We start from the raw sequence: 72,089 nt of genomic DNA on the forward strand, positions 1-72,089 counted from the left end.
ACACATCTTGCATTACTCTGCAATGAAAACCTCTAGTATTTTAACCCCAATCTTTGGAAATAACAGTCTAATAATAGGTATTTATTAGCAGTAGCATCTTATGTCTCAGTTAGGTGGATGAGAGAGTGCCTCATTTCAAAACCACTTTCTCTCATGTGTACATGAGAAGTTTATCATTTTCTAGTATAAAACAAATTAGCTGGTGCACTGGGATGAACCAGAGGGATGGGATGGGAAGCGAGGTGGGTGTGGGGTCAAGATGGGGAACATGTGTACACCCGAGGCGACTTCATGTCAGTGTATGGCAAAACCAATACAATATTGTAAACTAATCAGCCTCTAATTAAAATAAATACATTTAAAATAATGATAATAATAAAAACAAATTAACAAAACCTGATGGCTACCCCGATTATCAAGCTTATTAAGGACCAAATTACTGTGACAGATGTAATCAGGTCTATTTGAAGAATACTTATAACTTTGAAAATATTTTAATGAACTAATTTTCTATTATACATATATTATATTTTGCTAGTATACATATATAAAATATAGTATTTTGACTTTACATCAATTTTGTAGTTTGTATATGTGCATCACAGTTTGGTTTAATACTTATACAAAATAAATTTTTTCTTTACCTAATGCCTTTATGGAGAGGATATGGAGATTGTCAAGAAACTCTAAGTGTTGTTTATAATTGTATTAATCCCAAAGAACCCCTTTTTCTTAAGAATCTGCATTCTCAATTGGGTAGATCTGATTAGTGGGGTGAACACTCAGAGACAGATTAGTATAGACTGGTAACAAGTGAAAAGAAGAAAATCAATATTGTAGAATAATATTGTCCTCTCAAAATGTGTATTTTGAAGCCGATGGCATCATCGACTCGATGGACATGAGTTTGAGTGAACTCCAGGAGTTGGTGATGGACAGGGAGGCCTGGCATGCTGTGATTCACGAGGTCAAAGAAAGTCGGACATGACTGAGTGACTGAACTGAACTTACTGTACTTTGTACAGAGTCAAAATTATGAGCAATGTGTAATTTCTTTCTGAACCTTTTTTCCAATAGGGTTTTTAAGTAGATATTTTGATATACAGGACAAGGTTTTTATCAGGAAAGGAGAGCAGACACAAAAAACACAGAGACATTTATATGTGAAGACAAAGCCATGTGATGATGTGTCACCATCCAAAAGAGGCCTCAAAAGAAAGCAAATCTGGTAACCCTTTTATTACTGGCTAGATCCTGCAAGTATAAGAAATCATTTACTGAAGCTACCTGCTTAATGGCATGCTGTTAGAGAAAACCTTGAAAAGACATATAACACTGCCTCTTGAAAATAAGCTTTCAAGTTCAAAAGAAGCCTACTGTTCATACCCAGGTTCTCAGCGAAAGGAAACTGTTAAAGAACTCTCTGACCAATTAACTGATAATGCTTCAGAATTTTAATGGGAAAAATTCCCATTCTCCATTGAAAAGAGAAGTATAAAGTACTTAGGAATAAATTTACCTAAAGAAACAAAAGACCTGAATCTATATATCGAAACCTAAAACACTGCAGAAATAAAGATAATAGAAACAGACAGAGAAATATGTCAGGTTCTTAGATCAGAAGAATCAATACGTGAAAATGAGTACACTAGCCAAAACACAATATGTTCACCACTATCTAACAGTGTTGTTGCTGTTGTTGTTGTTGTTTCCACAGAACAAGAACAAACAATTTCAACCTTTAATAGCCAAAGCAATCTTGAAAAAGAAGAATGGATATAGTGGGATCAACCTGCCTGACTTCAGGTTATACTACAGAGCTATAGTCATCAAGAAAGAAAGGTACCTGCACAAGACAAAAATACAGATCAATGGAACAATATAGAAAGCCCAGAGATATATCCACACACATATGGACACTTTATCTTTGGCAAAAGAGGCAAAAATATATAATGGAGGAGAGAAAACCACTTTAAAAAGCGCTGCTGGGGAAAACTGTCAACAACTGTAAAAGAGTGGTGCTAAAAAACATTTTACCACCCTATACAACAATACACTTAAAATGGATTAAACATATAAACATAAGTCTAGAAACTATACAACTCTCAGAGGAAAACATAGACAGAACAGACTCTAACACAAATCACAGTATCATTCTCTGTGACCCTCCTGAGTGACAGAAATAAAAACAAAAACAAACATGGGACATCATTAAACTTAAAAGTTTTACACAATGAAGGAAACAATAAGCAAGGTGAAATGGCAGCCTTCCAAATGGGAGAAAATAATAGTTAAAAAATTAGCTGACATCAAATTAGTCTCCAAAATATACAAGCAGCTCATGCAGTTCAATACCAGAAAAATAAGTAATCCAATCAAAAAGTGGGACAAAGATCTAAAGAGATTTCTCCAAAGGATACATACAGGTGTCTAACAAACACCTGAAAATCTGCTCCACATCACTCATTATCAGAGAAACTCAAATCAATACTACAGTGAGGTACCATTTCACACTGGTCAAAAAACTACCATCAAAAACTACCATCAAAAAACTCTACAATCCAGCAATGCTGAAAAGGGAGCGGAGAAAGGGAACATTCTTACGTTGTTGGTGGGAAGGCACACTAGTATGGGCACTATGGAGGACAGTGTGGAGATTCCTTAAAAAAAATAATAATAAACGGAAATAGAATTACCATATGACCCAGTGATCCCACTTCTGGGCATACAAACCGAGACAACTAGAATTCAATGAAACATATGTACTCCAATGTTCATTGCAGCACTCTTTACTATAGCTTGGAAATTGAAACAACCTTGATGTCCACTTTGAAGATCAATGGTTAAGGATGAAGCTGTCATATACACAATGGAATATTCAGCTATTAAAAAAAGGACGTGTTTGAGTCAGTGCTATGAGGTGGATGAAACTGCAGCCTATTATACAGAGGGAAGCAAGCCAGAAAGAGAAACACCAACATAGTATATGAAACCTTATATATGAAATTTAGAAAGAAGTAACAACGATGCCATAAGCGAGACAATAAAAGTGACACTTATATAAAGAAAAGAATTCGGGACTATGTGGGATATGGCGAGGGTGGGATACTAGGAAAGAATAGCATTGAAGCATGAAACACTGAAACATTTATATTATCATATGGAGAACAGATAACCAGTTGAAGCTCATTACATGAAGCAAGGCATGCAAAAGTGCTGATGTGGGACAAACCAGAAGGACGAGTCCATGAGATGGCTGACTGACATAGTAGTGTGGAGGAAGCTCTGATGAGAATTCAGTAACCACGAAAATAGTTCACTTGTATTACAGTAAAAAAAAAAAAAAATTATTTTCTCTCAGCTAGCTCTCATAAACTCTATCCACTCATCGATACCCAGCCTAGTGGGGATGAATCAGCTTGATCTCAAATCTAAACTGGACATTCAAACTTCTGCCTTAGGCTCATGAGATGAATGCTTATAACTTCCTTACCATCCACTTTTCTTTTACTGTAGCAATGAGTAGTCTCACCCACTGTGACTGAGGCCTTCAAATATGTCACTGTGGAGCCCATCCTTTCTTCTTGCTAACATCATCTCCATGTTCCCCTGAGCACCAGGTGCCTCCATAAGTACTTATCTATTGCTCACGAAGGCAACTGAACAACCCTCATGACCTCTTATCAATCTCATTAAAGTGTGAAATAGACAAATATGCTAAAAAGGCCTGGAAAACTTCACTAATACTGAGAACGCCATCAGAAAACCGAGTCTCAGCCTTCCTGAAAAATTCTTGGTAAAGGTCATGTAACTCGTGGGAAAGAATATGAGGAATATGCTCACTCTTGCTATGGAAAGAAGTGGGTAATACGATGGAACTAATAAGCCCTTTCACATATGACTTTAAAAATGATGAGACAGCATGGGAAAGACAGCACACAAAGCCACACGTATGTGAGGTGCAAAGTTCTTGGGGTTCTTTTGTTCTACGACAGACCTGTTCAATGCCTAAAGCAGCCTGTTTCTAGAAAGGAAGAGATATATATGGGTATCAAGATTATCATTTCCTTTCAGTGCCAGATCTTTCCGTTGTGCTCCTTACTGGTCTAGACAAGGGAAAACGTAAATTAGAGTTTATCATTCCCAAATAGGAAAGAAACGTCTCAGTAGACCAATTTCTATCAAGTGAAAACAGTGTCTTTATTTCATATACTAGGAAAGAAGTTTCAAATATTGGATGGAGAAAAAGAAGCATAAGACTCTCCACATAGGATACATTTTCATTTATTTCTTCTTCTTTTTCTCTTTTTTTCAAGGTAAAGAAACAGCCTGTAGACTTTAATAAAGTCACAGAGATAATTTAGAAAAATGTTAAGCACTTCAGTGTGAGTGACACAAAGTCCTATGAGAGAATATATAGAACACAATTGCATCTGACTCTAAGTTACATGTTTGTTTGTATGTTCAGTCTTGTCCAACTCTGCAACGAAATGGAATGTAGAACACCAGACTCCTCTGCTCATGGGATTTACCAGACAAGATAGTTGCTTTCTGTGGCCATTTCCTACTCCACTCTTAGATGTATACAATGAATAAAAATATTATCCATGATTTTCTTGCATCTCTTTCAACACAAAATAAATTATACAGGCTCTTTGCTCCAATGAATCTTTCTTAAATTCCAAAGATACCATTGTGAATGAGAAATGGTTGAAATATTTTGGACTCTCATGATCACAGCAAGGCAGATACAAATTAAAGGAAAAGGTAAACCTCGAAACCTGACCTGCCTTATAATTCAGTGAAGCTCATTTTTGTTAAACAAATAACAGAATTTCCCTTCTTTATCTCCTTTTAACAGCTAAAGATGGAGAAATAGGTAGATAGACAAAGTAGAGCTCAGAGAAGTGGGACAGAAATCTCTGTATATGACCCAGTCAGTTTTCAAGGGTTTCACCTTTGTTTTCTTTCCTGTTTGCTTGTTTGTTTTTAAAGAACTCATTTCCCAGAACTTCATAGAAACGTTAATGATGCTGAAGATCTTGTGTCACCTTCGTGTTGGTGGGAAATATGACCATTAGCAAGTGGCACTGATTTTCCCTCAGGGCTCCAGGTATAAATCAGTATGTCCAGTGTTTATGTTCTCATTAAGAGGAACCACAAATCAAATATCCAAAATCCGTGGGATCATGAAAATAACAAGACAGTTCCAGGAACAAACAAACAAATAAACATATTCTTCTACTTCATTGTTTATAACAAAGGTTTTGACTGTGTGTATCACAACAAACGGTGGAAAATTCTTAAAGTGATAGCAACAGCAGATCGCCCGACCTGCCTCTTAGGAAATCTGTATGCAGATCAAGAAGCACCAGTGAGAACTGGATGGAAAACAACAGACTGCTTCCAATTAGGGAAAGGATTATGACAAGGCTGCATATTGTCACTCTGTTTATTTAAATTATATGTAATGCTGACTTCAATCACTCAGTCATATCCGACTCTTTGTGACCCATTAACCACAGCACACCAGGCCTCCTTGTCCATTACCAACTCCTTGAGTTTATGCAAACTCATGTCCATTGAGTTGGTGATGCTATCCAATTATCTTATCCTCTGTCATCACTTTCTCTTTCCTGCCCTCAATATTTCACAGCCTCAGGAAATTTCCCAGTGAGTCACTTAATCGCATCAGGTGGCCAAAGTATTGCAATTTCATCTTCAACATCAATCACTCCAATGAACACCCAGGACTGATCTCCATTAGGATGGACTGGTAGATCTCCCTGCAGTCCAAGGGACTCTCAAGAGTCTTCACCTACACCACAGTTCAAAAGCATCAATTCTTCAGCACTCAGATTTCTTTATAGTACAACTCTCATATCCATACATGCCCACTGGAGAAACCATAGCCTTTACTAGATGGACCTTTGTTGGCAAAGTAATGCCTCTGCTTTTTGATATGCTGACTAGGCTGGTCATAACTTTCCTTCCAAGGAGTAAGCGTCTTTTAATTTTATGGCGGCAATCACCATCTGCAGCAATCTTGGAGCCTAAGAAACCGTGAGTAACGATTTCCACTGTTTCCCCACCTTTTGCCATGAAGCAATGGGACTGTATACCATGATGTTAGTTTTCTGAATGTTGAGATTTAAGCGAATTTTTCCCTATCCTCTTTCAATGTCATCATGCGGTTCTTTAGTTATTTTTCACTTTCTGCTGAAAGGGAGGTATCATCGGCATATCTGAGGTTATTGATATTTCACCCAGAAAACTTGATTCCAGCTTGTGCTTACTCCAGCCCAACACTTCTCATGATATCCTCTGCATATAAGTTAAATAAGGAGAGTGATACTATACATCCTTGACGTACTCCTTTTCCTATTTGGAACCAGTCTGTTGTTCCATGTCCAGTTCTGTTGCTTCGTGACCTGCATATAGGTTTCTCAAGAGGCAGGTCAGGTGGTCCAGTATTCCCATCTCTTTCCAATTTTCCGCATTTTATAGTGATCCACGCAGTCAGGGGCTTGGCATAGTCAGTAAAGAAGACATAGATGCTTTTCTGGAGCTCTCTTCCTTTTTCGATGATCCATCAGATGTTGGCAATTTGATCTCTGGTTCCTCTGTTGTTTTTAAAACCAGGTTGAAAATCTGGATGTTCACAGTTCACGTATTGCTGAAGCTTGGCTTGGAGAATATAGAGCATTATTTTACTATTACTAGTGTGTGAGATGAGCGAAATTGTGCGGTAGGTTGCACATTCTATGGCATTGCCTTTCTTTGGGATTGAAAACATATTGCCCTTTTCCAGTCTTGTGTCCACTGCTGAATTTTCCAAATTAGCTGTCATATTGAGTGCAGCGCTTTTAAAGCATCATCTTTCAGGATTTGAAGAAGCTCAACTGAAATTCCACCATCTACATTAGTTTAGTTCGTAGTGATGCTTCCTAAGACCCACTTGACTTCACATTCCAAGATATATGGCTCTAGATGAGTGATCACTCCATTGTGATTATCTGGATCGTGAAGATCTTTTTTGTAAAGTTCCGTGTATTCTTACCACCGCTCCTTAATAATTTCTGCTTCAGTTATTTTTCCCTACCGTTTCTGTGCTTTATTGAGCCCTTCTTTCCATGAGATGTTCTCTTGGGATCTCCAATGTTCTAGAAGAGATCTCCCGTCTTTACCATTCTATTGTTTCCCTTCTTTTTTTGCACTGATCCCTGAGGAAGGCTTTCTTTTCTCTCCTTGATTTTCTTTAGAAATTTGAATTCAAATGGATATATCTTTCCTTTTCTCTTTTACTTTTTGTTTCCCTTGTTTTCATAGCTATTTATAAGGCCTCCTCAGAGAGCCATTCTTTTTTTTTTTTTGGCATTTCTTTACCTGGGGATGGTCATGATCCCTGTCTCCTGTACACTCTCAGGTACCTTCATCCATAGCTCATCAGGCACTCAGTCAATCAAATCTAGTACCTTAAATCTAATTTGCATTTCCAGTGTAGTGTCATAAGGGATTTGATTTAGGTCATACTTGAATGGTCTAGTGGTTTCCTCCTGTTTCTTCAACTTCTGTCTGAATTTGGCAATAAGGAGTTCAGGATCTGAGCCACAGTCAGCTTCCTGTCTTGTTTTTGCTGACTGTATAGAGCTTCTTTATTTTGGCTGCAAAAACATAATCAATCTGATTTCAGTGTCGACCATCTGGTGATGTCCATGTGTAGAGTCTTTTCTTGTGTTGTTGGAAGAGGGTGTTTGCTTGACCTGTGCGTTCTCTTGGCAGAACTCTATTAGCCTTTGCCCTGTTTCATTCTGTAGTTCACAGCCAATTTGCCTGGTACTCTAGGTGTTTCTTGACTTCCTACTTCTGCTTTCCAGTCCCCTATACTGAAAAGGACATCTTCTTTTTTGTTAGTTTTCGAAGGTCTTGTAGGTCTTCACAGAACTTTCAACTTCAGCTTCTTCAGTGTTACTGATCAGAGCATAGATTTTGATTACCATGATATTGAATCGTTTGCCTTGGAAAAGAACAGAGTTCATTCTGTCGTTTTTGATATTGCTCCCAAGTACTGCATTTTGGACTCTTTTGTTGACTATGATGGCTACTCCATTTCTTCAAAGAGATTCCTGCCCACAATAATAGATAAAATGGTCATGTGAGTTAAATTCTCCCATTCCAGTCCATCTTCGTTCACTGATTCCTAGGATGTCAGTGTTCACTCTTGTCATCTCCTGTTTGACCACTTCCAATTTGCCTTGATTGATGGACCTAACATTCCAGGTTCTTTTGCAATATTGCTCTTGACAGCATCAAACCCTGCTTCCATCACCAGTCCCGTTCACAACTGGTTGTAGATTTTGTTTTGACTCAATTGCTTCATTATTTCTGGAGTTATTTACCCACTGACCTCTAGAAGCATAGTGGGCAGCTACCGATGATTCATCTTTCAGTGTCCTTTCTATTTGTTTTCATGGTTTTCATTGGGTTCTCAAGGCAAGAACACTGAAGTGGGTTGCCATTCCATTCTCCAGTGGACCACATTCTTTCCACTTTGGTGAAGGGCTGTCATCAAAGTAAAAGACAATTTCTTCTTGGAGAAAACTCTATGCAAACCTAAACATTGTATTTAGAAGAGACATTCACCTTGGTAACAAAGGCCTCCACTTCACAAACCCCTGTTGTTTATCCAGTAGTCATGTGCAGATGTGGGAGCTGGGATATAAAGAAGACTGAGAGGACATTCTATGGCTTTCAACTGTGCTGCTGCCGAAGAAACTTCAATTCAGTTCAGTCACTCAGTCGTGTTCAACTCTTTTTGACCCCACGAACCGCAGCACACCAGGCCTCCCTGTCCAACACTAACTCCCAGAGACCACCCCAACTCATGTCCATTGATAGGCAATGCCATCCACACATCTCATCCTCTGCCATTCTATTCTCCTCCTGCCCTCAACCTTACCCAGCAACAGGGACTTTTCCAATGAGTCAGCTCTTAGCATCAGCTGTCTAAACTATTGGAGTTTCAGCTTCACCATGAGACATTCCAATGCACACCCAGGGCTGATCTCATTTAGGATGGATTGGTTGGATCTTCTTGCGGTCCAAGGCACGCTCAAGAGTCTTCTCCAACACCACAGTTAGAAAGCATCAAATTTTTGTCTCTCAGCTTTTCTTACAGTGTAACTCTCACATTCATACATGACCACTGAGTAAACCACAGCCTTACCTAGATGGACCTTTGTTGACAAAGGAATGCCCCTGCTTTTTAATATGATATCTAGGTTGGTTGTAACTTTCCTTCCAAGGAGAAAGCGTCTTTTGATTTCATGGTTACAATCACCATCTGCAGTGATATTGAATCCCCAAGAAATAGACTCTTAGGGGTCCCTTGGACTGCAAGGAGATTAAACCAATTCATCCTAAAGGAAATCAACCCTAAGTATTCATTCGAAGGCCTAATGATGAAGTTGAAACTTCAGTTTTGGCCAGCTGATGCAAAGTGTCCCTTCACTGGAAAAGTCTATGATGCTTTTTAAGATTGATGGCAGGAGAAGAAGGGAGTAATAGATGATGAGATGGTTGGACTGTATCAGAAATACAATAGGTATGCATTTGAACAAACTCTGGAAGATAATGAAAGATAGAGAGGCCTGTTGTGCAACAGTCCATGGCGTCAAAAAACAGTTGAAGACAACTTGTTGACTGAACAATGACACTCAATATCTCTAGAGTTACTTCTACAAATCACTCTAATATACTTAAAGAAAGTAGTGACAAATAACAACTAAGGTGATATAATAGAAGATGGTTTAATGAATTTTTTTAAAAATATGGGAACTGTAGACTCTGAAAGAAACAAAGCTTAGAATTGAATAAATTTTAAGTATTAGTGTGAGGGAGGAAACAGGATGATGGAGGAGGAATATGATGGGGAGACAACTTTCTCCGCCACAAATTCATCCAAAGGACATTTGAACACTGAGTAAATCCCACAAAGCAACTTCTGAATGCCGGTAGAGGACATCAGGCACCCAGAAAAGCAGACCATTGTCTTGGAAAAGAGGTAAGAAATAACATAAATGCTAAAAAGAGAGGCAAAAGAGGGAGGGATGGAGGTACATCAAGAGATGGGAGGCTTAAAAAACAGAGAAGTTTCCAAACACCTGGAAACACTCACTAGTGAATCTGTGGCAATCTTTGGAACCTCAGAGGTCAACATAACGTGGAGGAAAAATAAATAAATAATTAAAATCTACAGACTACATGCTCAGCAGTAACTCCAGGGGAGAAGCAGCGCAGCCGCCCACACCCCCAACTAGCAAGCGGGGACTGGGAAGGTAGGCACGGGCTGAGTCCCTTAGAGTAAGGACCGGTCCTGAAAACACTGAGGGCAATCTGAAGGAGCTAACTTAAGATAGCTAAGCAGACTGAGGGATAGCTACCCCGTGAAAGGCAAAATGCCCCAAGCTAAGACAATGCCAGACTTTCTCATAGAACAAAGGACTGAACAGAGCTAGCCATCTGAGGTCAGCCCATCCACCATCCCACGCTGAGACAGGCAGGGAAGGGCAGCCAGAGCTGGAAGTGGGCAATCTCAGCTCCAGAGAGGCATCCAATATCAAGCTGTAAGCAGGCTTCTTTGCTAACCAAGACTTCTCGGGTTCTGGCTGGTCGATATCCGCCTGAGAAGGTGCACTGATTGTATGCCCGGAAAACCAAGCAACAGTGACGGGGGAGGCAATAAATCACAGCGACTGTGCTGGCCAAACACCTGGTACCTGAGCTGCTCAGACCGGGCAAGGGCACAAAACGTAGGCCCAACCAAGTCTGCACCTTTGTGGAGTATCTGAGAACCAGAACCTGAGCGGCTTAGACCAGGGATGTACATCCAACCCAGTGCCGGCCTCGGACGCTTCCCGGTAGAGTAACTTAAAGCCTGTGCAGTGTAGACTGGGACAGCAAACACGCTGTGAGCGGGGGCAAACCCAGTGTATCCAAGACACTTCAAGCACTCCCCACTGATGCCACTGATATTTGTCTGCAGCTTACCTCCCTCCCCACGGTACTACCGAACAGGTGAGCTTAAAAAAGTGTCTACCACAGCCGTTTTGTCAGGACAGGAAATAGACACCAAAGAAACCATCAAACAGAAGAAGCTTAAACAGAAGGAACTGAAATGGAAGAGACAGATGGAGAAGTCTTGAGCCTAGTGCAAGAATAAGACTGAAAACCAGAGGCAGAGGCTTAAGTCCAAATCCTGAGAACACCAGAGAACTTCTGTTCTAGGTAACATTAATTGACAAGAGCTCATCAAATGCCTCCATACCTTCACTGAAACCAGGCACCACCCAAGGGTTAACAAGTTCCAGAGAAAGACATACCAAGCTAATTCTCCAGCAACACAGGAGAATAGACCTGATCTTCAATATGAAGTCTGCCCAAAGCCACTCCAACCCCAATGACATCTCATAATTCATTACTGGACACTTCATTGCGCTACAGAGGGAAGAATTCCAACTCCACCCCGCAGAACACCGACACAAGTTTCCCGAACCAGGCAACCTTGACATGCTACCCTTCCAAGGCCACACACAGCGATGAAACTACACAATAAAGAAAAATCCATACACTGCCAGAAGACGGAAATGGCACCACTAACAGAGCAATATAAGCAAGACGAAGTGGCAGAAAAATATCCAGAAAGTAAAGGAACAGGATAAATGTGCACCAAAAAAAAAAAAAAAAAAAAAAGAGTAAGATATAGGGAATCTACTTGATAAAGAATTTCGAATATTGATAATGAAAATGATTTAAAATCTTTAAAACAAACTGGAGTTACAGATAAATAACCTGGAGACAAGGATTAAGAAGATGCAAGAAAGGTTTAATAAGGATCTTGAAGAAATAGAAAAGAGTCAATATACAATGAATAATGCAATAGATGAGATCAGATAGAGTCTGGAGGGAACCAACAGTAGAATAAAGGAGGCAGAAAACAGTTGACAAGTGACCTAGAAGTCAGAATTGTAGAAATAAATGATTCAGAGAGGAAAAAAGAAAAATGATTGAAAATAAATGAGGACCATCTCTGAGACCTCTGGGACAATGTTAAATGCCCCAATATTGGAATCATAGAAGTCCCAGAAGAAAAGACAAAAAGAAAGGCCATGAGAGAATACTTGAGGAGATAATAGTTGAAAACTTCCTTAAATGGGGAAGGAAATAATCACCCAATTCCAAGAAACACAGAGAGTCTGTAACACGATAAACCCAAGGCGAAATACTCCAAGACAAACATTAATCAGACTAACAAAGATCAAACACAAAGAACAAACATTAAAAGCACAAGGGAAAACCAACAAATAACACACAACAGTTTCCCATAAAAATAACAGCTTATCTTTCCACAGAAACTCTTCAGGCCAGGAGGGAATGGCAAGACATACTTAAAGTGATGATATAAAATATCCTACAGCCAAGGTTACTATACCCATCAAGGATTTCATTCAAATATGAAGGAGAAATCAAAAGCTTTACAGACAAGGAAAAACTGAGAGAATTCATCATCACCAATCCAGCTCTCCAACAAATGCTAAAGGATCATCTCTAGACAGGAAACACAGAAACGGTATGTGAACTCGAACCCCAAACATAAAGAAAGTTGCAACGGGGTCACACTTATCAATAATTATCTTAAATGTAAATGGGTTGAATATCCCAACCAAAAAACAAAGTCTGGCTGAATGGATACAAAAGCAAGACCCCTATATATGTTGTCTGCAAGAGACCCACCTCAAATCAAGGGACACATACAGACTAAAAGTGAAATGCTTGAAAAAGACATTCCACTCAAATAGAGACCTAAAGAAAGCAGGAGTAGCAATACTCATATCGGATAAAAATAGACTTTAAAACAAAGGCTGTGAAAAGAGACAAACAAGGACATTACATAGTGATCAAAGGATCAATCCAAGAAGAAGATATAGCAATTATAAATATATGCACCCAACATAGGAGCACCACAATATGTAAGACAATTACTAGCAAGTATGAAAGGGGAAATTAACAACAATACAATAATAGTAGAAGACTTTAATAGCCCACTCACACCTATGGATAGATCAACTAAACAGAAAATTAACAAGGAAAGACAAACTTTAAATCATACAATAGACCAGTTAGACCTAATGGATATCTATAAGACATTTCACCCCCAAACAATGAATTTCACCTTTTTCTCAAACACACACAGGACATTTTCCAGGATAGATCACATCCTGCTCCATAAATCTAGGCTTGGTAAAAAAAAAAAAAAAAACTGAAATCATTCCAAGCATCTTTTCTGACCACAATGCAGTAAGATTTGATCTCAATTACAGGAGAAAAATTATTAAAAATGCCAACATATGGAGGCTGAAAAACACACTGCTGAATAACCAACAAATCATAGAAGAAATCAAAATGTGCATAGAAATGAATGAAAATGAAAACACGGCAACCCAAAACTTATGGAACACTGCAAAAGGGGTGCTAGGCAGAGGTTCATAGCACTACAGGCATACCTCAAGAAATAAGAAAAAAGTCAACTAAATAGCCTATCTCTACACCCGGCGGCGCAGACGCGACGCGAGAGACGCCGGCCCGGGCGCAACGAGCCACGCGAAGAGGTGCGGCCGTGAGGAGCTACCCCACGCCTGAGGCCAGGGCCGGCGGCTGAGAGGAGCTACCCCACGTCCAACAGGCGGTGGCTGTGCGGGCGCAGGAGGGCCAAGAGGAGCTACTCCGCGTTCAAGGTCAGGAGGGGGGGCCTTGAGGAGATACCCCTCGTCCAAGGTAAGGTACAGCAGCTGCACTTTGCTGGAGCGGCTGTGAAGAGATTTTCCACGACCAAGGTAAGAGAAACCCAAATAAGACGGTAGGTATTGCTAGGGGGCACCAGAGGGCAGACAAACTGAAATCATAATCACAGGAAACTAGCTGATCTAATCACATGGACCACAGCCGAATGTGGTCCCCCGGAGAAGGGAATGGCAAACCACTTCAGTATACTTGCCTTGAGAACCCCGTGAACAGTAACAAAGGGCAAAATGATAGGATACTGAATGAGGAATTCCCCAGGTCGGTAGGTGCCCAGTATGCTACTGGAGCTCAGTGGAGAAATAACTATAGAAGGAATAAAGGGATGGAGCAAAAGCAAAACCAATACCCAGTTGTGGATGTGACCAATGATAGAAACAAGGTCCGGTGCTGTAAAGAGCAATATTGCATAGGAACCTGGAATGTTAGGTCCATGAATCAAGGCAAATTGGAAGTGGTCAAACAGGAGATGGCAAGAGTGAACGTCGACATTCTAGGAATCAGTGAATTAAAATGGACTGGAATGGGTGAATTTAACTCGGATGAACATTATATCTACTACTGTGGGCAGGAATCCCTTAGAAGAAATGGAGTAGCCATCATGGTCAACAAAAGAGTCCGAAATGCAGTACTTGGATGCAATCTTAAAAATGACAGGATGATTTCTGTTCGTTTCCAAGGCAAACCATTCAATATTACAGTAATCCAGGCCTATGCCCCAACCAGTAATGCTGAAGAAGCCGAAGTTAATCGGTTCTATGAAGACCTACAAGACCTTTTAGAACTAACACCCAAAAAAGATGTCCTTTTCATTATAGGGGACTGGAATGCAAAAGTAGGAAGTCAAGAAACACCTGGAGTAACTGGCAAATTTGGCCTTGGAGCACGGAATGAAGCAGGGCAAAGGCTAATAGAGTTTTGTCAAGAGAATGCACTGGTCATAGCAAACACCCTCTTCCAACAACACAAGAGAAGACTCTACACATGGACATCACCAGATGGACAACACCGAAATCAGATTGATTATATTCTTTGCAACCAAAGATGGAGAAGCTGTATACAGTTAGCGAAAAAAAAGACCAGGAGCTGACTGTGGCTCAGATCATGAACTCCTTATTGCGAAGTTCAGACTTAAATTGAAGAAAGTAGGGAAAACCACTAGACCATTCAGATATGACCTCAATCAAATCCCTTATGATTATGCAGTGGAAGTGAGAAATAGATTTAAGGGACTAGATCTGATTGATAGAGTGCCTGATGAACTCTGGACGGAGGTTCGTGACATTGTACAGGAGACAGGGACCAAGACCATCCCCATGGAAAAGAAATGCAAAAGAGCGAAATGGCTGTCTGAGGAGGCCTTACAAATAGCTGTGAAAAGAAGAGAGGCAAAAAGCAAAGGAGAAAAGGAAAGATATAAGCAGCTGAATGCAGAGTTCCAAAGAACAGCAAGGAGAGATAAGAAAGCCTTCCTCAGTGATCAATGCAAAGAAATAGAGGAAAACAACAGAATAGGAAAAACAAGAGACCTCTTCAAGAAAATTAGAGATTCCAAGGGAACTTTTCATGCAAAGATGGGCTCGATAAAGGACAGAAATGGTATGGACCTAATAGAAGCAGAAGATATTAAGAAGAGGTGGCAGGAATACACAGAAGAACTGTACAAAAAAGATCTTCACGACCAAGATAGTCACGATAACGTGATCACTGACCTAGAGCCAGACATCTTGGAATGTGAAGTCAAGTGGGCCTTAGAAAGCATCACTACGAACAAAGCTAGTGGTGGTGATGGAATTCCAGTTGAGCTATTTCAAGTCTTGAAAGATGATGCTGTGAAAGTGCTGCACTCCATATGCCAGCAGATTTGGAAAACTCAGCAGTGGCAACAGGACTGGAAGAGGTCAGTCTTCATTCCAATCCCAAAGAAAGGCAATGCCAAAGAATGCTCAAACTACCGCACAATTGCACTCATCTCACACGCTAGTAAAGTCATGCCCAAAATTCTCCAAGCCAGGCTTCAGCAGTATGTAAACCGTGAACTCCCAGATGTTCAAGCAGGTTTTAGAAAAGGCAGAGGCACCAGAGATCAAATTGCCAACATCCGCTGGATCATGGAGAAAGCAAGAGAGTTTCAGAAAAACATCTATTTCTGCTTCATTGACTATGCCAAAGCCTTTGACTGTGTGGATCACAATAAACCGTGGAACATTCTGAAAGAGACGGGAATCCCAGACCACCTGACCTGCCTCTTGAGAAACCTGTATGCAGGTCAGGAAGCAACAGTTAGAACCGGTCATGGAACAACAGACTGGTTCCAAATAGGAAAAGGAGTGCGTCAAGGTTGTATATTGTCACCTTGCTTATTTAACTTATATGCAGAGTACATCATGAGGAACGCTGGGCTGGAAGAAGCACAAGCTGGGATCAAGATTGCTGGGAGAAATATCAATAACCTCAGATATGCAGATGACACTACCCTTATGGCAGAAAGTGAAGAGGAACTCAAAAGCCTCTTGATGAAAGTGAAAGAGGAGAGTGAAAAGGTTGGCTTGAAGCTCAACATTCAGAAAACAAAGATCATGGCATCTGGTCCCATCACTTCATGGGAAATAGATGGAAAAACAGTGGAAACAGTGTCAGACTTTGTTTTTTTGGGATCGAAAATCACTGCAGATGCTGATTGCTGCCATGAAATTAAAAGACGCTTGCTCCTTGGAAGGAAAGTTATGACCAACCTTGATAGTATATTAAAAAGCAGAGACATTACTTTGCCGACCAAGGTCCGTCTAGTCAAGGCAATGGTTTTTCCCGTGGTCATGTATGGATGTGAGAGTTGGACTGTGAAGAAAGCTGATCGCCGAAGAATCGATGCTTTTGAACTGTGGTGTTGGAGAAGACTCTTGAGAGTCCCTTATACTGCAAGGAGATCCAACCAGTCCATTCTAAAGGAGATCAATCCTGGATGTTCATTGGAGGGACTGATGCTAAAGCTGAAACTGCAATACTTTGGCCACCTCCTGCGACGAGTTGACTCACTGGAAAAGACTCTGATGCTGGGAAAGGTTGGGGGCGGGAGGAGAAGGGGACGACGGAGAATGAGATGGCTGGATGGCATCACCGACTCTGTGGACATGAGTTTGAGTGTACTCCGGGAGTTGGTGATGGACAGGGAGGCCTGGCGTGCTGTGATTCATGGGGTCGCGGAGAGTCGGACACGACTGAGAGACTGAACTGAACTGAACTGAACTGAACACCTAAAGCAAGTAGAAAAGGAAGAAATGAAGAAACCCAGGGTTAGTACAAGGAAACAAACATTAAATTTAGGGCAGAAATAAATGCAAAAGAAACTAAAGAGACCATAGCGAAAATCAACAAAGCCAAAAGTTGGCTCTTTGAGAGGGTAAATAAAATTGACAAACCAATAGTCAGAGACATCAAAAAACAACAAGAAAAAAACCCAAATCAATTAAATTAGAAAAGAAATGGGAGAGATCACAACAGACAACACAGAAATACAAAGGATCATAAGACACTACTATCACCAATTATATGGCAATAAAATGGACAACTTGGAAGAAATGGACAAATTCTTAGAAAAGTACAACCTTCCAAAACTGAACCAGGAAGACATAGAAAATCTTAATAGACCCATCACAAGCATGGAAATAGAAGCTGTAATTAGAAATCCTCCAGCAAAAAAATAAGCCCAGGGCCAGACGGCTTCACAACTTAATTCTACCAAAAATTTAGAGAAGAGCTAACACCTATTCTACTCAAACTCTCCCAGAAAATTGCTGATGAAGGTAAACTTCCAAAATCATTCTAGATCCCACCATCACCATAATCACAAAACCTGGCAAAGATCCCACAAAAAGAGAAAACTACAGGCCAATATGACTGATGAACATAGATGCAACATTCCTTAACAAAATTCTAGCAATCTAAATCGAATAACACATTATGAATATCATACATCATGACCAAGTGGGCTTTATCCCAGGAATGCAAGAATTCTTCAATATTCGCAAATCAACCATTCTAATACAGCACATTAACAACAAGGAAAAAAAAAACACCATATGATTATCTCAAAAGATGTAGAGAAAGCCTTGGACAAAATTCAACACCCCTTTATGATAAAATCCCTCTAGAAGGTGGGAATAGAAGGGACATATCTTAACATATTTAAAACTATATATGACAAACCCACAGGAAACATTATCGTCAATGCTGAAAAACTTAAAGCATTTCCCCTAAAGTCAGGAACAAGACAAGGGTGCTCACTCTCACCACTACTACTCAACATAGTTCTGGAAGTTTTGGTCACAGCAATCAGAGCAGAAAAAGAATAAAAAGGAATCCAAACTGGAAAAGAAGATGTAAATCCCTCACAGTTTGCCAATGACATGACCCTCTACACAGAAATCCCTAAAGACTCTACCAGAAAAATACTAGGGCTAATCAATGAATAAAGTAAAGTTGCAAATTTTAAAATCAACACACAGAAATCCCTTGCATTCCTATTCACTAATAATGAGATAATAGAAAGATAAATTAAGGAAACTATTCCATAAATTGTTGCAACATAAAGAATAAAATACTTTGGGATCAGTTCAGTTCAGTCGCTCAGTCATGTCTGACTCTTTGCGACCCCATGAACCACAGCACGCCAGGCCTCCCTGTCCATCACCAACTCCCGGAGTTCACTCAAACTCATGTCCATCGAGTCGGTGATGCCATCCAGCAATCTCATCCTCTGTTGTCCCCGTCTCCTCCTACCCTCAATCCCTCCCAGCATCAAACTGTTTTCCAGTGAGTCAACTCGTCACGTGAGGTGGCCAAAATAATGGAGTTTCAGCTTTAGCATCAGTCCTTCCAATGAACACCCAGGATTGATCTCCTTTAGAATGGACTCTTTGGGTCTCCTTGCAGTCCAAGTGGCCCTCAAACTTCTTCTCCAGCACCACAGTTCAAAGGCATTAATTCTTTGTCGATCTGCTTTATCACAGTCCAACTCTCACATCCATACATGACAATGGGAAAAACCATAACCTTGACTGGACGGACCTTGGTTGGCAAAGTAATGTCTCTGCTTTTTAATATACTATCTAGGCTGGTCATAACTTTCCTTCCAAGGAGTAAGCGTCTTTTAATTTCCTGGCTGCATTCAGGATCCGCAGTGATTTTGGAGCCCCCCAAAAATGAAGTCTGACACTGTTTCCACTGTTTCCCCATCTATTTCCCATGAAATGATGGGACCACATGCCATGATATTCGTTTTGTGAATGATGCGCTTGAAGCCAACCTTTCCACTCTCCTCTTTCACTTTTATCAAGAGGCCTTTTAGTTCCTCTTCACTTTCTGCCATAAGGGTGGTGTCATCTGCATATCTGAGGTTATTGATATTTCTCCCAGCTAGTTTGATTCCATCTTGTGCTTCTTAAAGTCTAGCGTTCCTCATGATGTACTCTGCCTATAAGTTAAATAAGCAGGGTGACAATATACAACATTGACTTACTCTTTTTCCTATTTGAAACCAGTCTGTTGTTCCATGTACATGTCTAACTGTTGCTTCCTGACCTGCATATACACCTAAAGAAACAGAAGACTTATATATAGAAAACTGTAAGACACTGGTGAAAAAAACAAAATAGGACACTAATAGATTGGGAAATATACTGTGTTCATGAATTAGAAGTTAAATATTGTGAAAATGTGCATACTGTTTAAAGTAATTTATACATTGAATGCAATCCCTATCAAGCTACTAACTGTATTTTTCACAGAGCTAGAACATATAATCTCACAATTTGTATGAAAATACAAAAAAATCTCAAAAGCCAAAGCAATCCTGAAATAGAATGGAACTGAGGGAATCAACCTGTTGGACTTCAGGCTCTAATACAAAGCCACAGTCATCAAGACAGTATGGTACTGGCATAAATACAGAAATATAGATCAATGGAACAAAATAGAAAGCCCAGAGATAAATCCACGCACCTATGGACACCTTATCTTTGATAAAGGAGGCAAGAATATAAAATGGAGAAAAGACAGTCTCTTTAACAAGTGGTGATGGGAAAACTGGTCAGGCACTTGTAAAAGAATGAATCTGGAACACTTCGTAACACCATACACAAAAATAAACACAAAATGATTTAGAGAACTAAATATAAGACCAGAAACTATAAAACCCTAGAGGAGAACATAGGCAAAACACTCTCCGATATAAATCACAGCAGGATCCTCCATGACTCACATTCCAGAATATTCGAATTAAAAGCAAAATAAACAAATGGGACCTAATTAAAATTAAAAGCTTCTTCACAACAAAGGAAACCATTAACAAGATGTAAAGACAGCCTTCAGAATGGGAGAAAATAATAGCCACTGAAACAACTGAAAAATAATTAATCTCCAAAATATACAAGCAGCTCCTGTAGCTCAATTCCAGAAAAAAAAAAAAAAAGACACAATCAAAAAATGGGACAAGGAACTAAACAGACATTTATCCAAAGAAGTCATACAGATGTCTATGAAGCAAGTGAAAAAATGTTCAACATCCCTCATAATCAGAGAAATACAAATTAAAATCACAGTGAAGTACTATTGCACACCAGTCAGAATGGCTGCTATCCAAAAGTCTACAAGCAATAAGTGCTGGAAAGGGTTTGGAGAAAAGGGAACCCTGTTACACAGTCGTTGGGAATGCACACTAATATAGCCACTATAGAGAACATTGTGGAGATTCCTTTAAAAAACTGGAATTAGAACTACCATACAATCCAGCAGTCGCACTCCTGGGCACACACACTGAGAAACCAGAACTGAAAGAGACACATGTATTCCAATGTTCATTGCAGCACGGTTTATAATAGTAAGGTCATGGAATTAACCTAGATGTCCATCTGCAGACCAATGGATAAGAAAGCTTTGGTACATATACACAACGGAGTATTACTCAGCCATTAAAAAGAATACAATTGAATCAGTTCTAATGAGGTGGATGAAAATGAAGCCTATTATACATAGTGAAGTAAGCCAGAAAAAAAAAAAAAAACACCAATACAGTGTATTCATGCATATATATGGAATTTTGAAATATGGTAACGATAACCCTGTATCAGTTCACTTCAGTTCAGTTCAGTCGCTCAGTCATGTCCAACTCTTTGTGACCCCATGAATCACAGCACGCCATACTTCCCTGTCCATCACCAACTCCCAGAATTCACTCAAACTCATGTCCATCGAGGCGGTGAATCCATCCAGCCATCTCATTCTCTGTCGTCCCATTCACGAGACAGCAAAAGAGACACAGGTATAAAACAGTCCTTTGGACTCTGTGGGAGAGGGATGATTTGGGAGAATGGCATTGAATCATGTGTATTATCATATGTGAAGTGAATCACCAGTTCAGGTTCGAAGCAGAATGTAGGAAGATTTTGGCTGGTGCACGGTGTTGAGCTGGAGGGACTATAATGGGAGGAGAGATGTGAGAGGGGAGTTCAAGAAGGGGAACTCATGTACAGCGGGGGCGGAATCATGTCAATGTACTGCAAAACCAATATAATAGTGTCATTAGTGGCCAATAAAAAATAATAATTATAAATAAAAATAAGTAAAAGAATAAGTGTGCAAGTAAAATTACATCCAAGCAATAAGCAATAAAGGAACACTCGTGGCTATCCTAATAGTAGACAATTAAGTCTTTTAAGCAAAAATGTTTTGAGACAAATGGCATTCAATATTATTATACAACAGTTTTTTAAATTTGTTTTACTTCGAGTATAATTAAAGTATTGTAGTGGATTTTGCCGTTCATTGATATGAATATGCCATGGGATTAAATATGTTCCCAATCCTGAACCCCCCTCAGGATTAAGTCCGGCTGAAGAAAACACAATTCTCAAGTTTTTGGCTGTGAGTTTTTCTCAATCAGTAGAACAAATTCCAGGATTTTAAAATAAGTGATCCTTGTAGAGCACCTCAACTTTCAAACTACATGTCTAATTTCCTACTTAGGATAGTCCTGAATATCAGAGGCTTACTAATAGGTACTAAAATATGAAGGAATTCATGTTTCTATAAATTGGTGACATCAACTGATAATCCTTCTTTACTTTAAGAAAAAACAAATGGAGGGAGGGAAGAAGATGGTGGAGGAATAGGATTGGGAGACCACTTTCTCCCCAATACATTCATCAAAAGAACATTTGAACACTGAGCAAATTCCACAAAACAACTGAATGCTGGCAGAGGACACCAGGCACCCAGAAAAGCAGCACATTGTCTTTTAAAGAGTTGGGAAAAAACGTAAGATAAAAAGAGAGACAAAAGAGGTAGTTATAGGAGCTCCGTCCCGGGAAGGGAGGCATAAAAAAGAGAGAAGTTTCTGAACACCAGGAAGCACTCTCACTTGTAAGTCTGTGGAGAGCCTTGGAACCTCAGAGGGCAACATAACCGGGAGGAAAAAGAAAGAAACAATCAAAACCCACAGATTACTCACCCAATGGTAACTCTTAGCAGAGAAGCAACACAGAAGCCCACATCCACCAACAGCAAGTCGGGGCTGGGCAAGGAGGGGCAGGCTGCATTGAGGACCTGGCCTGAATGCCTCAGGGCAATCTGAGAGCTAACTGGAGATAGAAAAACAGACTGTGGAATAGCTACCCCAGGAAAAGGCGAAAAGCCCAAACCTAAGACTCCACCAGACCCACTCACAGAACAAAGGACTGAACAGAATTAGCTAGCTGCGAAAACCCATCCCCCGCTGAGACATGCAAGGGAGAGCAGTCAGAGCCAGAAGAGGGCAATCGTGTCCCCAGAAAAGCCTCTGATTCCAAACTGCAGGCAGGTTTCATTGCTGGCCAGGACTTCTTGGGTTTCTGGCTGGTTGACATACGCCTGAGAAGATGCACTGGTTGTACACCCAGAACACCCAGCAGCAGGGACCACAGAGATCATAAGTCACAGCGACTGTGCTAGCCAAACACCTGGTCACCTGAACTGCTCAGATCAGGGAAGGGCACAAAACGCAGGCCCAATCAAGTGTGCACCTTTGTGCAATACCCAAGTACCTGAACCTGAGTGCCTCAGGCCAGAGATGTGCATCCAACCCAGAACCTCTGTGGAAGAGGGTGAGGGTGGGATGATTTCGGAGAATGGCATTGAAACATGTATATTATGATATGTGAAACAAATCGCCAGTCCACATTCGATGCATGATGCAGGATACTCGGGGCTGGTGTACTGGGTTGAACCTGAGGGAAGTCATGAGAAGAGAGGTGGGGGGGTTTCAAGATGGGGAACACATGTGCACCCGGGGCAGATTCATGTCAATATAGGGCGAAACCAATAAAATAATGTAAAGTAATTAGCCTCCAATTAAATAAATTTTAAAAATATTAAAAAACATAAAAGAAAAAAATGGCAATCAAATGAAGTGAGGAATATTTATGTCTAGAGTCTGAATTTATTCTATTTTAGCTCGGAATTTTAAGTTTTTGCTTTATGGTTTGTCTACACATACTAAAGCAGTCCTTGGTGCAGATTTTACTTGACAAATGCGCTGGTACATATTTTACTTGACATGTGCACTGTGATGCATTTCTTGCCACTTGCCCAAGTTGGCCAAGGACTGACTCATTTTTCAATTTAATAAGCAATTTGTAATTGGAGAATAATAGCTTTACAATGTTTGTTACTTTCTGCTGTACCACAATGTAAATCGGCTATCAGTATATATACATGAGCCTCCCTTTTGAGCAGCCCTCCCACCTGTTCTTGAGCCTGCTCTGCTACACCACAGTCCACTCCTCTAGGGCACCCCAGAGCCCTGAGGAGGAGCTTCTCACCAGCTAACTACTCCATACTTGGTATTGTACATATGTCAGGGCATCCTGCTCAAATTGTGCCACTCTCTATTTACACTTCTTTGTCCAAGTCTGTTTTTAAACTATGCATTTCTTTTCCCACTCTTCAGATAGATTCTTCAGAACCAGATTTCTAGATTCCACATATATGCGTTAATCTACAATATTAGACTTTCTGTTTCTAAATTACTTCACTCTATATGATAGGCTTTAGATACATCCATATCTCTAGAACTAATCCACGATTTTCCTCTATCTGGATGAGAAATGTTCCACCTTAAGGATGTGCCATAACTTCTTTATCCATTCATCAGTAGAAGGACACCTAGATTGTTACATAACTTGTTTAACGTAAATGGTATTGCAGTGGATACTGCGATGCACATTTTTTTTTTTTCCAATGGTGGCTTCTTCTGTGTATATGTCAAACAGTGGGATTTTGGACATATGGTAGTTTTATTAATAATTTTCTAAAGAATATTCATACTCTGCTCTATCTTGGTGGGAGTTGGTGATGGACAGGGAGGAGTGGCGTGCTGTGATTCATGGGGTCACAAAGAGTCGGACACAACTGACCGACTGAACTGAAATGAACTGATCTGAAAAACACTGTAGACTGTTCCCTTTCTTTCACATCATCTCCTATATTCATTGTTTTAAGGTTTATGTGTGTGCGTGTGTGTGTGTATATATATATATATTTAAAATATTTGTTAATTTATAATGTAAATATTTGCATATTATATTTATAAATTTGTATATTATTTTAATTTTATTTTATTCTTGGGGTTCTCAAAGCAAGTATACTGAAGTGGTTTGCCATTCCCTTCTCCAGTGTATATATATAAAATGATTGTAAATTTAAAATATAAATATTTGCATATTATATTTATATTATACATTTCTATATTATTTTAATTTTATTTATATATTTTAATTATATTTGTATTATATTTTTAAATTGTATTTTATATGTATATACAAATATACACATCACACACACACACACACACATTTGCTTCATTATTTGGTTACACCAGGCCTTAAATGCTGCATATGGAGTCTAGTTCCATGACCAGGGATCAAACATGGAACCCCTGATTTGGAATCATAGTGTCTTAGCCACTGGACCATCAAGGAAGGATCCTACTGTCGATTTTATGATGATCACCATGCAGAATAGTGTATGATACCTCACAGTTGTTTGGATTTGTATGCCTTTACTATGTTGAGGTAATGTTTGCTACGCTCAGTTTCTGAAAGATTTTTTATCACACATGCTTGTTGGATTTTATTAAAGTTTCATTTTTTTTCTATTGAGGTGATCATTAAAAAAAGGTGGCAAAAATACGCAGAAGATCTGTACAAAAAAGATCAAGTTAATCACGATGGTGTGATCAATCACCTAGAGCCAGATTTCTTGGAAGGTGAAGTCAAGTGGGACTTGGAAAGCATCACTATGAACAAAGCTAGTGGAGGTGATGAAATTCCAGTTAAGCTATTTCAAATCCTGAAAGATGATGCTGTGAAAGTGCTGCACTCAATAGGCCAGCAAATTTGGAAAACTCAGAAGTGGACACAGGACTGGTAAAGATCAGTTTTCATTCCAAACCCAAACAAAGCCAATACCAAGGAATGCTCAAACTACCGCACAATTGCACTCATCTCACACGCTAACAATATCATGCTCAAAATTCACAAGCCAGGCTTCAGCATGCATGAATGGTGAACTTCCAGATGTTCATGCTGGTTTTAGAAAATGCAGGGGAACCAGAGATCAAATTGCCAACATCCGCTGGATCATGGAAAAGGTAAGAGAGTTCTAGAAAAACATCGATTTCTGCTTTACTGACTATGTCAAAGTCTTTGACTATGTGGATCACAATAAACGCTAGAAAATTCTGAGAGGGATGGGAATACCAGACCACCTGACCTGCCTCTTGAGAAACCTATATGCAGGTAAGGAAGCAACAGAACTGGACATGGGACAGACTGGTTCCAAATAGGAAAAGGAGTATGTCAAGGCTGTATATGGTCACGCTGATTATTTAAGTTATATGCAGAGTACATCATGAGGAACGCTGGGATGAAGAACCAGAAGCGGGAATCAAGATTGCTCGGAGAAATACCAATAACCGCAGATATGCAGATGACACCACCCTTATGCAGAAAGTGAAGATGAACTAAAACACCTCTTGAGGAAAGTGTAAGAGGACAGGGAAAGAGTTGACTTAAAGCTCAACATTCAGAAAACTAAAATCATGGCATCTGGTCCCATCACTTCATAGCAAATTGATGGGGAAACAATGGAAACAGGGTGAGAGCTTTCTGGGGCTCCAGAATCACTGAAGATGCTGATCACAGCCATGAAATTTAAAGACGTTTACTCCTTGGAAGGAAAGTTACCACCAGCGTTGATAGCATTTTAAAAGAGTAGAGACTACTTTACCAACAAAGGTCTTTCTAGTCAAGGGTATGGTTTTTCCAGTGGTCATGTAAAGATGTGAGAAGTGGACTGTGAAGAAAGCTGATCGCCAAAGAATCGATGCTTTTGAATTGTAATTTTGGAGAAGACTCTTGAGAGTCCCTTGGACTGCAAGGTGATGGAACCAGTAAGGAGATCAGTCATGAGTGTTTATTGGAAGGACTGATGGTAAAGTTGAAACTCCGATATTTTGACCACCTCATGCAAAGTGGAAAATACTTTGATGCTGGGAGGGATTGGGGGCAGTAGGAGAAGGGGACGACAGAGAATGAGATGGCTGGATGGCGTCACCGACTCAATGGACATGAGTGGAGTGTACTCCGGGAGTTGGTGATGGACAGGGAGGCCTGGCGTGCTCTGATTCATGGGATCACAAAGAGTCAGACACACTGAGAAACTGAACTGAATTGAGGTGATCATATGGTTTTAATCCTGAAATTTGTTATGATGCATCTCATGGATTAACACACAGCCACCGGAGAATGTCTGCATATCTGGGGAAAAACCTCAATATTAAAACTGTTCGATACTTTTAAAGTGTTGATGGAATCTTCTTGGGATGATTTTGTTGAGGATGTTTGCCTCTATATTTGTCTATGTGATACTGGTCTATAATTTTCCTTTTCTGTGTTAACTTTTTCTTTGCTATCAGGTGATGCTGACTCGTAGGATGAGTTTGTGGGGTTTCCTACTGTTGTAGTATTTTGGAAATGTTTAAGAAGCCCATATGTTAACATTTAACTTAAAGGTTCATAAAACACCTGTGACATCATCTGGACCTTGAATGTTGTTAGCTGACAAATTTTTCATAGCAGTAGCAATATTAGTGGTTGTAATGTTGTGTTCAAATTTGCTGGTTCCTCTTAGCTGATTTCATAAGAAGTAGTCTGTGGTTTCCAGATTCTACATTTTATTGGCTTAAAGTTCTTTGTAGTAATCTATCATGATCTTTTGGTATTTCTGTGCTGTTGGTTATAATGTGTCCTTTCTGATGTATGACTTTATTGATTTGAGTGTTTTCCTTTTTTTGTTGATGGCTCTGGCTCATGTTTTATGTATTTTCTTTATTCTCTCCAAGAGCCCCCTTTTAGTATTATTGATCTTTGTATTATTTTCATCTCTTCCCCGCCCCAACCCCCGCTCTTCTCTGTTTTTTTTTTTTTCCCAAAACCAATTTTTGGTTTTGTGTTTATTCTTCTGTCTAATTGCTTTAGTTGTAAGTTTAATTAGTGTTTTATCCTGTTTCATGTGTTTTATGAAATAACAATTTCATTGTCATTAGTTTCTATGAATATGTACTTCATGGAAAATAGATGGGGAAACAGTGGAAACCTTGTCAGACTTATTGTTTTGGGCTCCAAAATCACTGTGGATGCTGATTGCAGCCATGAAATTAAAAGATGCTTACTCCTTGGAAGGAAAGTTTTGACCAACCTAGATGGCATAATAAAAAGCAGAGACATTACTTTGCCAACAAAGTTCCATCTAGTGAAGCCTATGGTTTTTCCAGTGGTCATGTACAGATGTGAGAGGTGGACTGTGAAAAAAAACTGATCGCCAAAGAATTGATGCTTTTGAACTGTGGTGTTGGAGAAGACTCTTGAGAATCCCTTGGACTGCATGGAGATCCAACCAGTCCATTCTAAAGGAGATCAGTACTGGTTATTCATTAGAAGGACTGATGCTAACAGTGAAACTCCAACACTTTGGCCAACTCATGAGAAGTGTTGACTTACTGGAAAAGACTTTGATGCTGGGAGGGATTGGGGGCAGTAGGAGAAGGGGACGACAGAGATTGAGATTGCTGGATGGCATCACAGACTCAATGAGTTGAGTGAACTCTGGGAGTTGGTGATGGACAGGGAGGCCTGGCGTACTGCGACTCATGGGGTCACGAAGAGTCAGACAGACTTAGAGACTGAACTGAACTGAACTGAACAGAACTGAGGTGATCATATGGTTTCAATCCTGAAATTTGTTATGATGTATCTCATGGATTGATATGCAGCTATTGGAGAATATCTGCATATCTGGGGAAAACCTCAATATTAAAGCTTTTTGATACTGTTAATGTGTTGTTGGATTCTTCTTGGGATTATTTTGTTGAAGATGTTTGCCTCTATGTTTGTCTATGTGATACTGGTCTATAATTTTGCTTTTCTTTCTTAACTTTGTCTTTGCTATCAGGTGATGCTGTACTCATAGGATGAGTTTGTGGGGTTTCCTACCGTTGTAGTATTTTGGAAATGTTTAAGAAACCAATATGTTAACATTTAAATTAAAGGTTCATAAAACACCTGTTACAATATCTGGACCTTGAATGTTGTAAGCTGACAAATTTTTCATAGCAGTATCAATATTAGTGGTTGTAATGTTGTGTTCATATTTTCTGTTTCCTCTTAGTTGAGTTCCTAAGAAGTAGTCTGTGGCTTCCAGATTCTACATTTTATTGGCTTAAAGCTCTTTGTTGTAATCTATCAAGATCCTTTGATATTTCTGTGCTGTTGGTTATAATGTGTCCTTTCTGATGTATAACTTTATTGATTTGAGTGTTCTCCCTTTTTTGTTGATGACTCTGGCTCATGGTTTATGTATTTTCTTTATTCTCTCCAAGAGCCCCCTTTTAGTATTATTGATCTATGCTACAATTTTCATCTTTTTTTTTTCCAGTTCTATCCTCTGTGTTTTGTTTGTTTGTTTTTTTTCCGAAAACCAATTTTTGGTTTTGTGTTTATTCTTCTTTCTCCAATTGGTTTAGTTGAAAGTTTAGTTAGTTTTTAACCTGCTAATTGAGTTTTATGCAATCACAATGTAATTGCCATTAGTTTGTATGAATATATACTTCATGGGAAAAAGATGGGGTAACAGTGGAAACCGTGTCAGACTTTATTTTTTGGGCCTCCAAAATCACTGTAGATGCTGATTGCAGCTATGAAATTAAAAGACACTTACTCCTTGGAAGGAAAGTTATGACCAACCTAGATAGCATAATAGAATGAGAGACATTTCTTTGCCAACAGAGGTCAGTCTAGTCAAGGCTATGGTTTTTCCAGTGGTCATGTACAGATGTGAGAGTTGGACTGTGAAGAAAGTTGATCGCCAAAGAATTGATGCTTTTGAATTGTGGTGTTGGAGAAGACTCTTGAGAATCCCTTGGACTGCATGTAGTTCCAACCAGTCCATTCTAAAGGAGATCAGTCCTGGTTGTTCATTGGAAGGACTGATGCTGAAGCTAAAACTCCAATAATTTGGCCAACTCATGCAAAGAGTTGACTCACTGAAAAAGACTCTGATGCTGGGAATTGGGGACAGGAGGAGAAGGGGAAGGAAGAGAATGAGATGTCTTGATAACATCACTGACACAATGGATGTGAGCTTGAGTGAACTCTGCGAGCTGGCGATGGACAGGGAGGCCTGGCATGTTCTGATTCATGAGGTCTCGATGAATCGTATACGACTGAGCGACTGAGCTGAACTGTTACACACACACACACACACACACACACACACACACATATATATATATATACATATTTTCTCTCTGATTCTTCAATGATTTCTTGGCCATAAAAAGGTGTATACATGAACCTCAATGTATTCATGCTTTTCAGTTTTTTCTTTGTTATTTATGCTTTGTTTGTTTTTTTCTCCCCCACCCATGAATGACATATAAATCATAACACCGTGGTTTAAAAAAAAAAAAGTCTGATACAATTTTGATTATTTTAAATTTACCAAGTCCTGACTGGTGATCCAGGTTTTTATTTATTTAGAAATATTTCTTTTGACCTTGCGAAGAAACTACACTCTGCGGGTTTTGGGTGAAATCTACTTCAGTATCAACTGAATTGTCAGGTCTGATTGTTATATAAATTTGTTTTCTTCTACTACTTCATTTAAAAATTGAAAGATAATTGTTTTCCAATGTTGTTCTGGCTTCTGCAGTACAAAGGCATGGAACAGCCTACAGTACACATATGGCAGTTATTATGCTATCATCCATTTCTTGTTGTTTAGTTGTTCCATGACCTTCGTAAGTGTTTCTTGCATGATCTCCATTTATTTTCGGAGAGGTTTAATCATCTTTCCTATCGTTACTCTCAATTTTTTTTTTCAGTGACAATATCTATTTCCTCTTTAATTGTGACATATGTATTTTTACCTTGTTTATTTGCCTGCAAAATATTTTACGGTCTTCATATTTGCTTAGCTTGCTATGTAACTAGTCTTTCCTACCCGGGGTATAGGATGGTAGTACTTGCTTCTAGTCTGTATTGTGAATGTATAAGTTTGATCCAGTGGTTTGTGTGTCCATGGAGGGGGAGGGACTGGCAACTACATTCTTGTAGCCACAGCTGATGCTTCTCTCTCTTATGGTGGGACCGTGTCAGAGGAGTCTTTTTCAGGTGTGTATGGGTTTAGTGTACTTTAGACAGTCCATCTGGGAATGATTTGGCTTGTGTTTCTGTCTTACATTGTGTGTGGTGTGAGGCAGCATCTCTGGGTAGTATAGGCTTTTGGGTGGAATGGTTCTTCATTTCAGATGGAGGCCTTCATAGAGACTCTCACCAGTTAATATTCATTAGAGCTGGGAATTATCTGGTGGTCTATGATACATTGTTGAAGCCCTAGGTGATCAGGACCAACTTCCAGTCAGAGAACCAAGATCACATAGTAAAAGATTAGACAGGGGAACAAAGGAAAACAGACAAATGGTAAGAAATCAAAATCAAACCACAAGTAAAATAATAGAAGCAGTAATGACAATAGGGAAGAACACAGAATCAAGAGAACTGAGCAAATATCTTGTAAGACATAAAACAACACGAGAGCAGAGTGCCACCTGAAGAATAAAGGAAAAAAACTCTGACAAAATAATAAGAGCTTTCCCACAGAATAAGAGAAAAGCACAGTTAATAAGGAAATATATGTTTATTAAAACAAAAATGACAAGAAACAACAAATAGCATCAACAAAAGGCACAGAAATCAGGAAAAGAAAATACTGATTTTGAATTGTGGTGTTGGAGAAGACTCTTGAGAATCCCTTGGACTGCATGTAGTTCCAACCAGTCCATTCTAAAGGAGATCAGTCCTGGTTGTTCATTGGAAGGACTGATGCTGAAGCTAAAACTCCAATAATTTGGCCAACTCATGCAAAGAGTTGACTCACTGAAAAAGACTCTGATGCTGGGAATTGGGGACAGGAGGAGAAGGGGAAGGAAGAGAATGAGATGTCTTGATAACATCACTGACTCAGTGGATGTGAGCTTGAGTGAACTCTGCGAGCTGGTGATGGACAGGGAGGCCTGGCATGTTCTGATTCATGAGGTCTCAATGAATCGTATAAGACTGAGTGACTGAGCTAAACTGTTACACACACGCACACACATATATATACATATATTTTATATATAACTAAACTTTCAACTAAACCAATTAGAGAAAGAAGAATAAACACAAAACCAAAAATTGGTTTTGGGGGAAAAAAAAAACATAGAGGATAGAACTGGAAAAAAAAAAAAAAGATGAAAATTGTAGCATAGATCAATAATACTAAAAGGGGGCTCTTGGAGAGAATAAAGAAAATACATAAACCATGAGCCAGAGTCATCAACAAAAAAGGGAGAACACTCAAATCAATAAAGTTATACATGAGAAAGGAGACGTTATAACCAACAGCGCAGAAATATCAAAGGACCATGATAGATTACAACAAAGAGCTTTAAGCCAATAAAATGTAGAATCTGGAAGCCACAGACTACTTCTTAGGAACTCAACTAAGAGGAATTTGATGTCTTCACCAAATAGATACATACCAATATAAACAATCTTAAAACACCAAATAAGCAAGGATAATAAGAAAGCTTTTAAGTGAGACAGAGAGTGAACCACCACGCGTCATAGCAAAACATCGGAAGTACAATGAATGTTACCTAAGGTCCCTGGGTTTTGGCCCTGAACATGCGCCACAGCACAAATTCACCTCTCTAGAAACCTCACCAAATGTGGGCAGAACTTAACTCTGGATCTTCAGTAAGGACAGGTCAGACTCTAAACTGGGATTACTCCTTTGTTCTGAGAGCTGCAACAGCCTGCGTATTTTCATTCGTTGAAAATCTATTGTCTTTTTTATCCCATAGAGAAAGCATCTGCAGAGTTGATTGCATGTATTTAATCTGCGTCTTGCTCAGCTGGTGGGAAAGTTTTCAATCCTTTTCCTTCATTTCCCTGATCCTGAGTCTCAGATGTAGTTTGATAATAACCTCTCCGTGTGGTCACCAGAGAAGGCTGTCCCCAAGACCCCTGTGGAACACTTTGGCCTGCCTTGGTGAGCACAGGAGCAAGAGGTAAAGCTTCTGGGACTGTAGGAGCCCTGGTGGTGTCAGTTTTGCAGAGGAGCCAGCGACCATGGGCAGAAAAATTATGGCCCTCATGGGATAGTTTTCTATCCTGTGGTGGCAGAAACATGTGTGATAGTTCTAGTTAGTCCTTTTCTATTGCCTGATAGTAGGTCTCAGCATGTGGCACGAGGGGGAAATTCATTGCTGTCACCATATCCTCTGTGTGACTGAGTACTAAGGTCCCACTCTTTGTCAGTTTGGGATTTTTCAAAGGCATTCCTTTCTACACAATTTGTCATCCCAGTTGCATAATTCCATCTCCACATAGTCAAGCAGTTCCCTCACAAGTTGTCTTTCTAACCCCATGCTTGATCTTCCACGCCCTTGTACACTAGTTGACCTGGCCTGCCATTTAGGGCATGCAGGACAACACCACACATTCTCTGTTTGATTTTCACTATAGGCAAACTATATTTCATCAGCTTCTTCACTTTGCTTCCTTTCAGTCAAAATTAATTTAAGTTTAGTGAGGTCGCTTGCTTGAATCCTCAATCTATTCCCTGATTCTCCATCTCCCACAGAAAGACACAGGCTTGGTTCTATTCCTCTCGTCCTCCTCCCATCTTCCCTCCATTCTTCTCAGTTATGTCTGCTTTCCATATAGACCTCACTATTGAGCAAGATCTTCTGCTAATATCCATTTGATGATCTGGAGGAAGTGTTGTCTTGATAGAAGGATTATTTGTCATGCCTCCATAGAGAGATTTGCACTCAATGTCCTCTTATTTTCTGCGAAATCAGAAATTCTGATCTTATTTCTAGGCAAGCTCTGTAATTCCTTTATGCATGCCGGTGAAACAACAAACTTTAGCTGACATGAATTAATCAGTTTGATGGGCGGTTACACACATAGTTACGTAATTGTTGCATCATTGATTTTGAACACGCAAATAAACAGATTTATTTTTCTTGAAATTTGTGCTAATGAGGAATTGTCATCTGATTAATGGTTCAGATGTGAAAGCATCTGCCTGCAATGAGGGAGACCTGGGTTTGATCCCTGGATTGGGAAGATCCCCTGGAGAAGGAAATGGCAACCCACTTCAGTATTCTCGCCTGGAAAATCACATGGACAGAGGAGCCTGGTGGGCTATACTCCACGGGGTAGGAAAGAGTCAGACATGACTGAGTGACTTCACTTCACTAAGGAACTGTAGCTCTTTCCAGGATGAGAGGTGGTACAGGAATTGGGCTCAAAAAGTCAGTCCCTGAAAATATCTAGCTATTTGTCAAGCTGTCCTGACATTTTCCCAGAGCACAGATTCCTTATTTCAGCTCTGGAAACTTAACTGTTTTAAGTGGGTATCAAAAGTCAGAGAGTGGCATGGGCATAATTTAATTCTTGTATAGGAAGATGGCAAGGGCCCAGGAATGTGACAATTGGTAGATAATAGCTTAAAAGAGAGAGACAGATAAAAAAAGTGCAGAACAAAACAAAGCAAAACAGGGAGGTGTAGTTAGTCATTTAATCTTAAGGAAAACCTTAATTGGAGTTTGGATCATAGTGAAAGCAAGGGGATTTCATAAAGTTATCTACATTTTCTTTATTGTCTCTGTTACTGGCATAGACTGCATGTGAAAATGAGGTCATTTAGGTGTGTTTGACTCTTTGTGACCCAATGGACAGTAACCTACCATCTCCTTTTGCTGGGCATCTTCTACACGCAGTGATCAAAACTGTGCCTGCCCCATTGCAGGCAGATGCTTTAGCATCTGAGCCACCAGGGAAGCCCTTTGACTGCGTGGGTCACAACAAATTGTGGAACATTCTTAAAGGAATAAGAATACGGGACCACCTTACCTGTTTCCTGGGAAACGTGCATGCAGGTGAAGACACAACAGTTGGAATTAGACAAGGAACAATGAACTGGTACATAATAGGGAAGGAAATACATCAAGGCTATATACTGTTACCCAGCTCATTTGACTTCTGTGCAGAGTGCATCATGGAAAGTAACTTGCTGAAAGAATCTGAAGCTGGAAACAAAATTACTGTGAGAAGAATGAATAACCTGAGTTATAAGATGATAACACACAAATGGCTGAAATATACCAGGAAGCAAAGAGCCTTCTGACGAAGGTGAAAGGGGAGAGTGGAAAAGCTGGATTAAAACTCAATATAAAAACAAACACTCACAAAAAATAAGCTCATGGAATTTGGTCCCATAAATTTGAGATATATTGATGGGATACAATTGAATTAGTAACAGGTTTCCCTTTCTTGACCCCCGATATCACTGCCGAATTGACTGCAGCCATGAAACTTAAAGGAACTTGCACATTGATGAAAAGCTGTGACCAATCTAGACACCATATTAAAAAGCTGAGAGCTTACTGAAAAAGACCTGACTAGTCAAAGTTGATTTTCGGGAGGAACTAGTGGAGCAATAAGCAGAACCAGAAGAACTGAATGCCATAATATTGATGTTTTGCAACAAAGCCTGGAGAAGATGTGTGAGAGTTCCGTGGTGAGCATGGAGTTCAAACTGGAAAAGCGTGAAAGAAACTGTCTCTGACTGTCTCAGAAGGACTGATGCTGAACAGGAAGAGCCAATATATCTGCCAGATGAGGCCTAGAGCAAAATCACTGGGAAGAAACCGATGCTGGGAAAGATTGGGCACAGGAGAAGTAGGGAAGGGCAGAGGCCGAGATGACCGCAAAGCATCACTGACTCAAAGGTCAAAGATTTGAGAAAGTTCTGGGAGATTTGAAGGGCAGACAATCCATGGATTCTTTCTGTACATGTAGTCACAAAGAATTAGACAAGAGTGAGTGACTGAACTACATCAAAAAATTACTCTTGGCAGTGCTGGGAAATAGTTCAGATAGAATGGTAAGCCTGTCATTGTACCTGGGATGATAAGTGATATTCAGGATAATTAGAAAGAGCAAAGCTCTTGTTAGTTTACTTCTTTTCCTCCCTCACATTGTACATCTCACAATGTTTTTGGAGAGCTTCCCAGAAAAGGACAACTCCTGCGGAGTCATGTGGTATCCTGAGACAGAAACCATACCGCATCAGCCACTTGGATCTACAATCTTGGTATTAGGCAGAAGCAGGTATTGTCTGTAAGTGTCTGCTAGAACTGCCCATCTTCTGATGTGTTAACAGGCTGATATTTGATCTTAAGGATGAGGTGAGAGTTAAGGAAACATATCTTCTCAATCAAACTCTGTAATCCTGGGAGAAGCATCTTTGACTTGTGTATTCTACTTACCCTTAGGAAAGCTTACAAGGGGTTACATTACTGAGCATGGATGTAGGTAGGAGACTGGATCCATTTAAACTTTGCTACTTGCCTTCTCTGTACATAGACCATTCCCCTTTTAGTGTCACAGTTTTTGTCTTCAGATGAGGGTTGAGAATTGTGGAACTGTGTGAATGTATCTGAAGTCCCATGAAACAGAAGACAGGGAGTACACAGTTTTCCTCTTTGAATCAGATCTCAAGATTTTTGCTTAATCGATTTTCACTATCAGTGCATCTCAAATATTCATACATTCTTTTTATTTATTTATTTATTTTAATTGGAGGCTAATTACTTTGCATTATTGTATTGGTTTTGGCATACATTGACATGAATCTGCCCCGGGTGCACATGTGTTCCGCATTTTGAACCCCACTCCCACCTGCCTCCCCAACCAATTCCTCTGGTTTATCCCAGTACACCAGCCCTGAGCATCCTGTATCATGCATCGAACCTGGACTGGCGATTTGTTGCATATATGATCATATACATGTTTCAGTGCCATTATATGATGATTGCCACACAGAGCTGAAACCAGAATTCATATATAGTCATTATCTTATCAGTGTGGTAGGGCTTGGATATTGAAGATTTTATCTACGAAATATGTGGGCCATGTTATCACTTCCTTCTATTTAATTGTCTATTTTAACTGATACCCTTGTGAAGGAGGAAGGCCACTTCTGCCATGTGGGAACAGAATTACAGATTTCATCATTAGTTTCTTTGATCCCTAAGAATGCTATTCATAATGGTGAGTGTGCCACCTCCAATAGGATTGTAGTATCCTATTATAAGAAAACCTGGTTGAAACTCCACGCACCTACTTAGCTTCTCTGGTATTGCTAAATTAGTAGGTGGTTGTTTTTGTTATTGCCAGACAACACAGACTTCTAAAGCCCCTCTCAACTTTGGTGGGCTGATTGTGACAGTGCCATAGATTTTAAGTATCTTAGGGTGGAGTCACTTGATTATTACTGAGATGCTTTCACTCTCTGAGACTCATCCATTTGTCTTGTACTTTAAAATACTAAAGCAGACTTTTGAATGGACATTTTAATTTGTGCCTCTTTATACTATTGAATTAGCCGTTTCTTCAGCCAAAATCTCCAACATAAACGTCCAAAAGAGAACACAGACGTACACTCACAAACACATTCTTAATCTGATACACACACATACACACACACACAAGGAGAGTCACAATCTTACATGCCCAAAACACAATTATGAAAGGAAAAGAAAACCAAAGTACTCACTGAAGGACATCTATGAAATGCACTGAGTTCTCTGTTATCTGTTTCTAGGCTTAATGTTGGAAGTTATTTTGTAGTTAAATGATTTCACTCTAGGGACATATTAAACCAATATGTTTCAAAAGATAGAACATTGATCTACATCCCATGGGATCTTAGAATATTTGCATGAAAAACTATTCTGTGATTTGATGAGAATAAAATTTTAGTGTAACAATATTGAAGTCATATTGACCTCTTTAGGCCCTTCAGTGACACACTTGCTTGTTATATTTTAAGTATCCAATTTCATCCTCTGACCTTGTCCCATCAATTTTTCTACTTTTTGCCCCAAACTTCTGTATTTACCTCACTTAATTTTTGTTTTCAGTTTTACAATTTTAGGCACCAATTATAAACTAAATACATAAAGGAAAGGAAATTGAATTCATGTACAATGCTTCCCTAAGGTATTGAGCTATTTTCTCTATAAGCTTTGGAGAATGACAGGTACTGATATTTTAAAGCCATATGGCAATTGATAACAAAGGGAATGGACCATATAAACAGGTTTCCCTTGGTAGGACAATTGAAGTACAGGTTAATGCTGTTAGTACAGGTTAGTACTCTTTTGTTTCAGGAGGGAAGAAAAACAGTAGCTTTTCAACATGATATATTGAGTGTCCTTGTCCATGTCTTTTCCAAGTTATCACAGAGGACTAAGTGGATTATTCCTGTTCTTTATGAGAAGGACCTGCCAGTCAAAGCAGAACGTGAAAAGAAAGTAAAAGGACTGAGAACGAATATTTAGTACATGGCAATGAAATAGCAAATGGAATCACCATTAAGGTGATATTTCTCAAAGGATGCAAATTGGACTACATCGTCAGTCAGTGTGTCAGTTCAGTTGCTCACTCCTGTCTGACCCTTTGCGACCCCATGAATCACAGCATACCAGGCCTCCCTGTCTATCACCAAAACCTGAAGTTCACTCAAACTCATCTCCATCAAGTCGGTGATGCCATCCAGCCATCTCATTCTCTGTCTTCCCCTTCTCCTCCTGTCCCAAATCCCTCCCAGCATCTGAGTCTTTTCCAGTGAGTCAACTCGCCGCATGAGGTGGCCAAAGTATTGGAGTTTCAGCTTCAGCATTTCAATGAACACTCAGAACTGATCTCCCTTAGAATGAACTGGTTGGATCTCCTTGCAGTCCACGGGACTCTCAAGAGTCTTCTCCAACACCACAGTTCAAAAGCTTCAAGTCTTCGGCTATCAGCGTTCTTCAGAGTCCAACTCTCACATCCACACATGACCACTGGAAAAACCATAGCCTTGACTAGCCAGACCTTGGTTGGCAATGTATTGTCTCTGCTTTGTATATGCTATCTAGATTCATCATAACTTTCCTTCCAAGGAGTAAGTGTCTTTTAGTTTCATAAAAAAACTGAAATCTAAAACAAGAGCATTGAACTTTGGGCTTGAAATCATAACTAAGGACACCAATTTCAATAACACTTACCATTGCTTCAAAATGCTCACCCCTTGAATGTAATTTTTCAGTGAAAGAAAAAGTGTGTTTGCTGACCACTCCTTTATCTACACAGATATTCCACAGATTTCACTGTTCATTAGCTGCAAGAATGAAAGTGGTCAACTTAACTTGATGTTGTCCTATGTGGGTAACCATCCCAAAACAGTTATCTGACTTGATGTTGCCACCAACATCTAAAGGAATGACCCCAAATTTGAGATTGCAAAGATTTCTAGATAGTGTTCATGATATCTGGATAGTCCAACAAGCAGACATTTTGTTCAGAGTATTTCGTTGTGAAATATATTAGGGATCAACCATTGATATTGATCCCTGCTTACTCCATGACTTTTCTAGATTATTAAAATTAATGATTCTTTTATTATTATTATTATTCATGTCTCCACAACTACTATTGAATTTTAGGGTACTGGGTCCTGAAACTACATGCTTAGAATGGGTTCTTATAGACTGTAAACTTCATGATAGCAGCAGTCATTTTATAGTTTGAATTCCCACATTTAACATTCGTGTAAATATAATAAATATTTATCAACTTGGAAAAAGTTATCAGTAAAGAGGAAAGGCCAATTTTGATAAAACCGACGGCTATAGGAATATGTTGAGTAATGTATACAGCATTTGATTGGTTATGACATTTCTTTTTTGATAACTTAGTAAGTACTTAAAATGTATCATTTGCAGGCTCTAATTTTAGCTGGTGTGAAAGATACATAAAGAGAGTAGACCCAAAACACATGGAAGACCTGAATGGCAGTTCCTTCCAACCCCGAGAAAGAGTTGAGACAAAATTGTGAGAAGGGGCTTAGCATGACTGAAATTAGGTTGAGAGATTGTAGCTCCGGAAACACAGTATAAGAGAAAGATAATGAAATTATTAAGGAAAAAAGATACCATGTCTTCACAGAACTTGTTCATCACACTGATGTGCTGCAATAACCACCAGGAATTTATTATGTCTCTGTGGGAACCGATAAGCAACATCTAAACATGCATTAGGAAATGTAGGGTGGAATCTTGGTTTCAGGAAATAAAGGTGTGCCTCAAGGACAGCATCTTCCCTGGTGGCTCAGACAGTAAAGCGTCTGCCTGCAATGTGGGAGACCCAGGTTTAATCCCTGGGTCGGGAAGATCCCTGAAGAAGGAAATGGCAACCCACTCCATTATCTTTGCCTGGAGAATCCCATGGATGGAGGAGCATGGTAGGCTACAGTCCACAGGGGTCGCAAAGCGTCAGACACGAGTGAGCTACTTCACTTTCGCTTTCACTTAAGGCCAGCAGAACAAAAATGACCCTATACAATATCATTTGTAAAATTCATATCTTGTGCTGACCATGGGCCAGTCACTGGTTATGTCATATTTTCTTTGGTATCACAGTGACAGTACAGTGTTGATCATGATTTTGATGATCATGATTTTATATTTTCAAGTACATAATGAATTTCTATACTGAAGATAACCTGCTGTCCACCCTTTTAAGACTCTACCAGTATCTAATAGAATATAATGCAACTGTGAATGCACTAAGGTGCATACTATGCATTTTCATTTCTTTGATTTTATTTGTATCTTTTCCTTCACCCATACACTCCTTATATAGACACCCGTTCATTTCAGCAGGGATGATTTCAGAAATCACGTTACATCCATTACCTCTTTTCTCTTTGTTCTCATTTTCTTGCTTACAAATATTAGATCAGGTGTCATTGAACTAGGATGCATAATGAATGTTTTCTTGTCCTGAAGAGTTTATAAAACAGTGCAGTAAAATAGCCAGACATTAAACTAAGCCTCGTTTTACTTTTCATTATTTGAAAAAAGAAAATGAAACTATGAAGATGAACATGTAAGTTCATTGTTCAAATACAAGAATTGTAGGTATTTGTTGACATCTCCCAACAAAAATTTCAATCTTCATTAGGCTTCATAATCTGACATTTATTTGATAGGTCCGTTTTAATTAGCATGGTTTTCACATAACGATGATTCTTGATGAGTTGACTTGAAAGAGAGGAGGCAGATGTGTAAGTGATCTTTGGTACTGAGGGCCACGAATTGCCTCTCTTTTGAAGGTCACGGAAAGGACTGTCATGGGCTGACATATCACTATATCTATCTGGAAACTTAGAAGGCTCCACCATCAGTCTAGAATAACTGCTCTGTAATGGAGATAGGATGTGGTTCTGAGAATTCGATGTAGTTGTAGTAGGCAAGTCCTCAAAGTGGCCATTTACCTGAGTGTAGCTGCTATGTGAGTGCCACTTAAAAATGCTCAACTGATTTAAAACAGCAGGTTGATCTCCCAAAATCTGTTCTGTTTGGCTAACTGATATTGATGATGGGGAAGGTAAGTCACACAGAGCTAGAGCTCTTGTATTAACGACTATCTGACTGGTGTGAGGCTTTTCTATGAAAGGCACACTTAAACTGGTGGAGGCTGAAAATGTACTCTCTCCACTAGTTTCAGGAAGAAAATCAGAGTTATGATCATCTATGTTGACACTTTCTTTAACATGCTTCTTCTTGCAATCTCGAACTAATGAAGATATTGCAGACACATTTTTAATCCCAACTCTTCTTTTTATTCTTACTAAAAGTTGAGGATACTCTCTTTTGAAATTTGGATTATAGTAGATCTGTAACTAAAGTCAAAGGATACAATTATTTAAGTTCTTTATAAAGCAAGGTAAAACTACCATAAAAACTAAACTATAAAAGTTTATTCTTTCATACAGATGGCTAACAAACACATGAAAAGATGCTCAACATCACTTATAATCAGAGAAATTCAAATCATAACCACAATGAGGTACCATTTTGTGCCAGTACGAATGGCTTATATCCCAAAGTTACAAGAATAAATACTGGAGGGGGTGTGGAGAAAAGGGAACCCTCCTATACTGTTGGTGTGAATACAAACAGCACAACCACTATGAAGAACAGTGTGGAGATTCCTTCAAAAACTGGAAATAGAGCTGCCATAAGACCCAGCAATCACATTCCTGGGCATACACACAGAGGAAACCAGAATTGAAAGAGACACATGTGCTCTAATGTTTATTGTAGCACAGTTTATAATAGCCAGGACATGGAGGTAACCTACATGTCCGTCTGCAGACGAATGGATAAGAAAGCTGTGGTGCACATGCGCAATGGAGTATTGCTCAGCCATGAAAAATACATCTGAATCAATTCCAATGAGGTGGATGAAACTGGAGCCTATTATACAGAGTGAATTAAGGCAGAAAGAAAAACACCAATACAGTATACTAACGCATATATGTGGAATTTAGAAAGGTGATAACAATAACCCTGTAAATGAGACAGCAAGAGAGACACAGAAGTGTAGAACAGTCTTTTGGACTCTGTAGGAGAGGGCGAAGGTGGGATGATTTGGGAGAATGGCACTGAAACATGTATATTATCATATGTGCAATGAATCACAATTCCAGGTTCAATGCATGATACAGGATGTGCGGGGCTGGTGTACTGGGATGAACCAGAGGGATGGGATGGGGAGGGAGGAGAGAGGGAGGTGGGAATGGGTTCAAGATGGGGAACACATGTACACCTGGGGCAGATTCATGTCAATGTATGGCAAAGCCAATACAATACTGTAAAGTAATTAGCCTCCAATTAAAAAATAAAATTAGGAAAGAATAAATAATTCCTTCTATGATACCAATTAAATTCCATCAAATTAAAGGCCTCCAGAGTAGTTTTAACAGCTAACATGTTAGAAACAAATGTGCTCCTCGACTAAAAATATGTTGTATATATATAGTAAATACCATAAGTAGCTTCAAGACTCGTATCTTGTTTCAAGTTGATTGGAAAGTTTGTTTCAACATCAAATATTGTATCCTCCAGCTGTCTCAACTTCAAACAATAAAGCTTTTTCAACAAATTGCTATGTCAATTTTGAATTCTGTTTTAGCTACATATGGTAACATGATTTCTAGGTCACATGATTTAATCTTACATATTGCTAATAAGTGAAAAATTTGGGATACCTTGCTCAAAAGAGAGATGTTGTTTTCTTCTTCCAGAAAGTCAGATAGTGAAGCAGATCTTTGAACAGGTTGTCCCTTTTTACTAAACCCATAAAGGTTCAGCTGTCGAACTAAACTTTTCATATTATTGGTTTCAAATATTCTGAAAGGCGCCTTTCTTTCCAAGACTTCTTTCTTGAAGAGTTCTTCATTGATCACTATACAAGTGCCACTCTCATCCCACCAAATAGATTGAAATTGATCACTTTCCACTATATTCCACAATTTTTGTGGAAAAGTGAGTGGAAGAAAATCATTCAGCTCACCTGTTTCAGAGACAAAAAATGTGTAATGTGGCCTTTTCATCAGAATTTCCTCAGACAAAGCCTGAAAAGCATATTCTTCAATAAGAGATTGCAAAACCAAGTCCCCAGAAAGTGTATAATCATACAAAGGTCTGATGGAGGTTTCTGAACCAGTGGATTCATCGTTAGGAGGCACATCAAGAATTTCTGAAGAAATATGTGCCATCTCAGAAAAATCTTTCTTCAGATACTTTTCTCAATTTTCTGATATTACACACAACAAATTCAAATGCTGCTTGGCTGGCCTAAGGGGGAAACTCCCTAGAACATCACAGTGGTTCCAAAATGCACTGGTCTCCTAGCAATGGAAGAGTAGCTGTGACATCACAAAGTCACTGGTCTACTAGCAAGAGAAGGGTAGCTGTGACATAACAACGTCACTGGTTTCCTAGAAATTGATGGGCAATGTTCAACCAGTGTTTATACTTCAGCATCAACTTAAAATACAGGCTCCTTACACAAATAGCAACAAAAACCATGAGCCTGCAAAATCTCATTCCTAAAGAATTTTTATATGCATAAATCAAATCAGTAAATCCATTTGGTTTCTGAAATAAAAGTGATTCTTGGCAGCGGCCAAGAGGAGCTACCCCACGCCCAAGGCCAGAGGCAGCAGCCGAAAGGAGCTATCCCACATCCAAGTGGCACTGGCTGTGCTGGCACAGGAGGGCCGTGAGGGTTAACTCCACACTCAATATCAGGTGGGGCAGCCGTGAGGAGATACCCCTCGTCCAAGGTAAGGTGCAGTGGCTGTGCTTTGCTGGAGCAGCCGTGAAGAGATACCCCACAACCAAGGTGAGAGTAACCCAAATATGATAGTAGGAATTGCGAGAGGGTATCAGAAGGCAGACACACAGAAATCGTGATCATAGAAAGCTAGTCGATCTAATCACATGGACCACAGCTTTCTCTCACTGATCTCTAACTGATTGAATCTAAGCCATGCTGTGTAAGGCCACCCATGATGGGCGGGTTATGGGGGAGAGGTATAACAGTATGTGGTCCACTGGAGAAGGGAATGGCAATTCACTTCAGTATACTTGCATCGAGAACCCAAAGAACAGTATGAAAAGGCATAATAATAGGATACTGAATGAGAAGCTCCCCAGGTCGGTAGGTTTCCAGTATGCTACTGGAGATCAGTGGCGAAAAAACTTCAGAAAAAATAAAGGGATGGAGCAAAAGCAAAAGCAATGCCCAGTTGTGGATGTGACTGGTGATATAAGCAAGGTCTGATGATGCAAAGAACAATATTGCATAGGAACCTGGAACGATAGGTCCATGAATCAAGACAAATTGGAAGTGGTCAAACAAGAGATGGCAAGATTGAACGTAGACATTCTAGGAATCAGTGAACTAAAATGGACTGGAATGGGTAAATTTAACTCAGATGACCATTATATATACTACTGTGGGCAGGAATCCCTTAGAAGAAATGGAGTAGTCATCACGGTCAAGAGAAGATTCCGAAATGCTGTACTTGGATGCAATCTCCAAATGAACAGAATGATCTCTGTTCATTTCCAACGCAAACCATTCAATATTACAGTAATTCAAGCCTATGCCCCAACCATTAACACTTAAAAAGCCCAAGTTGAACGGTTCTGTGAAGACCTACAAGACCTTTTAGAACTAACGCTTAAAAAAGATGTCCTTTTCATTTTAGGGTACTGGAATGCAAAAATAGGAATTAAGAAACACCGGGCGTAACTGGGAAATCTGGCCTGGGAGCACAGAATGAAACAGGACAAAGGCTAATAGAGTTTTGCATGAGAACACACTGGTCATAGCAAGCAAGTTCTTTTAGCAACAGAAGAGAAGACTCGACACATGGGCATCACCAGATGGTCAACACCAAAATCAGATTGACTGTATTCTTTTCAGCCAAAGTGGAGAAATACTATAAAGTTAGCAAATACAAGACCAGAGCTGACTGTGGCTCAGATCATAAACTCCTTACTGTCAAATTCAGACTTAAATTGAAGAAAGTAGGGAAAACCACTAAACTATTCAGATATGACTTAAATCAATCCCTTATGATTATACTGTGGAAAGGAGAAATAGATTTAAAGGACTACATCTGATAGATAGAGTGGCTGATGAACTATGGACGGAGGTTCATGACATTGTACAGGAAAAAGGGACCAAGACCATCCCCATTGAAAAGAAATGCTAAAAAGCAAAATGGCTGTCTGGGGAGGCCTTACAAATAGCTGTGAAAAGAAAAGAAGCGAAAAGCAAAGGAGAAATAAAAAGGTATAAGCATCTGAATGAAGAGTTCCAAAGAATAACAAGGAGAAATAAGAAAGCCTTCCTCAGCAATCAATGCAAAGAAATCGATGAAAACAACAGAATGGGAAAGACAAGAGATCTCTTCAAGAATATTAGAGATACCAAGGGAACATTTCATGCAAAGATGGGCTCGATAAAGGACAGAAATTGTAGGGACCTAAGAGAAGCCGCAGATATTAAGAAGAGATGGCAAGAATACACAGAAGAACTGTACAAAACAGATCTTCACAACCAAGATAATCATGATGGTGTGATCAATGACTTCAAGCCAGACATCTTGGAATGTGAAGTCAAATGAATATGAAGTCAAGTGGGCCTTAGAAAGCATCAATATGAACAAAGCTAGTGGAGGTGACAAAATTCCAGATGAGCTATTTCAGACCCTGAAAGAAGATGATGTGGAAGTGCTACACACAATAATCCAGCAAATTTGGAAAACTCAACAGTGGCCACAGGAATGGAAAATGTCAGTCTTCATTCCAATCCCAGGAAAGGCAATGCCAAAGAATGCTTAAATGACCTCACAACTGCACTCATCTCGTAGGCTAATAAAGTCATGCTCAAAATTCTCCAAGCCAAGCTTCAGTAATATGTGAACCGTGAACTTCCAGATGTTCAAACTGGTTTTAGAAAAGGCAGAGGAACCAGAGGTCAAATTGCCAACATCCTCTGGATCATGGATAAAGCAAGAGAGTTGTAGAGAAACATCTATTTCTGCTTCGTTGACTATGCCAAAGCCTTTGTGGATCACAATAAAATCTGTAAAATTCGGAAAGAGATGGAAATACCAGAAATACCAAATGGAAATACCAAATGCCCTGCCTCTTGAGAAACCTGTATTCAGGTCAGGAAAAAATAGTTAAAACGGAACATTGAACAACAGGCAGCTTCCAAATAGGAAAAGGAGTATTTCAAGGTTGTATATTGTCACCCTGCTTATTTAACGTCTATGCAGAGTTCATCATGAGAAATGCTGGGCTGGAAGAAGCACAGGTTGGAATCAAGATTACCACGAGAAATATCAATAAACTCAGATATGCAGATGACATCACTCCTACTGCAGAAAGTGAAGAGTAACTAAAAAGCCTCTTGATGAAAGTGAAAGAGGACAGTGAATAAGTTGGCTTGAAGCCAACATTCAGAAAACTAAGATCATGGGATCTGGTTCCATCACTTCATGGGAAATAGATGGGGAAACAGTGTCAGACTTTATCACTGCGGATGCTGATTGTAGTTTTGAAATTAAAAGATGCTTACTTCTTGCGCGGAAAGTTATGACCAACCTAGATAATATATTAAAGAACAGAGACATTACTTTGCCAACAAAAGTCCGTCTAGTCAAGGGTATGGTGGATGTGAGAGTTGGACTGTGAAGAAAACTGATCCCCGAAGAACTGATGCTTTTGAACTGTGGTGCTGGAGAAGACTCTTGAGAGTCCCTTGGACTGCAAGGAGATCCAACCAGTCCATTCTAAAGGAGATCAGTTCTGGATATCCATTGGAAGGACTGATGCTCAATCTGAAGCTCCAGTTCTTTGGCCAACTCATGAGACGAGTTGACTCACTGGAAAAGACTCTGATGATGGGAGGGATTGAGGGCAGGAGGAGAAGGGGACGACAGAGTATGAGATGGCTGGATGGCATCACAGACTCGATGGAGGCGGGTCTGAGTGAACTGCGGGAATTACTGATGGACAGGGAGGACTGGCATGCTGTGATACATGGGGTCGCAAAGAGTCGGACTCCACTGAGCGACTGAACTGAACTGAACTGAACTGAACCCAACTAAACTTTGATTACTCACTTCTCTGCAATAGTTTATTGTAGAACCAAGTAAGGTGTCTTAGCAGCTGGTCCATCAAAGACCCACACTCCCCGAATATTTTCAGGGGAACGATTTTAATGACACAGTGAGGTTGGGCATGGGGTGTGTGATATACTTTGGGGACATTCTACTAGTGACCTGTTACTGAGGATATTGGAAGTCAACATCATTGCCCATCTGGTTCTAACTACTCTGTGGTCTAGGTACTTACATTTCAGCCAGGTTGAGGCTTTCAGTTCAGTTCAGTTCAGGTCAGTCGCTCAGTCGTGTCCGACTCTCCGCGACCCCATGAATCACAGCACTCCAGGCCTCCCTTTCCAGCACCAAATCCCAGAGTTCACTCAAACTCATGTCCACAGAGTTGGTAATGCCATCTAGCCATCTCATTCTTTGTCGTCCCCTTCTCCTCCCGCCCCCAACATTTCCCAGCTTTAGAATCTTTTCCAGTGAGCCAACTTGTCGCATGAGGTAGCCAAAGTATTGCAGTTTCAGCTTTAGCATCAGTCCTTTTAATGAACAACCAGGATTGATCTCCTTTAGAATGGACTGGTTGGATCTCCTTGCAGTACAAGGGACTCTCAAGAGTCTTCTCCAACACCACAGTTCAAAAGCATCAATTATTTGGGGATCAGCTTTCTTCACAGTCCAACTCTCATATCTGTACATTACCACGGGAAAAACCATAGCCTTGGCTACACAGATCTTGGTTGGCAAAGTAATGTCTCTGCTTTTTAATATATTATCAAGGTTGCTCATAACTTTCCTTCCAAAGAGTAAGCGTCTTTTAATTTCATGGTTGCAATCAGCATCTGCAGGGATTTTTAGTATCTCTAAAACGGTTCACAGGATATTGCTCAGAATGTTATTTATGGCCCTTGAGGATGAACTAAAGATCCTTGACTTTGTTTAATGGCTAAAACATTATTATTCTATATCGCTTGATTATTTTCCTTTGTTTCTGTCTTTTCTATTTCTCTGATTAATATTACTCTTGGAACACGAGGAAGTCTAGAATCTCCTATTTCTCTCTCTCGGTTTTCATACTTTTCAATCTTAAGAAGGGACTGATTAGAACAAGAAAGGAAATAAAGTGTTGGATTTAGAGCGTGATCATATGTGACTGAGAATCCCAGTTCCGGGTTCGATTTTTAATCAGGATCCCCAGTTCTTGGAGTGTTTGAGTCAACAACTTTGGCTCTTTCATGATGAGATGGAGCATGGAGTTGGAAATAATTCTGACATCTAAACTTGGTATCAATATTTTCTGTTAAGCAAACATATCTGTCTATTTTATATAGATATTTGTATATCTATTATGTATCTATATATATATGTATATATATATTTCCATAAGTGTTTATTTTTGTCATTAAACCTGGACAAACATTTGAAAATTGGTAGATACTTATTAAAACGAAAGAGAGGAGTGATATAAAGGAGTCCTCATATTTTAGATGTAGCCAAAGAAACATATTTGGAAGTATTTCCATTTACGTATATTCAATAACCAAGTAGACTTTTGAATCATTCTGCTTTTGGGTTTGAATTTTTTTCCATTGCTGCTTTGCCTAACGGAATTAAAAGCCATTGTACATTTCTCTATACACACACCCATACATACAAACATGCACATATGTGTATATATGTGTATATGTCAAAATATAATTTTAAACAACTTTATTTGGGTGGTCAAAATCTTTGCTTGCTTCCAGTCTTAAATGAACTGTTTGGGTACCCCAACACTACTTAATAACTTTCTGGCTGAATAATATAGATCCTATTGCTGAAAGACTATCACTTAATCGAGCTTATCTTCCAATATTCTTTGTGTAAGAGATGGGGTTCATACATATGAGGACACCTTGAGCACATAAAACTACAACTCTCATTTACTTGGAGATACAGACTGGTTCCAAATAGGAATAGGAGTACGTCAAGGTTATATATTGCCACCTTGCTTATTTAACTTATATGCAGATTACATCATGAGGAAAGCTGGGCTGGAAGAAGCACAAGCTGGATTCAAGATTGCCAGGAGAAATATCAATAACCTCAGATATGCAGAATATTAGACCTTTATGGCAGAAAGTGAAGAGGAACTAAAAAGCCTCTTGACAAAAGCAAAAGAAGAGAGTGAAAAGGTTGGTTTGAAGTTCAACATTCAGAAAACAAAGACCATGGCATCTGGTCCCATCACTTCATGGGAAATAAAACGTGTTACAGAGGAAACAGTGTCAGATCCAAAATCATCGTGGATTCTGATTGTAGCCATGAAATTAAAAGACGCTTACTCCTTGGGAGGAAAGTTACGACCAACCTAGATAGCATATTAAAGAGCAGAGACATTACTTTACCAAACAAGGTCCGTCTAGTCAAGGCTATAGTTTTTCCAATGGTCATGTATGGATGTGAGAGTTGGACTGTGAAGAAAGAATTGATGCTTTTGAACTGTGGTGCTGGAGAAGACTCTTGAGAGTCCCTTGGACTGCAAGGAGATCCAACCAGTTCATTCTAAAGGAGATTGATCCTGGGTTTTCTTTGGAAGGACTAATGCTAAAGCTGAAACTCCAATTATTTGGCCACCTCATGCGAAGAGTTGACTCATTGGAAAAGACTCTAATGCTGGGAAGGATTGGGGGTGGAAGGAAAAGTGGACGACAGGGAATGAGATGGCTTGATGGCATCACCGACTCGATGGACATGTGTTTGAGTGAACTCCGCAACTTGGTGATCGACAGGGAGGCCTGACATGCTGTGATTCATGGGGTGGCAAACAGTCGGTGATGACTGAGCATCTGAACTCAAATGAACTGCAGAACATTCAAATTATATGATGTGTACATTAAAATCACTTCTCCATAATTCAGTATGTACATTTTTCTTTCAGCCCTTTAAACTTCTGGTACCAAATATTTCAATAGAAATCATTGATGATCAAAATTTCTCTCCCTTCATGCCACAGGGGTTCAGCTTCAGTCTGCCCTCCACATTATATCCTTATTTCTTGTCCTCCTTTGTATTTTTGTAGTTGCCAATTCAGAGAAAACCTAACTAGATAACATGAACAGGCTCAATATATTATGTTAATAGAGAAATGTAATATAGGCTGTGCATTTTGTCAACATTTTACAGAGCTGTCACAGAAGCATGACAGAAATGCTCCAAAAGGAAAATTAAAGCCAGCACTATTATGTATAATGAGTAGCGACCATCTTAGAACACTCTTAGAAAATAATTTCTTATCCAAATCATTGAGGGGAAAACAATGATAAAAGAATAAAAAATTCTCAATGTTGAAAGGAAAACAGGGTAAACAATACACTTGAATTCTCAGTATTATACAAAATAAGATCATGGTATCTGGTCCCACTACTTCATGGGAAATAAAGGTGGGAAAAGCAGAATCAGTGACAGATTTCATCTTTTGTGGCTCTATATTCACTGTGATGGTGATGGCAGCAATAAAATTAGAAGACAGTTGCTTCCTGAAAGCAAAGTTTTCACAAATTTAGTAAGTGTGTTAAAAAGTGAAAAGTTGACTTGACCAAAGATTTCACATTGAGTAACGCTAATGGTCTTTCCAGTAGACATGTATGGATGTGAGAACACCAAAGTGCTCTGCTTGGGATGATTTATGAGTGTCCATTGGATTGCAATGAGATCAAGCTAGTCAAACATAAAGGAAATCCACTCTGAAGATGCATTGAATCACTGACGCGCAAGCTGAGTCTCCAAAGCTTTGACCACCTGAGCAAAGAACTGACTCATGAGAAAAGACCCTGATTCGTAGGAAATAATGAAATAAGGAGGACAAATGGGTTAGAGAGGAGGAGAAGGCTGTATCATTTCACCCATTCATGATCTCAGGTAGACCCTGGGAGATGGTGAGGGGCAGAGAGGCCTTGTGTGCTGCAGTCCAAGGGGTCACAAAGAGTCTGACATGGCTTTGTGACTGAACAACAACAAGATTTCAGTTAATAAAATGGTTCTTCCAGGGTTGCGATGGGGGTCTCATTGTGTTAGAGGAATAGGAGCCTGAGTCCACTTTCTCCCACACAAATCCATCAAAGGATAGATTGCACGTGGAACACCTTCCAGAAACCAATTTGTGACTGATGTTGATGGGCCCTAGAAACTGATAAAGGAAAACCAGTCTCTTAAAAAGTAGGTAAGAAAAAATAAGTGATGAAAGGGAGGAAATGTTTTTAGGGATCGAGAATCTTCTTGGAGAAGGAGTCTTAAAGGAGGAGAAATTTGCACAAAATAAGAAACCCTCTCTCATAGGTGTCAGTCGAGGAAGAAATAGAACTGGAGAGAGGAAGAACAAAAACACAGCTTATGCCAAAAAATCGGATCACTAGCCAAGGAATGATTCAGATACTCCCGTCCACTGTCATACATGGGGCATTGAAGGCAGGTCTGTGATGTATCAAACACATTATGGTTAAAAGCAGGCTTTAGTGCCCTGAGGACAATGTGACGAAGCTAAGATAACACACAAACCTAAACCATGTGGACACTGGAGACAGAAATTTTAGAAAGGACCTTTCCTGTGAGAAGGCTCTAAGGCCACATTGAACCATGGCATACTCACAGAACAGAAGATTGTGCACTAGAAAATACCAAAGGAGACCAAGCCAGTGTCCATTTAAGACCCTTTCCTCCACAGATTGAGAGAAGAATGTGTACGACTGCAAGAGGCAGAAGGAAAGAGGTTACTAGTATCTTGGCCCCAGAGACATCCCCTACCAAGCTCTAAGCTGGCTGACAGTTGCTAATGATGAATTCCTCACTTCATGGACAGTTCACATAGGCCAGGGACATGACAGCCTGGGTCAGTTAGCCTGAGGAGACATATGGCACACTTGAGACTGTGCCCTCTGGCACAGGCAGCAAACTGAGTGACTGAGACCAGAGAGCTGCATAAGATGCACGGCCCACCTGGGACTGTGCCTTGCCTCCAACCAGTCACCCGAGATTTTGGACTTGGGAAGAGCACAAAGCACATAGCCAATCGTGGTCATGGCCCTTGCCAAGCACCTGACTGCCTGATTGGCTGGGAAGTGCATGTAACACAGGGCCCACTTGGGACTGTGCCCTCATATATCAACCAGGAATCTGAGCAGTGTGGACCCAGAAAGTACATGTCACATTTGTCATTCAAAAGCCCAATGTGATCAATCCACCTCAATCACCCCCAATATCCCAATGGTATTTGATTTCTGTGTCCCACCTCTCACCCCCCAAAGCACTGAACAAGTGAGCGCGAATATTAGGCTCATGCACCCTCGTTTCATGGTGAAAACGAGATATGGAGAGGTTTTCAAATAAAAGAAGGAAATATAAACAAAGAAACAAAAACCAACCCAGAAGTGACAGGTTCAATGGAATAAGTCAGCAATATATGCCCAGACTGTTCAACTGAGGAACAGCAGTCAACTTTGACAATACAAGCTTCAACAAGAGACTATCTGACACTCTACTGAAACCAAAAATCACACAACTGCTTTGAAACTCTGCGATCTATTTCCATATGATTTCTTTAACTTTAAACTATTTTAGACTTTATTATACCCTAAACTTTTATTTCTATTAACTATTATTATCTTTCAAACAAAACACATATAAATCTATTTTTAAACACATTTTTTATATATGAGAGAATAAATTTAAACTCCATTTTCTTTTTTTTACACTATTTTTCTTGTTTCTTAACGTTTATTTTCCCAAAATTGATAACAATGTTGTGACTTTAGTAACAAAATATTTATGATCTGATTTCATTTATGAATTCGTTTCCTTAATTGATTGCTGTTTTCCATTTTAACACTCCCCTATGGAGAGTCAGACACGACTGAGCGACTGAACTGAACTGAACTGAACTGATCTCCTCCTAGGTACCTCTTTCACACTCCTCCCTTTTCTCTGCTTTCTGAAATTCTGTGCATCCTGTTGATACTTTCTGGATGAGGAGAGTTCTGCCACCATTAACCTGGGGTTTGTCTTCTGTGATTTGTGGATGTAGACTTTTGATGTTACTGCAACCTGGAAAAAGAAACACAGAGGCCAGGATATCGATTCCAGAACTTTAGAGCAACATCGAACTCCTTGCCTCAAGGAGCTTTAAAGGACAAGCACACACCCCAGAATTTCCATGTCTACATGGAAAGCAATCTCCACACTTGAGTCGATAAGTTCAGTACAAGAGAAACCACACCTATTCTCCAGCAAACAGAAACAAAACGGTGAATATTATAAAAGGGGGTGCACTAAGCCATACCAAACCCACAAATATCCAAAAGCACTGTCCATGGACAATTTATTGAATTTCAGAGAGAAGAGACACAGATCCGCATGCCAGTGCACAGACACAAATGATCCGAAGCATTAAACCTGGAGAAGTCCCTGGTCCAATCCCACCCACAAAGGACAGGATCCACAACATATTGGAGCTATAACCCTCCGGCCTGCAGAAAGGGGACCCAAATCACAGTAATCAAAGCAAAATGAAAAGGGAGAGAAATATGCAGCTGCTAAAGGTAAATGATAAAAACCCACAAAGACAAAGAAAAGAAGAGTTAGGAAATTTTCCTGAAAAATAATTCAGAATAATGAGAGTAAAGATGATCAAAATCTTGAAAGATACGTAGAGTTGCCAGTAAATACACTGGAGGACTGGAATGAGAAGAAATAAACATGTTTACCATGGATCTAGAAGAAATAAAGAAGAGTCAAAGAGCAATAATCCATGCAATAACTGAGATTAACAACACCCTGGAAGGAACCAACAGTAGAATAACTGAGACCGAGAAAGAACTAATTAGGTGGAGGTAGAAAGGAGGAAATAAATGAAGCCCGGTGAGATGAGCAACGAAAACAACAACAAGTTAAACAGGCAAAGCTCTGACTGGGGCAATGATAAATGTCCCACAATGAGAAACTTAGGTGTCTAGATGGAGAACACCAAAAACGAAAAGGGGTGGGGTACTTGGAAAATGACTGAGGAAGTAAAAGTTGAAAGCATCCTTAAATGAGTCAAGCCGCAAGAATTGGGACCAGACATGGAACAATTGAATGTTCAAAACTGGGAAAAGAGATTGACAAATCTCTAAATTGTCACTCTGCTTATGAGAATCTTAAGTAGAGTATACTATTAAAATAATAAATGAGTAAATCACAACCTGGCATCAAGGTTTGGGAGAAACATCAACAGCCTCAGATATATAGATGGCAACTATGAAACAAATAGAAAGTGAAGAAGAAATAAAGAGTCTTTTGATGAGGGTGAATGAGAAGAGTGTAAAATCAAGCTGACAATTCAGCATTCGCAAAAACAAAGATAAGGGCCTCTGGTCCCATCACTACTCTGCAAATAGAAGGAGTAAACGTGAACTTCCAGATGTTCAAATTGGTTTCAGAAAAGTCGGAGGAAAGAGAGATCAAATTGCCAAATTCCGATGGATCATGGAAAAAGCAAGAGAGTTCCAGACAAAAACCTCTCTTTCTGCCTTATTGACTATGCAAAGCCGTTGACTGTGTGGATCACAATAAACTGTGAAAAATTTTGGAAGAGATGGGAATAGCAGACAACCTGACCTGTCTCTTAGAGAACTATATGAAGGTGAGGAAAGAGCAGTTAGTGATGTACTTGGAACAACAGACCGGTTCAAAACAGGAAAAGGAGTATGTCAAGACTGTATATTGTCACTGTGCTTTTTTAATTTATATGCAGAATACATCATGAGAAACACTGGGCTGGAAGAAGTACAAGCGGGAATCAAGACTGCCGGGAGAAATATAAAAACCTCAGATATGCAGATGACACCACCCTTATGGCAGAAAGTGAAGAGGAATTAAAAAACCTCTTGATGAAATTGAAAGAGAGTGAAAATGTTGGCTTAAAGCGCAAAATTCAGAACATTAAGATCATGGCATCTGGTCCCTTCACTTCATGATAAATAGATGGAGAAACAGGGGAAAGAGTGTCAGACTTTAATAATTTGGGCTCCAAAATCACTATAGATGCTTATTGCAGCCATGAAATTAAGAGACTTACTCCTTGGAAGGAAAGTTATCACCAACCTAGATAGCATATTAAAAAGCAGAGACATTACTTTGCCAACAAAGGTCTGTTTAGTCAGGGCTATGGTTTTTCCAATGGTCATGTGTGGATGTGAGAGTTGGACTGTGAAAAAATCTGAGCGCGGAAGAATTGATGCTTTTGTGCAAAATTCTGTAAAATAATTATCCCTAAGTTAAAAATAGACAAACTAATTCCTCAAAGCATGGAATTCTGTATATTTCATATTTCAACATCTAAGTGCAGATGTTTCTAACTGAAGTAAGGAATACTCCATATCTCCCATATTTAAAATTGTAAGCAGAGTCTCCAATAGGTGATAATGAATACTCTATAATTGACGTATGAAAAACTGTTGAGGAATTTTGGACATGGAAAGGTGGGATTTCTGCTCTTTAAATGTGAAAACCAGGGAACACATTGTCTTATAAGCCATGAACTATGCTTATTTCAGATATGAAAATGTTGTGTAGAAATTTTACATGAAATGTGCATCTAGTCAAAGCTGTTGTTTATCCAGAAGTTATGTATGCATGTGAGAGGTGGACTATAAAGAAATCGGAGCAGGAAAATTAATGCTTCTGAACTGTGGTATTGGAGAAGACTCTTGAGAGTCTCTTGGATGCCTAGGTGAAATCCAACCAGACCGTCCTGAAGGATATCAGTCCTGAATATTCCTTGTAAGGACTGGGGCTAAAGGTGAAACTCCAATACTTTGGCCACCTGATGTGAAGAATGGGCTCACTGGAAAAGACCCTGCTGCTGGGAAAGGTACAAGGTGGGCGGAGGAGGGGCAGCAGAATATAGTTGGATGGCATACCGAATCAATGGACATGAGTTAGAGTAAACTCAGTGAGTTGGTGATGGATAAGGAGGCCTGACATGCTGCAGTTTACGGGGATGCAAAGATTTGAACAGGACTGAGCCACAAAACTGAACTCAACTGAACATGGACCTGTCCATCTGAATAAGAACCAGTTTTCCCCTCAGTTAGTCTCTCCCATCAGGAAGCTTCCACAAGCCTCTTATCTTTCTCCATCAGCGGGAAGACAGAATGAAAATCATAATCACAGCAAACTAACCAAACTGATCACCTGCTACATAGCCTTGTCTAACTCAATGAAACTATGAGCGAGGCATGTAGGGACACACAAGATGGCCGGGTCATAGTGAAGGGTTCTGACAGAATGTGGTCCTTGGAGAATGGAATGGAAAACCTCTTCAGTATTCCTGCCTTGAGAAACACATGAGCAGCATATAATGGCAAAATATAGCATGCAGAAATAGGAACTCCCAAGGTTGGTAGTTGACAAAGATGCTACAGCAGATCAGTGCAGAGGAAAGAATGAAGCAGATCACAGAAAGAATGAAGGCATGGAGCCAGAGTAAAAAGAGAAGCCAGTTGCAGATGTGACTGGAGATAGAATGAATTCTGATGCTGTAAAGAGTAATATTGCATAGAAGCCTGGAAGGTTAGGTCCGTGAATTAAGGTCGTTCAGAAGGGGTCAAACAGGTGATGGCAGGAGTGAGAATCGACATTTTAGGCATCAGTGAATTAAAATGGACTGGAAAGTGTGACTTTAACTCAGATGACCATTATGCCTACTATTGTGGGCAAGAAGCCCTTACAGAAAATGGAGTAGCTGTCATAGTTAATAAAGAGTTCAAAATGTAGTCTTGGAGGCAATCTCAAAGACGACAGAATGATCTCTGTTCGATTCCAAAACAAACCAGTCAACATCACAGTAATCCATGCCTGTGCAACAAATAGTAATATCAAAGAAGCTGATGTAGTGCAACTTTGTGAAGACCTACAAGAACTTCTAGAACTTACACCCATAAAAGATATCCTTTACATCATAGGGGAATGGAATGCAAAAGTAGGAAGTCCAGAGATACCTGGTGTAACAGAAAAATTTGGCTTTGGACGACAAAACGGAGCCAGTGAAAAGAAATAGAGCTTTGCCAAGGGAACACACTGCTCATTGAAAGCACTCACTTCCAGCAACACAGGACAAGATTCTATACAAGGACATTATCAGATGGTCAAAACTGAAACCAGATTGATTCTTTTCTTTGCAGCCAAAGATGGAGAAACTATATACAGTAAGCAAAAATAAGACTGTGATCTATTGTGACTCAGATCATGAATTCTTTATTGCCAAATTCAGATTTAAATTTAAAAAAGTAGCGAAATCACTAGACTATTGATGTGAGACCTAAATAATATCCCTTATGATTGCACAGTGGAAGTGACAAATAGATGCATGGGATTAGATCTGATAGAGTTCCTGACTAACTACAGAGGTTTGTGAAATTGTGCAAAAGGCAGTGATCAAGACCATCCTCAAGAAAAAGAAATGTAAAAAGGCAAAATGGGTGTCTGAGTATACCTTACAAATTGCTGAGAAATGAATAGAAGCTAAAACAAAGGAGAAAAGGACAGATATATCCGTTTGTGCAGAGTTTCAAAGAAGAGGAAGGAGAGATAAGAAAGTCTACCTCAGTGAACAGTTCAAAGAAACAGAGGGGAAAAAACGGCATGGAAAAGGCTAGATCTCTTCAAGATAATTAGAGATACCAAGGGAACATTTCATGCCAATATGGTCAAAATAGAGAACATAAATGGTGCGGACCTAATAGAAGTAGAATATATCAAGACGAGGTGTCAAGAATATACAGAAGAACTATAGAAAAAGGATCTTCAATACCCAGATAAACTCGATGGTGTGATCATTCATCTAGACCCAGACATCTTGGAATGTGAAGTAAAGTAATCCTTATGAAACATCATATGGAGAAAACTAGTGGAGCTGATGGAATGTTAGTAGAGTTATTTCACAGGCTAAAAATGATTCTATGAAAGTGCTACACTCAATATGACAGCAAATTTAAAAAACTCAGCAATTGCCACAGGACTGGAAAAGTTCAGTTTTCACTCCAATCCCAGAGAAAGGCCAAATCCCAAGGAATGTTCACACTACCACACATTTACCCCCATGTCAAGCGGTAGAAAGTAATGCTCAATATTGTCCAATCCAGATTCAAGTGTACATGAACAATGAACTTCCACATGTTCAAGCTTGGTTTAGACAAGGGTGGGGTATGAAAGATCAAATTGCCAACATCCATAGGATCATTTAAAAAGCAAGAGATCTCCAAAAAGGAAAAGCAAAACTGAAACCGAAACCTCTACTTCTGCCTCATTCTTTACGCCGAAGACTGTGACTGTGGAGATGACAACAAAGTGTGAAAATAATAATAATAATAATAAAGTGGTGGGAAAACTAGATCATCTGACCTGCTTCTTGAGAAATCTATATCCAGGTCAAGAAGCAACAGGATACGGGATAACAGGCTGCTTTCAAATCAGGAAAAGATTGTGCCAAGGCTGCATATTGTCACCCTGCTTAATTAACCTCTATGCAGTGTAAAACTTGTGAAATGCCAAGCTGGATGATGCACAAGCTTGAATTAATACTGCTGGGAGAAATACAAATAAACTCTGTGAAGAAGATGACATCACCCTTATGGCAGAAAGTAAAGAGTAACTAAAGAGCCTTTTGATGAAAATGAAAGAGAGGAGTGAAAAATTTGGCTTAAAAACTCAACTTTCAGAGAACTAACATCATAACATCCAATCCAATCAATGCTCAGCAAAGGGAGAAACAATGGATAGAGCAAAAGACTCTATTTTGGGGGCTCTAAAATTACTGCTGATGTTGACTGCACCATGAAATTAAAAGATGTACTCCTGGGAAGAAAGCTATGACCAAACTCGACAGCATCTTGGAAAGCAGCAACATTGCTTTACCAAGTCCCACATAGTCAAAGCTATGGCTTTTCCAACAGTCATGTATCGATGTGAGATTTGGACTCTAAAGATAGCTGAGTGCAGAATTCTTGATGATTTTCAAATAGTTTTGCTGAAAACTAAGTGTCTCTTGGCCTTAAGAAGGCTAAAAGAAATCAATCCTGAATATTCATTGGAAGGACTGATTTTGAAGGTGAAGCTCCAATAATTTGGCCACCTTATGAGAATAACTGACTCATTTGAAGAGACCTTGATGATTGGAAACATTGACGACTGAAGCACAAGGGGACAACAGAGTATGAGATGGTTGGGAGGAATCACTTACTCGATGGATGTGAGTTTGTATATGCTCCGGGAGTTGATGATGGACAGGGAAGCATGCGTTGCTGCAGTCCATGGTGTCGCAAAGTGCTGAACATGATCCAGAGACTGAACTGAACTAAAATCAAATGTAGAATCACCTACATTTTTACATGTGAATATAGTGATGCTGGTTTTACTACAGGATACTTGGCATTTTTTAAATTTCATTCATGGAAACATGGAAGCTCTTTTTCCTAGGTGAAATGTGGAATTCTCTACACCTCATGTATGAAAATCCAGTTAGTGATCTTTACCATTAAATGAGGAAATATGTATATTTCACATATGAAAATCTTGTCACTGACTTTCTGAAGATAAGGAGAACCAGTATGAAATTTCAATTTTCTCTATTGCACAAATGAAAATCTGGACACCACTGTTATTTCATAAAGTAGAGAATCTTTACATTTCTCAAACATATAGCAAAAGAAAGAGTTTCTTCCATGAAATGTGTGATGTCCTGTATTTACTGTATTAAAAGTTAGGTGCTAATTTTCCATCTTGGATGTTAGACTTCTCTATATTTCGTATTTGTGATCAGAATGGATATTTTCCAATAAAAAAAACAAAACTGGAAATCTCTATATTTCATATGATGCACTGGTTCTTCAGATAAAGAAACACCTATGTTCCCAGTTTTCCTGTTTTCCTGTGCCTTGAACATTTGTGTGTGTCTACACCTTGATAGTATATTAAAAAGCAGAGACATTACTTTGCCAACCAAGGTCCGTCTAGTCAAGGCAATGGTTTTTCCCGTGGTCATGTATGGATGTGAGAGTTGGACTGTGAAGAAGGCTGATCGCTGAAGAATCGATGCTTTTGAACTGTGGTGTTGGAGAAGACTCTTGAGAGTCCCTTATACTGCAAGGAGATCCAACCAGTCCATTCTAAAGGAGATCAATCCTGGATGTTCATTGGAGGGACTGATGCTAAAGCTGAAACTGCAATACTTTGGCCACCTCCTGCGACGAGTTGACTCACTGGAAAAGACTCTGATGCTGGGAAAGGTTGGGGGCGGGAGGAGAAGGGGACGACGGAGAATGAGATGGCTGGATGGCATCACCGACTCTGTGGACATGAGTTTGAGTGTACTCCGGGAGTTGGTGATGGACAGGGAGGCCTGGCGTGCTGTGATTCATGGGGTCGCGGAGAGTCGGGCACGACTGAGCGACTGAACTGAACTGAACACATGTGAGTTTGTGAGCTGTGTTTTTCTGTTTTTTTCTATGTAGATATGTGTATTTTCACAGCTGAAGAAGAGATGAAGGTGACAGATCAAAAGATGTCTAACAAGCAGAAGGATCTTTGCTCATTTCCAAGGCAAACCATTCAATAGTGTAGTAATCCAATTCTGTGTCCTGACCAGTTATGCTGAAGTAACTGAAGTGGAACAGTTCTATGAAGACTTATAAGATGGTCTAGAACTAACACCCCCAAAAATGTGTCCTTTTCACCATACAGGAATGGAATGCAAATGTAGAAAGTCAAGAGATACCTGAGTAACAGGCAAACTTGGCTTTCGAGTACCAAAGGAACCCAGTCAAAGGTTAACAGAGCTCTGCCAAGAGAGCACACAGCTTATTGCAAGCACCCTGGTCGACAACACAAGAGAAGACTCTACACATGGAATTATCAGATGTGCAATACTGAAATCAGGTTGATTCTTTTCTTTGCAGCTGAAGATGGAGATGCTATACATAGTCAACAAAAACAGGACTGAGAGCTAACTGAGGCTCAGATCATGAAGTCCTTATTGCCAAATTCAAACTTAAATTAGAAAAGGAGGGAAAACTACTAGACTATTCATATATTATCTAAATCAAATCCTTTAGGATTAAACATGAAAGTGACAAAGATTTTCAAGGGATTAGATCTGATAGAACGTGTGACTGAGGAAATACAGACAGACATTTGTGGCTGTGTATAAGAAGTAGTGACCAAGCCGTCCTAAAGAAAAAGAAATACAAAAAGGCATAATGGCTTTCTAAAGATAACTTATAAATAGATCAGAAGAATAGAAGCTTAAAGCAAAGGAGAAAAGGAAAGATACACCCATTTTAAGGCAGAGTTCCAAAGTACAGGAAGGAAGGAAAAGAAAGGCTTCCTCAGTGATCAAAGCGAAGAAATAGAGGAAAATAATAGGATGGGCAAGACCAAAGATCCCTTCAAGAAAATTAGAGATACCAAAGGAATATTTCATGCAAAGATGTTCAAAATAATATACTGAATTTTCATGGACGTAATGGAAGCAGAAGATACTAAGAAGAGGTGGCAACAATACAATGAAGAACTATACATAAAAGGGTGTTTATTACCCAGATAACCAAGACGTTTTGATCACTCACCTAGAGCCAGACATCTTAGAATGTGAAGGCAAGCAGTCCTTATGAACATCCATATGAACAAAGCTAGTGGGATTGATGGAATTCTAGTTGATTTATTTAACAGCTATGTAAATGCTTCACTCAATATGCCATCAAATTTGGAAAACTCAGCAATGGACACAGGCCTTGAAAAATTCATTCCGATCCCATAGAAAGATACTCCCAAAGACTGTGCATACAAACATACAGTTGCCCTCATCTCAAACGGAAGGAAAGTAATGTCCAAAATTCTACAAGCCAGGCTTCAACAGTACATGAAACATGAAATTCCAGATGTTCCAACTGGATTTCGTAAAGGCAGAGGAACCAGAAATTAAATATCCAACATCTGTGGGATAATCAAGATAACAAGAGAGCTACAGGAACAAACTAACAAAAATCTACTTCTACTGATGCTTATATCAAAGGTTTTGACTGTGTGGATCACAAGACACTATGGAAAACTCTTAATGTGATAGGAATACCAGATCAATTGACCTGCCTCCTAGGAAATCTGTATGCAACTCAAGAAGAAACTGTTACAACTGGATGTAAAGCAATGGACTGCTTTCAAATAAGGAAAGGATTATGACAAGGTGCATATTGTCACCCTGCTTATTTAAAATATATGAAATGTCCACTTCAGTCACTTAGTCTTGTCCGACTCTTTGTGACCCCATGAACCGCAGAACGCCAGACCTGCTTGTCCATTACCAACTCCTTGAGTGTACCCAAACTTAAGTCCATTGAGTCGATAATGCTATCCAGGCATCTCATCCCCTGTCATTCCTTTCTCTTCCTACCCTCAATCTTTCACAGCGTGAGGATCTTTTTCTTTGAGTCAGTTGTTCACATTGGCTGGCCAAAGTATTGGAGTTTCAACTTCAACATCAGTCATTCCAATGAACATCCAGGACTCATCTCCTTTAGGATTGGCTGGTTGCATATTCTTGCAGTCCAATGGACACTCAAGAGTCTTCTCCAACACCATAATTCAAAAGCATCAATTCTTGGCACTCTTAAAAGTCCAAATAAGACATCCATACATGACTACTGCAAAAAAACCATAGCTTAACTAAACAGAGCTTTTTTGGCAAAATCGGGTCTCTGCTTTTTAATATGCTGTCTAGGATGGTCATAACTTTCCTTCCAAGGAGTAAACATTTTAGTTTCATGGCTACAATCAACATCTACAGTGATTTTGGAGTCCCCCTCCCCCAAAAAAATAATATTGGAAGCCATTCTTTCCACTCTTTCCCCATTTGTTTGCCAGAAGTGATGGGACTGGAGGCCATAATCTGAGTTTTTAAGAGTTGAACTTTAAGCCAATGTGTTCACTCTCATTACGTTACTCAAGAAACTCTTTAATTTTTCTTTAGTTTCTGCCATATGAGTGGTGTCACCTGTATATCTGAGGTTATTGATATTTGAGGTTATTGATATTTCTCTCAGCAATCTTGATTCCAGCTGTGCTTCTTTCAGCCCAGCTATTCTCATGATGTACTCTGCAAATAAGTTAAATAAGCAGGGTGACAGTACAGCCTTGATATGTTCATTTTCCTATTTGGAACCAGGATGTTGTTCAATATTCAGTAGTAACTATTCATTCCTGACTTGCATACAAGTTTCTCAAGAGGCAAGTCTGGTGGTCTGATGTTTCGATCTCTTTCAGAATTGTCCATAGTTCTTTGAGATCCACACAGCCAAAGTTTTTGCATGGTGATTAAAGCAGAAATAGATGTTTTTCTGGAACTCTCTTCCTTTTTCGATGATCCAGCAGATGTTGGCTGTTTGATCTCTGGTTCTTCTACCTTTTCTAAAACCACCTTGAACTTCTGGAAGTTCACGGTTCACCCGTTTTTGAATCCTGGCATGGAAAATATTGAGCATTATTTACTAGCAAGTGTGTGAGATGACTGCAATTGTGCGGTAGGTTTGAGCATCTTTGGCATTGACTTTCTTTGGGATTGTAATGAAATCTGACCTTTTCCAGTCCTGTGGTCTCTGCTGAGCTTTCCACGTTTGCTGACATATTGAGTGCAACACTTTCACAGCATCATCTTTTAGGATTTGAAATACCTCAACTGAAATTCTGTCACTTCCACGGGCTTTGTTCACAGTGATGTTTCCTAAGGCCCACTTGGCTTCCCATTCCAGAATGTCTGGCCCTAGGGGATGATAAGTGATCACAGTATCGTGATTATATAGGTGGTAAAAAATCTTTTTTGTATACTTCTTCTGAGTATTTGTTGCACCTCTTCTTAATATCTTCTGCTTCATTAGGTCCATACCATTTCCGTTCTTTATTGAGACATTCTTCACATGAAATATTCCCTTGGTATCTCAAATTTTCTTGAAGGGCATCTAGTCTTTCCCATTGTATTGTTCCCATCTATTTCTTTGCGTTGATCACTCAGGAAGGCTTTCTTAACTCTCCATGCTATTCTTTGCAACTGTGCATTCAAAGGGATAAATCTTTCCTTTTCTCCTTTGCTTTTAGCTTCAGTTTTTTTCACAGATCTTTGTAGGTCTTCTCAGACAGCCGTTTTTCTTTTTGCTTTTCATTTGCTTGTGGATGGTCTTGGTTCCTGTCTCCTGTACAATGTCACAAACCTCCACCCATAGTTCATATGTTGTATACAGCATGCTAAATGCCAGGCTTTAAGAAGCACAAGCATGAATAAAGATTGCTTCGAGAAATATCAACAGCCTCAAATACTTGATGAAATCACTCTTATGGCAGAAGATGATGTAGTTATAAAGAACCTCTTGATGACAATGAAAGAGGAGAGTGAAAATTTTGAGTTAAAACTCAACATTCAGAAAGCTAATATCATGACATATGGTGCCATCCTGGCTTAAAATATGAATGGAGAAACAATGGAAATACTGATAGACTTTATTTTGGGGTCTCTAATATAATTGCAGATTGTGACTGCAGCCGTAAAATTAAAAGGCACTTGGTACTTGGATTAATAGCTATGAACTCCTTAGTCAGCATATTGAAAAGCAGAGAGATTGCTTTGCCAGCGAAGGTCCACCTGGTCAAAGCGATGGTTTCTCCTGCAGTAATTTACGGATGTGAGATTTAGACTGTAAAGACAGCTGAGCATGGAAGAATTGATGCCTTTAAAATGTGGCATTGGTGAAGAACCTTGAGAGTCTCTTGGACGTCAAGGAGGCTAAAGGAAATCAGTCCTGAATATACATTGGAAGCACAGATGCTGACACACATACTCGAATATTCCCGACCCCTGATGCAAGGAACTGACTCTTTGGAAAAAACCCTGATGCTGGGAAACATTGAAGGCAATAAGAGAAGAGGACGACAGAGGATGAGATGGTTAGATGGCATCACCGACATGACAGATATGAGTTTGAGTAATCTCTGGGAGTTGGTGATTGACAGGAAACATGACAAGCTGCAGTCCATGGGGTAGCAAAAGTTGAACACGACTGACAGACTGGACTGAATTGAACTTAAATGGAGAATTACTTACATTTTTGCGTGCAAATATGGCGATGCTTGTTTTACTCCATGATATATTGCATTTTTTTTTCTTCATTTTAAGAAAATCAGGAATCAGTTTTTTTTTTTTTTTTAATGTGAAATGTGGACTAGTCTGCACCTCATACATGAATCCTCCTGGTGGTTGTCTAACATCAAGTGGAAAGTTCTGGATATTTCACATATGAAAATCTTATCACTGCTTTTAAAGTCATGGAAAACCAGTATGAAATTGGAACTATCTCTATTGCACAAGTGAAAATATGGGCACCACTGTTTCTTCATGAAGTAAAGAGTTTGTTGTATTTCTGAAAACATATACCAAAACAAAGAATGGATTCCATGAAGTGGGAAATGACTTGTTTTTACTGTATCAAAACCTGGGGGGAAGTCTCCGTCATGGAATTTGGACTTCTCTACACTTCATATTTGAGTTCAGAATGGATATTTTCCTATAAGAAATATGGAAATCTCTATATTTCACATAAGGCACTGGTTCTTCAGCTGCAGAAACACCCATGTTCCCTATTTGCCTATGTTTCCGTGTGTCTTGCACATTTGTGTGTGTAGCCACGGAGGCTTGTTTCCAATGTTTGTGTGTTTTTCTCTGTGGATATGCTTCCAATCACAAATGACAGAGTGGTGAAAGTTACAGACCACGAGATATGGAACAAGCAGAAGGAGGCACCAGGCATCCACAGACTGGGAGAGACTGCTCCATGCATCTGTGAGACATGGAATAAGGAAAGGATGACCAGTCACAACTCAGGACTGTGAATTCACAAATCTGGGTTTACATCAAGAGACATGAAGAAGCTCACAGTTTCTGCTGTGGTGATGTGTGTTTGTACCAGCAAGAGGATGTGGAACGGTTAAAGATCCATCCAGTATAACTCCAGTGGTGTGGGGCTTTTAAAACATAGCCTGTGGACCCCTCAGTCTGTGGGAAGTAGGCTGGCCTGTGGAAAAGGTGGACATGGCTATAACTGGAAATAAGAGTGTCAAGAGGTGAAGGTGCTTCAGGAAAGAGTAGAAACTGAAAGGAGGAGGAATAGAAAGAAAACCTGTTGCACTGGAGAATTTTTCCAAATTAGGGGACGGCCCTGGGATAGTGCTGCCTCGGATCAGCCAATCAGGTAACACACTCTCTCTTTACGAGTGACCAACAATAGCGTCATGTGAGACAAATGACATGAAAAGGTAGGATCCTTCATGGTGAAACCACACACATCCTAGAAAATACAGGGTGACCTTGGCTCTGTCCAGGCACTTCAAGCCTATCTGACAATTCAGAATGGTGAAAAAAGTTCAGATGTGGGATGGAGGCATTTCCCCCTTTGGCAGTGTGTGCCTGTAAGGGAGAGAAGATGGGAAAGTAGAAGGGTGTGAACCCAACTTTTCCTGTGCGAACTCCAAAATTACAGCTTGTTTCTGAAGGACCATTGACACAAGAATGTTGGGTCCCACCAAAAAGAGCAACAACAACAACAACAGATGTCCAAGGGCAAAGGGAAAGCCCCAAGAAGACTGTAGCAGTGGTGAATTTGCACCTAGAATCAATAAATACCAGCGATGCCTCAAGTGCTCAATAAAATATTTTGTGCACCTATACCCAGAGACCGCACAGAGAGAGAGTCAGAACTGCATTCAAGTGATTGAGTGTATCCTGCAGAGGCATGGGTCAGCAATGGCCTGACAGGGAAGAGAAGCTCCAGCTGCTACAGACGTGGGTCATGCAGTTTGTGACATAAGCTCTCTCACAGAAGGTCACCTTACAACCTAACATAAAGCCACTTAGCACACAATCCACAAGTTGCAGGAAATGATTCCAAAGAAAGTTTCATACACTTAAGGAAGCTCTAGGACTCCTACAGTTTTCTTAATCCTGGGATCTGGCAAAGGGACTGAGAACCCTAGGTAATTTGACTCTGTAGGCCAGTGGGATTTGATTATACAACTTCCACAGGAGTGAAACAGACTGTTGGAGGGCACACTCAAAACCTTGTGTGCACGAGGAATCAAGAATAAGGACCAGTGTCCCCAAAAGAGACTGAGCCAGACTTGCTTGTGAGTGTCAATAAGTCTCCGGCAGAAAGTGGGATGCAGAGGTGTCTCAGGCCCTGAATACAAGAGTGCTTGCTCAAATGCTTTTGAAAGAGGTCCAAATGACTTTCGTTTCCCATATGATAGTTTGGGCTCAGTTCAGACAACAAAGCCTGAACACAGCCACACCCATCAAGAGTATATTGGATTAAAGATCCACTGAATATGGCTCCATATATCAGAGCCGGACCGAGGCTCACTCACAGTCAGTTTCTCCCATCAGGAATTTTACATAAGCCTCTTACCTTTATCCATCACAGGGCAGAGAGAATGAAAAGCACAACCACAGAAAACTAATCAAACTGTTCAAATGGATCACAGCATTGTCTACCTCAATGAAGCTATGATACCTGCCGTGTAGGGCCACGCATGATAGATTGGACATAGTGGAGAATTCTGGCAAAATGTGGTCAACTGGCGAAGGGAATGGAAAACCACTTAAGTATCCTTGCTTTGAAAAACACATGAACGATATGAAAACCCAAAAAGATAGGACATTGAAAGATGAACTCTCCAGGTTGGTAAGTGTCCTGTATACTTCTGGAACTCAGTGAGGAAGTAACTCCAGAGAAAACGAAGAGATGGAGCTAAAGGAGAAACAACACCGAGGTGTGGATGTGAGTGGTGTAAAAGTAAAGTTTGATGCTGTAAAGAATGATATTTCATAGGAACCTAGAAAGTGAGGACCATGATGAAGGTAAAATTTACGTGGTCAAACAGGAGATGACAAGTGTGACGATCAAAGTTTCAGCAATCAGTGAATTAAAACTGAATGGAATGGACAAATTTAATTCAGATGACCATTTTATTTTCTAAAGTGGGTAAGAATCCCTAGAGAAGAAATGGAAGAAGCTGCCCTCATCAATAAATCAGTGTGGATTTCAGTACTTGATTGCAATGTAAAAATGAAACATCTCTGCTTGTTTTCAAGGCTAACAATTCGGTAGCACTGTAATCCAAGTCTGCGTCATGACCAGTAATGCTAAAGTTGAAGTTGAGCTGCAGGCCAGGGTGAAGCTGAGGTTGAGTGGGTCTGTGATTACCAGTAGGACATTCTAGGATGTACACATGAAAAACAAGATGCTATTTTCATCGTATGGGACTGGAATGTAAAAGTAGGAAATTGAGAACTCCCTAAGGAAACAGACATGTTTGGTCTTCGGGAACAAAATACACCAGGGAAAAATCTATCACAGTTTTGCCAAAACAAGTTACTGTCATTGGATACACCCTCTTCCAACAACACGAGATGTGACTCCAGACATGCACATCATTAGATGATCAATACCAAAATCAAACTGATAATATACTATGGGGCTGAGGATAGAGAGTCTCTTTCAGTTCAGATCAGTTCAGTTCAGTCGCTGAGTCATGTCCAAGTCTTTGTGACCCCATGAACCGCAGCACAACAGTCCTCCCTGTCAATCAGCAACTCCTAGAGTTACTGAAACTCATGTCCATTGCGTGGGTGAGGCCATCCAACCATCTCATCCTCTATCGTCCCCTTCTCCTCCTGCCCCCAATCCCTCCCAGCATCAGGATATTGTCTATTGAGTCAACTCTTCGCATGAGGTGACCAAAGTATTAGATTTTCAGCTTTAGCATCAGTCCTTTCACAGATCACCGAACACTGATCACTTTTAGAATCAGTCCTTTAGGACTGGTTGAATTTCCTTGCAGTCCAAGGGACTCTCAAGAATCTCTCCAAAACCACAGTTCAAAAGCATAAATTTTTTTGCACTCAACATTCTTCACCATCTAACTCTCACACCCATACATGACCACTGGAAAAACAATAGACTTGACTAGGTGGACCTTTGTTGGCAAAGTGATGTCTTTCCTTTTTAATATAATATCTAGGTTAGTCATCACTTTCCTTCTGAGGAGTAAACGACTTTTGCTTACATGTCCACAATCACCATCTTCAGAGATTTTGGAGCCCCCCCCTCCAAAAAAAAAAAAAAAAAGCCTGAGACTGTGTCTACTGTTTCCACATCTATTTACACGAAGTGATGGGACCAGATGCCATGATCTTAGTTTTCTGAAAGTTGAGCTCTAAGCCAACTTTGTTACTCTCCTCTTTCACTTTCATCAAGAGACTTTTCAATTCCTCTTCACCCTCTGCCATTTGGGTGGTGTCATCTGCATACCTCAGGTTATTGAAATTATTCCCGGCATTCTTGATTCCTGCTTCTTCCAGCGCAGCGTTTCTCATGATGTACTCTGCATAGAAGTTAAATAAGCAAGTGACAATATAGAGCCTTGAAATACTCCTTTTCCTATTTGAAATTAGTCTGTTGTTTCATGTTCGGTTTTAACTGTTGATTCCTGATCTGCATATAGGTTTCTTAAGAGGTAGGTCAGGTGACCTGGTATCCCCATCTTTTTCAAAATTTTCCACAATTTATTGTGATCCAAACAAACAAAGGCTTTGGCATAGTCAATAAAGCAGAAATAGATGTGTTTTCTGGAACTCTCATGCTTTTTTGGTGATTGAGCCGATGTTGGCAATGTAATCTCTGGTTCCTCTCCCTTTCCTAAAAGCAGCTTGAACACCTGGAAGTTCCCAGATCATGTATTGCTCAAGTCTCTATACAGTCAGCCAAAACAAAACTAGGAGTTGACTGTGGCTCAGATTAACCACACATATTAATAAAAATTTGTAATTACATTGAAGAAAATAGGGAAAACCCCTTGATCATTCAGGTATAACCTATATAAAATATCTTTTGAGTGCAGTCGCAAATGTCAAACTGATTCCAGGAATTAGATCAGAAAGAGAACTTTGTACAGAAGTTTGTGATATTGTACAAAGTGAAGCAATGAAGAATATCCCCAACAGAAAGTAATGCAGAAGGCAAAATGGTTACCTGAAGAAGCCTTAAAAACAGCTGAGGAAAAGGAAACAAAAAGAGAGAGAAAGAGAGAGAGAAGTGGAAGGGAAAAAAGAACAGGAAATTTACACCCATATGAATGCAGAGTTTTGAAGAATAGCTATGGCTTATAAGAAAATCGTCCTCACTGATCTATGCCAAGAAATAGAGGAAAACAATAGAAAAAGAAAGACTAGAGATCTCCTCAAGAAAAGTAAATATACCAGGGGAACATTTTATGCAATGAAGGGCACAATAATGGACACACATATTAGGGAACAAAGAGAAGCAGAAATATTAGAAGAGGTGGCAAAAACACAAAGAAAATGGTCAACCCTGAAAAGCACGATGGTATCATCACCCACCTAGACCCAGATATCCTAGAATGCATAGTCAAGAAGGCTTTAGGAAACAGAGAACAAACCTGGTGGAGGTAATGGCTATCCAGTTGAGATATTTCAAATCCTAAAATATGATGCTGTGAAAGTGCTGCAGTCAATATGAAGGCAAGTTTGGAGTACTCAGCAGTGGCTACAAGACTGAAAATGATCACTTTTCATGGCATTCCCAAAGAAAGACAATGTCAGACTCTTTGAACTAACACACAATTGCATTCATCTCACATAAAGCAAAAAGTAATGCACGGAATTCCTGAGGACGTTTTCAACAGTATGCAAAGGAAGAATTTTCAGAGGTTCAAGCTACATTCAGAAAAGGCAGAGGAACCAGAGATTAAATTGCCCAAACCCGTTGTATGCTCAAAAAAGCAAACAAGTTCAAGAAACACATCCACTGTTTTATTGACTAGGTCAAAACCTTCGGCTTGTGGAACAGAAAAAGTGTGGAAAGTTCTTCAAGAAAAGGGAATACCATACCACCTGACATGCCTCCTGAGAAACTTCTTTGCAGATAATGAAACAACAGTTATCATGGATGGGGAATAATGGGCTGGTTCCAAGTTGGGCAAAGTAGCAACTCCAGGCTATATATTGTCACCATATTTACTTATGTAGACTGCGTCATGTGAAATACCAAGCTGGATGAAGCACAAGCTGGGATCCCTTTTTTCAGGAGATGTAGAAACAAACACAGATATAGGATGACACCACCATTACGGCAGAAAGTGAAGAGAAACTAAGAAATCTCTTAATGAAAGTGAAATTGGAGAGTGAAAATTTTGGTTTCAACCTGAACATTCAATGACTGAAGTTCATGGCATCTCTTCCCAACTCTTCATGGCAAAGTGACGGGGAAACAGTGGAAATCATGACAGGCTTTGCTTTCTTGGACTTCAAAATCACTGTAGATGGTCACTGCGGCCATAAAAGCTAGACAAATATAGACAGCATTTTAAAAAGCAGAGACATTACGTCCATCTAGTCAAAGCTATGGTTTTTCCAGTAGTCACGTATGGACGTGAGATTTGGACCTTAAACCTGACTACCGAAGAACTGATATTGTGATCAATCGTATTGGAAAAGATGATTGAGATTTGCACTGCATGTAGAAGGAACTAGTGAATCCTAAAAGAACTTGGTTATGAGTATTTGGAGAAATGTTGAAGCTGAATCTTCAATATTTTGGCCACTTGATGTGAAGAAAGACACTGTAAAACACTCTGATACTGGGAAAGACTGACGACAGAAGGAGAATTGGGCGACAGAAATTGAGAAGTTTGGATGGCATCCTCATTTTTCAAATAACAACAAGAGAGATATTGCATCACCACTTGATGGAGAAGTATTTGAGCAAGCTCTGGGAGTTTTAGATAAACAGATAAGCCTGGCATGCTTCAGTTGATTGGATCATAAAGTGTAGGGTGAATGAGGGAAAGAAATAACTTGAACTGAATGG

The sequence above is a fragment of the Moschus berezovskii genome, chromosome Y (assembly GCF_049115385.1).
Source record: "Moschus berezovskii isolate FMDL1 chromosome Y, NW_MosBer_1.0, whole genome shotgun sequence".
Taxonomy (NCBI): Eukaryota; Metazoa; Chordata; class Mammalia; order Artiodactyla; family Moschidae; genus Moschus; species Moschus berezovskii.